Here is a 71,844-nt window from a genome sequence, read left to right as displayed (position 1 = left end):
TTGGTAAACAGCTTGTAAATGACTTTGGCTAAGTAGTTTAAGATTTTAAGAAATATCCTACCTTGATCAGTTCTTTGAACTTAGGGTCTTCTTTTGAGTTAGGATCAATCATAGTGCGTTCCTCATTCTCCTCTGTCCAAGTAAAATGGGAAACTAATTAGAACAAATGTACACAGCTGAAATACTGCAACAATTACTGCGCATGAAGTGGCCTGTCAGCTGATTAAGAAATGACTGTGTCCAGTCATCATGCTGGCAGGGGAATATCCAGTGATCAGTGTTAAGCATTTTTAGACACACAGAAAGATAATAACTTCCTAAAATACGACTGTTTCCACTGACCTTCTCCAGCTCAGAATACATCAAAAAAATCACCATCCTCTACATTTTGTGGGGCGTGCTAATATTAACATGCCAAAAAGGGCAGTCAGTTACTTTCCTCTCTCTCCTCAATTTGTATATAATTTGTTTTTTAAAAAAACCTCACTAAATTACACTGCCTTGAAGAGCAAAGCAAGATTATGACACTACAGCTGCTGAGACTTGGGCTGACAGTTTGTGTCTCCAAGTTCTGCTTCCCTGAAACCTAGCACATAGCAAGGGTCACATGCACATGGCCCTGGGTGTAAGAACTGTTTAACTTCTAGAAAATGAAAATGACCTGAACTTACATCAGTTCAACTTCTTTTTGGAGGAGGAACATAAAATACATTTTTCATGTGAATAGTCTCTTCCATTACTGTGAGATGGAAAGATGTGAGAAATGCTCCCCAGTGGCCAGCAAGACAACCACAAGAGGCAAGAGTGTAAAGATTAACATTTAGGATGGATGACTCAATACTGAACAACTGGTAGCAAAGTCAGCTTAAGCTCACTAAGGCTAACGAGCAACCAATCTGTGGCAGAATTATCTTCACAAAAGCATGTGTGGACAGATACATCACATGCATGTATAAATGCTCCTGTAGATATGGATATTAATATTTAAGAAACACCTGGAGCAAGTCTTGTATTTTAAATTTTGCTGCTTGCTTGCAAGTAGTAGACCTCTCCCTGCTCATTTAGTAGTCAATTGACAGCTGTGATCGAGGTTAGATCTGTTCAAGGGGACAGCAAACACTGCCCACTAAATTATCTACAGAACTCCTAAGTTTATCTTGAGAAGCAATACAGAATTCTATTTTCTGTTTGGTTTCCCAATTCCTTCCTGTGTGACAACAAAGCAGAATGAGTGTTTGCTGTGCCCACAGGTCAGGTCATTGCTATTTTGGATAAAAGAACTCTTTAAAATCTAACAATAATTCATCATAATCTACAGTGCCTTGCTCTTACAGCAGCATTTCAATCCCTTCCCTAGCCAATGGGTAGTCTTATGGCAACTTTGGTCTTACAGTGTTAACTTCATTACTCTCAGATGACAAATATAATACTCACATTTCATAGCTACAAGATAAACTATACCTCCTAACTGTGTTACCTTGGGTTTTTCCCAGCCATTTGGGTTCAGTATTTTGCAATGTCCCTATTCTTTACAAAAAAAAATAAGGCCCTTCTATCCACACACCGCAAATTTCCCAAAACCTACAGAGAAACATGATTTTTTTTCTGCTGCTTCACCCCCTTCCCCCCCCCCACCATTCCTTTACTTCCCCATTACTCCCTGGGATGAGTCAAGAAGTCTAGCTGTAAGGAAGTGACACCCACTACACACCCAGAAAGCTGCTAACTGAAATCCTGAACAAGATTTGACCCATAATAGTATACAATTCACCATGAAGTTTTCCTTAAGGATCACCAGTTGTCATGGCTTTGCATGAGAGGCCTTCTGAACTGGTTTTATTGTTTGCCTCCATGATAGCTTGCTTCAACTAATTCTGTACATTAAGAGATACATTGTCAGGAAAGGAAAAAAAAAAGTTATTTCTTCCAGTAAGTTTTATACAATTCCTATTTCTATTAAATTATGCTGCTACTCTTTAAGAGACCTGGTGGGGAGGGGAACTGGAATTTGAATACTTACATTCTTTCTACAAAGCATTCCTTGCTTTACATATAGAATCATAGAATTCTAGATGTATATTTTCATCCTAATCATATTTAATTACTGATTTCAGCATCGTAAATGCTGATCTGTTCCTTATCAGATCCCATTTTGCTGCACTATCACTTACAAAGTGGCAGAAGTAACTAAAATAAGAGCATGGCATCCAGCACTTAAGGACAGTGAAGAGCATACTTTGAGTCAAGGCACTTTAATGGTTCCATAGGAACCCCAACACACTCTTCTGCTACAGACTTTCTGTGAGTTGATCCTTCAGTTCCCCAACTATATGTGGAAAGATACTTTTTCTTTACCAAAGGAAGACGTCTGTGAGGAAGCATAAAGAGAGGGATGCCCTTGGACCATGGGTTAATGAAACTGAAGCAACTCTTAAGCAGACAATCCCAGCACTATTTTCCATCTAATTCTTCACAAAATTGCAACTTTCGGTTTGTTTTCCAGATGATCAGAGAAGAATGGAAATCGTCTGCAAATTCATTGAGCAAGTCAATTTTCTTGTAAACTACCTACTTCAAGAATACCTGCACAGCTGGCACTGCTTTTTAAATTCCATTTTACCCTTTCTAGTTTCAAGTCTACAACTGACATACAACAGTTCTCAATTCTCTCAGTTTCAGCTGAGCAATGTGTAATCAACAGCAAAGCAATCAATACGAGGTCACAGTGGCCACCTTCATTAATAATTGCATAGTCAAGGTCTGTAGCATACTGTACCTAAGAGAGTATCTTCTGGATGGATGTCCACAGCGCTTGGGTTCATTGGTGCATTGATAGCATTTTTACCTTCTTCTTGCAGGTCACTCACTGAGGAGAAGGAAAAAATAGAAAGACAGTCTGAAATAAATGCAAAGTTTCAGATGTGAGGAGGTAGAAGAGACATAATAAGAGCAAATATCTTGTAGATCCATTTCAAAATGAACCCAAAGTTTACAAAATGAAGAACTGCAGCTGCAGTGGAAAATAAAATCTAAGAAACACCCACCTACAGCTTCTTATTAAACTGAGTCAAGTCACCAGTCTACCAGCTGAAAATACTTTGCAAGAAACTCAATTCTGTCATAAAAGTAATGTCAGACTGCTTGTTTCTCCAAAAGGAAGAGGTATGAGCTTTGTCTGCAGAATGGACAGATCTAGAGCAGACAGTTAACTGTAAAATCTAACCCATTTTCTGCTAGCACTACCACCACTCATCACCACTTTTTCCAACTGCAGAACACCAAGAGTTACTATTTGCTACCGTCTTCATTAAAAGCCTCAGAGAATCCTACCAAATATATTTAATTCTTGCATTGCCAGATGTAGCATGGTCTGGTGAACACAGATTTGGAATCTTTCACACTCCCAAGCATACAGCTCTCAGTTTGACAAGTCAGTACGGTACCCTGCATCATCAAGAAGGATATCAAAATACCTCCTTACATATTGTCACGTGGGAGGAACTGAACTTGTGTATAAATACCAATTGCTTAGTATCATAGGTCTTAACAGTAAGAAAAGTACAAGTAGAGCTATAGTACTTTTATGCTCTCAGAAGTCTACCTCCCTCTAAACTCAGAAAACAACAACTTACAGTGAACCTTTACACATACATGCATCTGAAGCAGGAGATACAAAGAGACTGCAGTAACTCATTCATTAAGTAACAGTTCTGTGTAAGCATTGGCTAAAAGCATTTGTGCATGGCCTGCTCTCTACACTGCACACCTTTTGCAAGGGGAGCAGAGGAAAGTTCACAACTGCAAACCAAACACAGCATTTGCAGGCTGAGATTTAATCACATGATTAAACGTCATTGTTAAATAAACATTTAATTGCCCCTTTTGTGCATTCATTCTTAGTTTGGGAAAGCTCTCCAAAGGTCGGGGAGCTAAGCAGCCTCAGTCACCAGGCCAAAGAGCTTTCAAAGCATGCCTTACCCTGCCTGTTTGCACACTCTCAACTACGCCTTCCTCCCTCAAGCAGCTCCTACAGGACTCACCAACAGGAATACAGCCACAAGAAAGCATAAGAAAAACTATGTGGAAACTGGATATCAGAGGTGAAAAATTGTAAATCCTTCTTATGGCTATAAATGCCCAAATTCCACTTAAAATCATGCTTCTTTCTAGACGTACCTTTCTTTTCATTCTGAGAGCATTTCTGCCATCTGTGAATGTCAAGCGTTTAGTAAGATCAGAGCATCAGTGTACCTAGTGTCCTACAGATGCAGAAGAGATTTACTAAGCTCCTCAAGGCCGTGAATGGTATGCTACAGAAACAAATTACTGCATGCATCTAAGACATAAGACTTTTAAATGCAGCTGAACTGTTTTTATTCCCAAAAGTTCCATTACGATATACTTGCTCATTTTGCTTTAAATATCAAGAAGAACCCTTCCTAACATAAATATCTTGTTCCTAACTATTTACTAAACAACAACAAAACAACATCAATATGGATGTGTGTATTAAGCCTCCTCCCTCAACACCCCATCACAACGTGGAGAGCCACATAAAACCCTCATACTTGCCTTCAGACCCAGCGAGGCTCTGCTACAACAGGACCAGAGCATCCTGCTCTGCTGCATCAGCAGCGAGCCTCCCAAAGCCTGCTGCCCAGAGAGCCCATATTACAGAGAGCCTGCATGCCACCTCCTTAGCTTAGGAAAAGATTCTTGCTGGAAATGCAATCTCGCATACCTCCTTTTTTGCGCCGCTTACACAGGAGCCCTGCCATGTTGGCCCTTCCAGCACCCAGACGTCTGTCGCACGCATCTGCAGACAAATGGCACGGATGGGCTGAGTGCTGAAGGGGCAGTGGCAACTGGACGAGGGGCTGACACCTCACGGCTGCCAACGCCTCGTTAATTTGGGCCCAGTGACATAGGAGCAGGCACTCCGATAGCTCCCAGCTGTCAGGTGGAGGCAGGCGCCAGGAGAAGGGAACCCAGAGACTAGCTCCCAGCAAGGAATCTTCCCTCTCCCTGTCACTTCTGCAGATGGCTGAGTGCCTGGTGTGGCTGGCTGCTGGCTGCCTAGGGCAAGGACACTAACAGCCCTCCACAGATAGCATTTTTTGCATTTTCTCTGCAAAGAGTTTCCTGTGGCTAGATTGGCAAACACTAGGCTCTGCAACTTACCAGCAACAGTATTTTTACTGTAAGGTTTATACTTAGTCCCACATGAGGTACTGCTGCTGTTCCTTGCCTGCTATCCACCTTCCCATTCACAGATCCTCTTCCTTTCCTCTGCCCTTTCCTGCAAGAAATGTTTTCTCCTGTTGCACTGGAGCAATTCTTTGTCTGTTCTCCCAAATGAGACCCACAGCAAACATCCTTCCCTAAAGCCCAATAATTCCATTTTACAGGGCAATCAGGAAACCTGCAGTAAGGGACAACAGCAGAGGCAGGGGATGGAGCACAGTCAGGGATTGTGACCGCTTAGCCCAGACTGGTCCCAGCAGACTCAGCTTCTGCTCCGGGCCAGGCTGTTTGCTCCACCAGCACAGCATGCCACAGCAGACATCACTCAGCCATGCCAGCAGATCTCCTGTGAGCTGCCCTAGCACTCAAGGAATGGTCCCCTGCCCACAGACAGTGTGCCCCCACCTTGACTCCCAGCACAGGCTCTGCTAAATGCTTACAGCCTTAAGGTAACACTGGCTGAGAGTCTAATGACTGAGCTGTGAACCTCCACAGGGGAACCCAGGTGTAAATATAGGTCCAGAAAGACGGTGCCTTGGAAAGAGCTCTGGCAGAACTAGCTTGGATTCCTCCCACATGTCTGGCTTGGGATCCCCACTCTGAGCTCAATTATCAGGCTAGTCCTCCCAACTCCTTTGGGCCCTTGACAGCCAGCACTACTAGTAAAGTCCAAATGCAGTGACGGATGGGCAAGTGGCCAAGGCATTCAGCCAAAGCCCCAAGTATCTCCCTCATCCAGAAATTCACATTCGGAAGAAAAAGGTCACTTCTCTACCAGTCTCCTGGAAAGCAGCAAGGGGCTCCTGGCAGCTCTCTGAAGTTTAAACAGTCCCTGGCAGTACCAGCAGTCAACACAATTTTGTCACGGCTGGAGCTGTGCTGGCCTTTCCAAAAAAATTAATATAACGAGCAGATTGCATACACACATGCAAAGGAGCACTACATCTGTAAGCCAGGCAGGCTGTGTTGGTGCACGGGATTAAATGCAAACTGCACAGAACACCAGCAATCAGCTGCAGGAGGCTGGAAGCAGCACCATGGCTGTCAAGCATCTCTCACAGTAGGAAAATGACCTTTAAAGTCAGCAGGAGCACTGAAAGAAGTCTCTGCTTTTTCCTTTTTAAGAAGGAGCAAACCGATGGCAACAATCTCATCCTTTCTACCTTCAACTTAATAATTCTAGTCTAATTAAAATATATATTTATATATATATATATTTATAAGGGCACAGCGCAGTTTACCTCTTAAGTCTTTACTAGTCTCTGCTTTGCTATTCAAAAGCTGACCACAAGCTTCAGCCTCTTACAAAAGCAAATGCTACTTAATTTTAGCCCTGGTTATTTCTGACTGCAGGGCTCAGCCTCCCCCACAGAAAGCAGCAGCTGCCACAGAACCATCACAGGGCTCCGGGTACAGCGCTTCCCTTCTAACTCAACCAGCGCTGAGCTGGCTCCTCAGCACTGCTGGACCACAGCTTTTACATTTTATACTTTCAGCTCATGATTAAACCCTAACTTTGAAAGCTATGAGGCTGGTTTGTTATTCTTGGCTCTACTATTCATGACTTGTTCAAGTAACTGTCATCCTCTTTGGTACAAGCAGCATGCAGAAGGGAAACGTGCACGGACTGTACAACAAGCAGTGCACAGAAAGCATTTCTCGTACTCCCAAAGTCTTACTGCTCTTCACAGAGACACAACCAGGACCAGGGGCACTTTTTCAACCAGCCACTCGCCTGCCTGCAACTTGTATCCTTAGAGTTCGGGTAATGACATGCAAACAGGAGAGTAAATACAAAACTCCACTGCTACCCCACGCAAACCAGTGGCACAACACTCCTTTGCTCACACCTCCAGAGGGATGTACACACCAGACAATTCCTCCTGATGGAGCAGCCAACATACAAAAAAAAAAAAAAAAAAAAAAAAAAAAGAGAGAGAGAGAGAATTTTGCAAAAACTGACATTTTCCAAGAAGGCTGTTGTACTGGCACATGTCAAACTATCCCCAAGCACAGTGCGTGGAGATACACTGAGACTCTTTGTCTCTTTTCTAGGGACAAACCACACACACAGCTCACCAGCCTCTGCTGCATTTCAAATCGCTTAACATTTACAAAAGGCTCTGAAATCTTTTGATAAAGACTGAAGGAGAAAGACAAAGCCTCCATTAATTATAACAGAGAATTAATAATCCCTAGGCAGATCAAAGGGAAAGACTTCTTCAAATCCACATAAAGGCACTGCACCAAGGGACTGAATTCAAAACAGAATAGTAATAAGGGAAATTACTTGTATGCTCTAGCAAGCAAAAAAGGCACTCAGAACAGTCTTTGGCACTTGAAGACTTAAGGCTAAAGACAGCTTTTGGAAAAGAGCTATAATAATCCTTTAGTCTCAGTCTCAACAAGCAAGCCGCACTTGCTGATATGGACACGTTAAACTTAGAAGGATGAACGTGGCCTATTCTGTGACTGCTTGAACAAAGATCTCTCTCACACTTTTGTCAGTGTTAAAACTGTATCTGTTGAGATGGCAGCACAGGCAATATTTTCAGCCAGTCAAGAAACATTTATGAAAGACCGGAGCTATGTTTTGCATGGGATAGTCAAATACTGTTTTCAGTTTTTCTCCCTTGAAAATTCTTACCTATTGAGCTGTTTTTAATTGTGGTGATGAAAATAAATTGCATTTTTGGTGGGTGACACCTGTGTTGAGATAACTAATACCAACATTGCTATGGCTGTCCTGGGCAAGCTCTTCATATGCAACACCCTGGAAAGAGGAAGACAGTGTTATGGGTGGAAAGACATAACCTTCGAGTGAAGAGCTCCAAGCAGACCACAGCAACCACAAGCAGCTTCCAACATCACCAGTAGTGGCAACTAAACACCAAACCAAACAAAATGAGAATCTGTTATTACTAAGTGGAAAGATTTTTAGCTGTAATGGCAGGGCTGACTTTAATGCAGCAGGAAAGCTGAATCCTACATAAAGACAGCTGCTGCCTGCTGAACTAGTTCTCCGCTTCAACCCAATGTTCTGCACAGCCCTGTGGATGCTAACATGGGTGTTGCTATGACACAAGGAAGCTCCTGTCCTCATCCAGCCACCATCTGCACTGTTAAACCTCCCCTTAGCCCATCAGCTGTGGGCAACACAGCAGCCAACTGACTAGTGCTGTACTGATGAAATAACCAAAAACGACCCCCACACAGGTATCAATTTGGCTCTGGTAAAAACTGACAAAGCTGGAGATGACCCGCAGCTGGATGGGCACAAATCGACGGTGATAAAAGCCAAGGTGAGCCCACAGTATCAATGCAGAGCCATTGTGTACAGCTTTGGGTCTTTCCAGCAGTCCTGTCAAACCTCCTCCAGTCTTCCAGCTGCACAGGACAAGGCAAGAACTCATCCTGTCTGATTTAGCATCTTTCTGCTTCACTCATGCAATAGGCCTAACACCAACTCAGTAAACACTTAATCAGGAACCCAAAGAAATAGGTTCTGTGAGGCAGAAAAGCAAGACACATACTTAAACAGAGTATATAGAGAGCTTTGGAGCTGAAACAAAAAGTCCACCTTGGGACTCATCATTTTGTGGTAAGTCCCTGTTTCCTGTTTCCTTAATTATTGCGCTGAGCCATGCTTATGTAGCTGTCTGCACTGGGCAGGCATCCAGGCTGCCAGCAGAGGGGTACTCCAGACTTCACTTCCATCCCCTGCTGCCACACGCCCCTTCCTCTTTCTGCACAGAACCCATGCTATGACGCAGCATGGGCACAGTGTGGCTGAAAACTAACCAGATGAGACAGGGAAAAAATAGTTAATTTTCACCATGCAGATATACAATGGCTGAAAAGAAAAACGTGGCAGAAATAAGACTGAGGAAAAGAATTATGTTTAAAACTATTTATAAAGCTACAAGTCAGGTTTTCAAGTAAGGAAAAAGCCACTAAGTAGCATACCGTGCAGCCAGGCCAAACTAGTCAGCTATGCTTCAGTCCCTCAGCACTGATGTTACAGTAGCAATCCCACAGCACTGATAATGTCGCAAGTTCTAACACCAAAGATAAGGGGCACAATCAAGTAGGGAACCACACATTCACAGCCTAGTAACTTGGTCTGAGATCCCTACCTAAGCAGACTGATTTCAAGGAGCGCCAAGCATCACAAAGACTTCTTTAACCAAAACGCACTCCAAAAAACAGAATCAACTCAATAAGGTATGCGAGTCTGATGGTTCCTGCCAAAGCCAGTTACCAAGAGAGTCAGTATCAGAGCTGAAAGCAGTACTCAGGCACAGAGGTGCCCAGTCTGTTCATTCAATTATTGTTTTCTCCAGCATGACAAAATCAGAGAGAAAACAGCACTGAAGTTTAACACGTCCTCCAAGCTTTTTCTCTGATCCCATATACAAATTTAACAATGCAAAATTCATCAAGTAGAATGCTCAGTATCAAAAAAGTCAGTACTGTTGCTCATGGTAATTAATGAATTTTACAACTGATTTCATTTCCATCCTTCCACTGCCTTCTTTCTGCTTCTTCCTCTTGATTTGAGACTTCCTTTATAGACACCTGAATGAAACTCATTTAGCCAACTAACAGCATGAGCAGTTTTACCTGCATCTTACCACCTTCCCCATGTCCTTTGCCCCCCTTCTCCAAAGGCACAAAGAGATTGACAACCACCAAAAGCAGTCTGCTGTGCAAACACAAAAACATTTCATCTTCCTTCTTCTTCTGAATATGTCAAATGCAGAACAGAGGAACAGACTCACTTCTGAAGGCAGCGATGGCCGGTGAACACAAGATGTAACAGAAAGGCACTGTCTTCTCTAGCTGATGGTACAGAACTCAACAAGCAAGCTCCACAGAAACGGAAAGGAGGCTACAGCTATGACTTGCAATTCAAAAAAAGCATCTTTTTTTTTTGCTAGTGCAACTTGATTCTACAGGAAGAGTAAGCTGAGATAAATGATCCTGCAAACCACAAAAACTGCATGTGCCTAATTGCTGGAGTTGCCCAAATGTCACCCAGAAAGACAAGGAAAACTGAAAAAAAAACTTAGGTGTTTGCAACACACGTATTTAGGATTTTCTGGTGAATATTAGTGTTCAGTTCAACAGAACACACAAGACCAGGAGAGGGATATGCAGTGCTTTGGACTTCAAACTTTATTCTAAATAGCCAACCCAAAGTTTTCTGAGTACCTTTTGCTCCTACCTGCATCCAGGGCAGTAAAGATGTGTACTGAAAACAAACTGAAAAATCTCACTAAACAGGCAGACTGCAAAATACAAATAAGTTTCCTCAATGGTTTCCAGATCAGTAATATGTGGAAAATTATTTCATTTGTTGCTTACAGGAAGACTGCCAAGGCAACCACTCCAGTGATAAGAGCTACAATCTCACAGTAACAGAAAGTCCGCATTTCAGAGCCCACAGTCAGATAAAAGTCAGTCTACAAGGAAAACGTACAGTGAAAGTAAAAGCTCCCATAAGACAATTCAGACAGTTAATACTGCCTGGTTTAAGCACGAAATAGACACTATCATTTCCTAACCAAGTCGCCGAAGATCACACTGAAAAAAAGAAGCCAGGCCTCACATTGCCATTCCAGTTCAGTCTCCCAACACCGTCCTCAAGCGGTAGCAAAATGTGATCATGAAACAACAGCCAATCCAAGATAATGTCACATTTCATCAAGTATCAAAAAGATGTCCAGTTGTATTATCTGTTTATTTAGCCAGCACACCAACATTTCATACAGTGTGCAGTGCAGCTTTCTGTGGTCTCTTTTAAAGGCTTTGCATAGATAAGAATCAGGTCTTCCAAGCTAGAAAAGGTGGTGTTCCAGTGAAGCTAGACATCTTAAAGACCTCTGAGTTTAGCTCTGGCCAGTCCCAAAAGAGTTTTACAACTACACAGCCTCTTTGACACCCACTCACATAAAGAAGCAGCCAGAGCAGCAGAGTAGTAGAATCCATGCCTTCCTTCTCACTAGAAAGGCAGAGAAAAAGACAGAAAAAAAAAATTGTACTCTCACTAGTACCTTGTGCAGAAAGAGTCAAAGGCCCCTGATGAGAAAACATAGTTCCCTTGTACACCCACATGCTCAGAAATCACTGTGCCACAGACATGGCACTGTTGTGCCTTACGAGAGACATACTTACTCCAGCCCTTGAAGAATGTAATTTCCTAGGAAGCCACAGAAGATCACAGAAAAGCTCAGGATGGAAAGGACCTCAGGAGGTCTCTATGTGAGCCTCCTCATCAAAGCACAGTCAGCTCTGAGATCAAACCTGGCTGTCCAGAGCTTTACTCTGCCACGCCTTAAAACCTGTGGGAATGGAGACTGCACAAAGTCTCTGGGCATCCTGTCCCACTGCTTCATAGTCCTCATCATTAAAAAGTTTCTCCCTTTATCCAGCCTGAATCTCACCAGGTTCACTTTATTCCTCTTGTCTCTTTCCTCCACTTTGCAAAACTGTGAAGAATCTGGCTCTATCTTCTCAGTAGTCTCCTCGCAGGTTCTAGCAGGCTGCTTACAGAAAATCTCCCTGAACCTACCTCCTCCCCACACTCAGCAAGCCCAGCTCACTCAGCCTCTCCTCAGAGCAGGAATGTTCCAGTCCCAAGACGTCCTAATGGCCCACTGCTGAACATGCTCTAAGGTTTAGTCATGTCTTTCCCGTACTGAGGAGCACAAAGCTGAACATAGTACTTCAGCTAGGATCTAGGAAGTGCTGAGCAGGGGGACACACTCTTCTCAACCCACTAGCTGTCCTCCTGCTAATACAGCCCAGGAGACAGTCAGCCATCTTTGTTGCAGTGGCACATGGTCAGCTTGAGGCTCCCCAGGGCCTGCCCAGCAGAACCTCTCCCCAGGCAGACACCCTGTGTAGGCTCACAGCAGGATCTTTAACCCCATTTTCTTGCATGGACATCAGCTACTCTGCTTTTACTCTTCCAATATGATACATATAAAATCTTTCACATTCCAAATCCCACTCCACAGAATCATCTGTATAGCTGTGCTGCAACACAGCAAATTGTTTGGCCTCTCCAAAACAGCAGTGCATCGCCTGTGCATTCAGCATGTAAGTGGAATTCACACGCTCAAGGTGGTTTCACAGTAATTGTGTTTTCATTCTTTGACAATCCTCTTACCAGCCACTGGATCAACATCACTTTTGTTTTTCAAATCAAGGAGCCCAGTGAGGATGCCTTCTACCAGGATGCTGGCATGTAACAACAAGAATGGGAAGAGAAGTCTCTAAGAAATGCAATTACAGAAAAGAAATACACACTCGCTTCTCCTTGGTTAAAGAACAGACCCCGAATTGTATCGCCAGATGTTGGTGCCTGTGACCTGTCTGGTAACATGTAAATGACAGGAACTAAGGAACCAGAAATACACAATTGAAAAGATAGTATGTAAAACAAACGTCTTAAATGCCAAAATCATGGTTTGGTCAAACACAATTCCTTTGCTTTCTTACTGCTAATACTAATGTCAGCAGAAAACAGTCACCACAGTTAAGTTTTTTAAACTAGACGATGCTAAAATAAATGATACGTAGAATCCAAAATGACTATTTAAGCCAAAGCCCCTCACTGAGTTAATACAACTACACCTGCAGTACTGCAGTAAAAGCAGATATTTTCAAGACAGTGGTCTAATCTTGACACATTGTAAATGGCCAAGAGGGAAACTGTTAGTGTGAATCTGTGTGAGTAGGAAGAGGAAAATCTCACAAGCACCCAGTTATCCCAGACACTTCATGGAAACAAGTATATACCTTTCTACTCCAACCATCAAGCTCACATTCTTGATAGTGGGCACCAAAGGCCAGTGCCTCTTGTCTTTCCAGTACCATCACTCTACCACCCTTGACAAGGGACCCTCAAAGGACTCAGCTCCACAGATTCAGAAAAACGTTGCTTGGAAGGACTTGCAAAGGTCCAGCTCAAACATGCACTATCGCTGTGTCAATGAGATTACGTGACTGTTGCCACTTTCACATACCAAAAAAAAAGCCCTATCAGTTCATGCAGCAGACACTGCCAGACATGCAATTGAGGCAGCCTGGTTTGCTCACAGATAGTCACCTGGCACAGCAGGACCAGTCTGAGCACAACATCTTGCATCCAATTAAAATCCATTTTCCCCAAATACAAGGCTTCATTATAGTCAAGATTTCTGACAGACAGAATTCACTACAGATTCGAGATATACCTACATATACAACTATGCCTATGCCTATGTGTAAACATTCTTGCATCCTGCCTAATTTTCCAGTGGAATCGATCCACTACAAGAGTATTGGGAGCAATGCATGGGGAAGAATGCCAACAGTAGCCATGAGGGGCAATTTTACAGGAGGAATATTAAGCAGGAAAAGCAACCCTGGATGCCCTGGTACTTTCTTTTATTCTACCAATTCTGAAGGAAACACTGTTAATTTTGAAAAGCTTCACTGTCCTTAAATCTGCATCCTGGACTAGGCAAGCCTGAGACCAAACACCACCATTCTATTTTAAAAGTGACAGGAGTCTGCATCTGTTCAATAACATATATGCATACATCTGCCAAACAGACCTAGTGGAAAGACAGCTTCTGAGGTTTACACATTTTTCTATTTTAAGACAGTGAAGAAGACTCTGTGCTCCATAGAGACATCAGAATCACTCTCCTCTTCATCCAGCTCTCACAGTTTCCTTTTCTACTCCAAAGAGACCACGTATGCAACCATCTCAGCTAATAAAAAAATCAGTAATAAGGCCACATGGCAGCTAGAATGGATAAAACACTATTTCTTTTCTTCAGTGTATTTAATTACAGTTCAACTACTGAAAGAAATAAGAACTAAAGAAAGAACTGAAATTCCAGGAGTCAGAACAGCTCACCTATTTTATAAACAAAACACAAGCTATATCTGATCACCAGGCAGGTTTCAGGGATTGTCAGGAAGCTTTTTTTTTTTTTTCCTCAAGTTAGAGAAACACTCACTGAGAGGTAAACCTGAATTCCCAAAGATCCTTTCAACAGCCCCTGACAAAGCCAAAACCAGACTGACATGCCATGGCCTCCCTTCTGAGCCTAAAGGCTCTGGAGAAAAGTCTGCAGCTGGCGTATGGTAACAAATTGCATGTCCAGCACTTATAATTAGAAGCTTTGCTGTGCAGATGTATGTTCTCCCATGAGGAAGTGACAGTGATTTAAGGGCCCAGAGCTCCAAGCCAGCAAATACTGCCAGGTGCGCATGTTCTCTCCACATCTGGTTTTCAAAGCACGACTTAGTCGGATTCAAACTACAACATACTAAAACCACGTATATTAGCCATAATATTTCTCCACTTTAATTATATATGCATACAAGAGAAGTTAAAAATTTTGTCTCACAGCTTTCTACTTTGCCAACAAGAGTCCAAATTAGGAAGCCTACATCTGAGCAGGCTGAATGCAGTTCACCCCAGAGAGATCCCCCGATCATTTATCTACAAGTTGTGCAATACAGAGGTTCCTGTTTCCCCTCCACATACAGCCCACTCCCAAAGACAAACAGGGTTCACTGTCACCCACATCAGACTGGCTGGTTTAGCTCCCTTGTCCACAGCTCAGGGAGCAGTCGTGGGGCTGGTGTGTACTGTCACTGGGCAGCCTGTCATGCAGCAGTGGCATCAAGAGCCAACCCAGTTCTCACCATGCCCTTCGCCTTCCCTCTTCCTCACTACAACACATGCCATGCTTCCCTCCATCTCCCATGCCTCAGCCTAGGGAGAGCCGATGCCACATCTGATGACAACCAGAGGCACGTACACCACAGTCACAGAGGTGGCATGTAAAGCAAGGGCCACTGCACGTATGTGCCGTCTACTGAAGGAAAAACCTGCTGCAGATATGCATACTTTGCAAATTATAGCCAACAGCTCTGACAACTGCATCGCCTGATTTTGCAGTGCCCTAGGGGAAAAGCTAAGCCTCATCAGTAACAATGCACACATACAGCACATTTCACAGTGCAGAGAGAGAATGTACAAGAGAGGGGATACGCAAACACAAAAGACATCACACCAAAGAGTGCAACCGGAGCATGGTGCAGAGTAAGGCATATTATTTCAGTGAACACCATGACAGATGATCAGAACCTGTACCATCAATCAAGTCCAGACTAGCATGGGTTGATAATAGGTCAGATCTTTCTCTGGAGCCATGCGGTTGACTTTTAAACCACCGCTTTCTTCAACCAAACATCTATTTGTTCAAGGAACTTGGACGTTTGTGATAATGAGCAGAGGTCAGCACAAGAAAAAGCCTTTGGGAGACACCACCTCCCCTTCCTACCTTCTTTGCTTTCTGGCCTCCAGAAGCAATTGTGAAGAGTTTGAGGGATGGCCTTTAGCTTGCTGGTGCGGTGAAGACCAAGGCTCGCTGGCATAAGAGCTCAGAAAGGTTAAAAATGCTGGAAATTGAACAAGAGTCCAGGATTATATGGAAAGGTTGGAGTCAACAGAATTACCAGCAGCAGCAAGAGCAACAACAAAAGCAGACTATCCTATATGAAAAAGACTCCACCTCCTTATATGTTCATGTCATATATCTATCTATCAGTACTATTCTGTCCCCACTGACATACCATTCCCCAGGAACCCCAATAGAGACCACCCCTCAGAGGTTTATGCTGGCAGGTCAAGACTCCTATTGGTGCCCCAGAGATTTGAACACACAATTCCCTTTGAAAACCAAAAGCAAATCCCTCATGTGTAGCTTTTAAGTACCAGCCACAGTGCTGTTACAGCCTGCAAACTTGAGGCTTCTCAGTTGTGTTCATGACAACTGTACACAGAAGATATACGCACAAAATTTTCATCTCAGTGGAAGAGCAAAGCTCTAACTGCTGAAACACCAGTCCCTCTAACCAGCAGACTCTGCCTCTCGCTGGCCTCACTGCAGACCACATAACCCCAGATCCCTTAGCAACAAGTTGTTCTGACATGCTTCTGCAATGGAAAGAGCTTGCCAGCTAATCTCCCAAATCTTCCAACATCAAGGTATGACCTAAAGCTTAAAGCACTGTACTGAAAAACTTGAGCAGCTTCATGTGTTTTTTGGATCAGCTGGCCTGTAGCAGTTCTTAAAATACATATGCACTGCTATGCATAACTATACTTAGTCTTCTAAACTCCCGTATTGCCGACATGCAAATGAGTAGGGTACATTTGTACTTATAAAGAGATCTAAAGTATCACAAAGAATCTTAAAGAAAAAACAGGCACTTAAAACAGCATGATAACAGGCACTGCAGAGCACAGCCTAATCTCCCTGCACAGACCCACCAGCAGGATCAGGGATCCCCCATTCACATCGTTCATCAAACAGCATCTGCACAGACTTTGCATGAGGTCATACACAACCCTGCAGCTCCCCCGCTCCGTATCAGCTCTGCGTGCAGCCCTCCATACATCAGTCTCACAGGGCTCATCCACATGCTCCTCGTAACAGAAACTGCCAGATGCTTGCGTGCGGGAGTCTCTCCCAAGATATCAACATTAACCAATCCTTTAGAAGTAATGAAAAGAAACAGATATCACTGGATGATTGCCTTGAAGTGAGGCAGCTTAGCTTTTAAAGAGAAAAGAAGTCACTCTCCAATTCTTTGCATTAGTACTTCTAAGAAACTCTGAAATCAGGCTTTGTAAAACTAAGAGTGTATATAAGCACCTTGCGAAGGTTTTATTATAAAATATACCACTGTTCTTACAATTAATTTTATTTTAATGGTTTTAACTTTAAAAATAAAGCAATTTTAGGATGTCTGGTTTTGTTATATAACAGCAAGTCCCTTTTTTTCAATCCAGACTGAAGAGCTGCAGAGCTATTTTGCATACTCTAGCTGCATCCTGTCTGGAAGAAAAACTTTCAACTGTAATTAGAAACTACTGTGCCAGTGAGTTGCCTAAAGTTGTGTTGGACAAACCATCTTCACCTTGACATGGTTACAAGAGTAAAACATGCTTTTTATGACACTATTAAAAAGATTATTCTTGTTCACATTACATTTTGCAGAGACACTGACACAAACTATCTACAGCAAAACGTTTGCTAGAACAGAATACAAAATCAGAACTGAATCAGGCACTGCTCTAGCAAGACAAGGCTGAAGACAGACCTGGTCGGAGGTACTAAAATGAGCCCTACAGGAAAACTTAGCAATTAGGCTGCAGGTTCTGACTGGAAATGTAGGACTCACTCCCTAAGTTTAAATTTATAGCAGAAAGGATAAGTTCAACCTCAATTTGCTTATGTCTGCACACATGGATGTGTACACATTATCTAGAAAGGTATGTGGCGTCAATATCATTATATGCCAATTCTTCTCTTTAAAAGCAAGTAATTCTGATTAACCAGCCTCCATCTCATCTTCTGATTGAGTACTGCAACAGCAACAGCCCATGAGAATGCGCAAATGCGCTTTCCTGCCAGTATCCTCTCAGACTGCGGCAAACATTCTTGAGTGAACCAGGAACACAGAACTCAACCCTACACACTCTGTACTTGTCTCTCCATCCATCTATAAACTCACTGCCACACACTACAAGCACAGAGAGTAACTTAAGATGGAGTGAGTTGTAATACTGGTCTATTAAAAGGAAAAGCCTTAAAATACAACCACTATCAAGTCAGCAGATAGTCAGAAGCAACCAGCTGAAGCTTATATCACATTATATCTCAGAGATTTGTGAGAGGGAGATTTGCTACCTCTGAGGTGAGAAACGCAGGAGCAGCTGGTATCTATAGGCTACTCAGCACTTCACTGCTTGTCAGAAACACAGACACCCCTCAGGAGCATAGCACAGGCACTCAGGAGCAGTGCACTCTGTCCTGAGCGTTCTGGGCACCAGCTGAATGCCAAAGGCCAGTTCAGCGACAGAGCGGTTCGAGCAATTAGTCCTCCAGCAGCAGTTCATGAAGCAGGACACATGGACACAGCCAGCACAAAAAGCCATCAGCATGGCAAAGAATGCTTGTGACCAGGACAAATCCTCAATGTAAATAATACTGCCAGCATGAGTGCCACCTGCAAGGTGAATGAAGATTAAGTTAAGACTGCCTTACCGCTTTCTATCTTTCTAGGATCTACGTTAAAGGCACCTCTCAGAATCATTTCAAAGCTAAATACTTCTGTTAGAAGTCTCAAGCAGCCACTAAAGCAAAGCTGTAACACACTGAGACAGAGGAGTTCAATTTTTTTGCAGTGCATTCACACCAATGCACCTCTGGAGACTGCAACAGACAGCACTGAAAAGAGAGCTTCTAGCAGTGTTCAGTGTATCCTGTTCAAATGAAAGAAGATGAGATCTGTTTTCCAAGCTAACTCCAATTCTCCCATCCTGTTGTGTTCAAGGGGACACCTCAGAGTTGAGATGTGCTCATCATACAAAAAGGCAATGAGGTAGATCTAAGGAACTTGTTTCTGAACCTCTTCCCTCTCCGGAGAGCAATTACCTGCACAAGCAGCCCCATCAATTTTAAAGGAACGATAAAGAAACGACTTCTTCCAATCTAATTCTGCTTTTGAGCTTATTTCCTCCTGTTCTTCCCTTGAGAAAGCTGGAATGGATTGGGCAGCACAAGCAGTTCCACCTGAACAATCTGAAGATGAGCTTCAACTTGTGCAGAGCTGCAGGAAACAGGCAGGCAATGCAGCATCTCTGCCCAAGCACCCCGACAGTAGAGAGGCAGGAAAATATTCCCAGACCCAGTGTATCACTGTTACACACAGGCACAGACCCTAAAACCAATCCTTCAGTCTGCTCTGATATGCATAAAGCTTTATATTCTGCAGCTGCGTCCTGCAGCAGTGAGTTCTCTCCTCTATTGATAACAGGCAGCACCATACATTGCTCTTTTCTGGAGTATCTTCCTAACCCCTACATCCACTCTCAATTGTGTCACCGGGAAACAACACTGAGCAATGAAGTTGTACTTCACTGTCTGATTCCTCCATAAAGCCTATATATAGATACACACACGGATAATAATAGAAGGTTTATTTTCCTAAACACCTGCTGCCCAAGTCTTTCCTACAGTGTTATGAGGAAAACAAAAGCATTGCAAGTAACCCAGCATTGAAACTTGCAGAAAAACAGCTCCCTTATTTCTGTTCAAGGACATCACTCTTTCAACAACAGGAAAAAGGAGATATGCGTATTTTTCAGTTCCTTTTATAGATGAAGATAAAATACAACATTATTCAAAACAGTATCTTTTAGAGGGTCCAAAAAGTAGCTCACAGACAGCACCCTGCTATGGGCTCTACCAGCACCCCAATAGCTTCCTAAGCTATTTAAAGCTGATGTGGCACAGATCTGTGTTGAAAGCCCAAGATACACCGAGACAGAAATACTTCACAGTAACATCAGGCAAACTCAGATTTTATGCACATTTCCATATAACCTAACGTGGGGAAAAACCGTAATCCACATGGTGACATGAGCACTGGAATTAACGCATTCTGGTTTTCTCAGGATGTGTGTCATGACCCACTGTAACACAGAGAAATACACAACCCCACACAGCGCTCTCTCCATAAACAGTTCCTTTTTTCTTATAGTTTCCCTCCCACATGGGCTTTCTCCTACCCTACAAGGGACGAGATCACTCACAGCTTTTCCTGCACTGGCACTCCACTGAGGTTTTTCTGTTCTAACAGGTCGCTCATTTTGACTAAGTTTGTGGTCATTTAATAATCCTGATGGCTGGCAGTTTTCTCTCACGGGCATTTTTAGCTAAATTATGGGTTAAAAACATTCCTGGGAAGGAAGAGGAAGGAAGGAGTCAAACAGACAGTGAGATCACACACCATGGCCATAGGAAATTGGACTAAAAACAGTTTCCCAATGAACAAAAGTGGTTGTTGTTTCTTTTAAGTCAGAGTTGATTAATAAGTCAGTTCAGTCATAAAAATTCAGAAACAAAGTATAAGATGCAGTGGTGTAAAGCAAAGGTTTAAGGTACAAATTCCAAGTCTTCCTCAAGCAGTTAAACAAACGTTGAAGAATTGGGCCTGAAATTGTAACCCCACCTCATCTCCAGGCACCTGCTAACAAAGCACTACACTGTGCCACACTGCTAAAGCAGGAGTAGCAGCAAAGTTGTTTACAAGCGACAATCAATACCTCGAATACCATCATAGTTACTACCAGCACCATACCCAGGAATTTTATTTACCGTCCCACAAAAAAGAAAAGTTACAAGCTTACAGTGGCAGTCTTGATAAGCCTAGTGAACACACCTCTCTGAATATAAGCTCCCTAAAAATAGATTACAGCACATTATAAAGGACTTTGCCAAAAAAATATTTACACTCCGCTGCTTATGGGTCGATAGCCACACATTACAGTTGTTTATGGCATGGATGCCAATCATGATGAAAAAAAGAAGCCCATATTAAGTAACAAAACCTTTTTCAGCATCATTCTATGGATCTCTGAGCTACATAGCTCATGAGCAAGTCATGCACAAAGAATAAAAGGATTAATATAACTGGACTACAACTGCTGCACAGACCAGTTTAAAGGTCTGCATATACATACAGTCAAGATGGCGACAGCAGGCTTGTCTTCATGGTGTGATACAAAAGACAGGCCAATGAAAACAAGATTTATTAAGAGTTCCGGTTTGCTTACTTCTCATGCTATTAGAGGCAAGACCGGTTTGGTTGTGGCAGGTCAACAGCCAACCTTTCAAGTTGCTGCTGTGGAGAGCAGTTGGTGGGAAGGACAGTAGTTAGTCTCAGAAGATCACTGACCTCTGCTGGTCCACTGGGAGCTGAGCAGCAGCTGCCTGAAGTGAGGCAGGGAAGTCCCCAGGGGTGGAGCGGCTCCTCAGCCCAGGAGAAAGTTGCCCATACAGTTCTTATGTGGTCCGTCAACTCAATTCAATGCCATTTCGGTGAGCTTCCAACTTACTTCTGCTTCACAGTCACATACCAAGACTAAGCTTCCAACCCTGCAATTTGCTCCTGTGTCCATGTCCCAGTGCAAGCTTTGGAAGAGCCTCTCTCCCCAGCGCTGACCCCACCCCAGCACCTCTTCATGGCTGAGCACTTGGTCCCCTTGGTCAGGGCTGTGTTCTCCATGGACTGCATTTCAGAGCCACCCCACCATGGTGCACAATAACATGCAGAGCATGCCTTCCACAGGCCTTAAAAATTCCAACACAGGAGAACCTAGAAGAGCAGTAAGCTATTTCCCCTTAAAACAGCAGCACCACAGTGCTGTGCATAAACACGTCATGAACTGCGCAGAGGGGGTGGTATCCAGGCATCGGCACTGTCTTTTCTCTGTTCCCCTTGTCAAACTGGAAGGAATACTCTGACTAAAAGCTGAGTCATGCATTTCCATTTCCTTCCTGTCACACTGGCAAAAGCATGACCACGTTTTCTATCACTGCATCTACAGGTCCCCAAAGAGCACCAAAGACAGCTGCTACAACTTGCTATCCCACAGCTAAGGGGAGCTGTGGCCACATGGGTTACCAAAGCAGTAGGCAAACTCAGCAAACTGAGACAGTGTCCTGAGCCCATTCCCTAATAAACATCATCTTGCCATGCTGAAGCTTCTTGTTGAAGAAGCGGAGCTGTCAACCTGCTCAGGCTTAAAAGTCACTTTCGAGTAAAGCACGTTTTCCAAGCATGTGCTGCCATCCCCTCCTGGGGATGGGCTTTCTCCAACACCTTCCTTCAGCAGTAAGTGACATCACCGGAAAGGCACAGCTGCTTCGGCTGCTCCTCAGCACAACCACGACGGAGAAACTTGATTAAAAATAGATAATGGAGGAAATACCAGAAAGCCACACCAAAACAGCCAAGAGAAGGAAAGGGATGCAATTTCCTTGAGCTGTGTTTTTGAGGGCAAATATCTTCACTGTTACCAAGCTGCCTTCTTAATATAAGGGGCAGTGAATAGACAAAGCATAAAGCACACTCGCTCAGAAGACCGACACTGGAATTACCTCCCTACCCCGTGCCCATCAGGCACCAGAACAGAGCCAAGGCCAAGGTTAACCCACCCAAAAGCCCAACTGCACTGCAGCATAAGGAACCAATGTTCAGATTTCACATGTGCAGATGGCCACAGTTTGGAACAAGGGGATGAGTTTCTCCACAGAAGTGGGTGTTGGGTCAGTCAGGGAATCAGAGGGCGACAAGTGTGCTGTCCTGGAGGAGCCGACGCTTAAGGGAAAGTTATAGTTAATGCACACAGGGCCAGACCAGACCACCTTTATCACGTCCACTGGCAAGAAGACAACTTCTTTTTTGCCGATAGGGAGCCGCGCTGCTTCACAGCAAGCAGTCCTATCTCTACACAGCCTGCGGTGCAAACAGGCAGCTGGGAAAACACGCGGCAGCAGCACCCGGCGAGGAGGCCGTGCCAGGGGCGGCCCCACGAGGCTGTGCGAGCCCCAGGGTGGGCGCAGCCCCACTGACAGGACCTCCTCCGGGCGCCGACCGACTGGGGACGCCAGCACCCTCGTGCCCTCTATTACCCACGCTAAATGCTGGCACACGGGGGCTGCGTCTCTTTGCTGAACCTATCTATGGAAAAGCACGGGGCAAAAGAACTGTAAAAGCTATGGACAGACCGGGAACAAAACACAGGTGGATTTAATCATTCCCTCACAGCTTTACTATTCTCACTGAGAAATAAAGACGCCCACAACCACCTTTATTCCCAGAAGTTTATTTTACAGAAGCAGGGTCCGGGGTTCCCCTCTCAGGACCGGCCCCGCTCAGCGGCCGCCGAAGCGACCCAACCACCTCCACGCCCACCCGGGCGGCCGGGGCCCTCCCGCGCCCGGAGAACAAAGCGGGTCCAGCCCCGCCGCTCCCGCCTTCCCCCGCCGCGGGTTGCCCGGGAGGGAAGGGGGCTTTGATGCGCTTTCCTCTCCCGCACGGGCGAACTCACCCTCCTTGGCTTTCTTCTTCCTCGCCAGCGTCCCGCCGAGCTTGCCCAGGAACGACTCGTCCTTCTTCATCCTGTGCGGCCGCAGCGTCGGGGAGCGGATGGGAGCGGATGACATGGGGCTCCGCTCGGGGCAGCCCGCCCGATCCCTGCCCTGCCCGGGGGGGCTAAAGCGGCCCGCGGAGCCGAACAAAGCCCAGCAGCGGGGAGAGCGCCCGGCGAGCCGCGAGCGAGGGCGAAAAGCCGGAGGGGAGCGGGATCGGGAGGCGGGGGGCGTGCGAGCGGCGGGCGGGCGGAGGGCAGGGGGCGGGCTGGGAGCCGCCGGCCGCAGCGCCCTGCCACGGCGGGAGGCGGGCCCGCATGGCAAGCCGGCACGGCGCGCCGGCACGGCACGCCGAGAGCCGGGCTGCTTCCTCACGGCGCCGGCGGGCAGAGCGTCTCACGGAACGCAAGTAAAACAACGTAAAAACGTGAAGTTTCATCCAGCTGTGGTGCTGTGGGCAAGGCGTGCGGTCCCGGCGGAGCGTGTGCGCACAGAAACGGGAGATCCTGGAGTTTTCGTTCTGACTGTACAGCACGGGGCAGCCTGACACAGAGATACACAGAGCTGAACGCAGATCCAGGAGAGTTCCTAGCGTCAGGGCTCTGACCCTGCATGGTCTTGTGCACATACTTACACATACAAGCTCCTGAAGCACTCCCTAAAGTTGTGCACGTGCCCCCGGCCACGTCCCTGCAAGCGGCCAGTGCCAAGCAGCGCAGGGACACCGTTAATTACCTACCGTTGTATCTGCATACGAATGTTTTGATTTTTCTTGTTGAAAGTATTATTTAACACAATGACTAATGGCATTCAAGAAAACAATGCTTTCTCACCTCGTGTCTCTAATTGGTTTTCTATCTGCACTGCAACCACAGGGTCCCCTCAGGGGCTCCGCACCTCCTGCTTCAATCTGCAAGTCAACAGGAGAATGACAAAGACTATATGCAAAGCCCTGATCCGAGGGGGTACTTACGAGTTTGGAGCAGCACCTGCAATGCTGTTAATGTTTGTCTTTAATGGACTAGGTTCGAGCTTATCAGGTGCCTCTGCTCCAGCACGACAACCGAGCCCCCTGCCCACTGCTGCCCAGAGAAGACCAAGAACGGGAGCACTGGCCGTGTGCTGCCCTGCATCGTGGGCTATTGGACAGGGACTTCTCAGATGAATGAGGTTCTCTGAGCAGTGCTGCCACATCTGGAATTTCCTCCCACCCCACACTACCACTACATTATATGTTTCCACACTGCTTAAGTAAAATGCTTCACAAACTAATGTCTATTTCAGATCTTCACAGCAGCAGCTGTCCCCGCGGGCCACATTTGTTGCATCAGGCTCCTCCAGATGGACTGCTGAGCAGTGATCCTGCCCTGCTAGGCTTCCCACCAGGAGCCCCAGGGACACAGGCTTAAAAATGGACTGGTGTCAGACCAGCAGCTCGGGAAAACCTGGGCAAAGCCTCACTGAAGGAATCTGACTCCTCTAAAAATAAGCTAGGCAAGAACAGAATTGTGACCACCCTATGGTCCATAGGCTCGTAGGAAGTCCACGGTGGCCCAGAGGAGGGCCACAAAGATCTGAGGTCTGGAGCACCTCTCCTGTGAAGAAAGGTTGAAGGGATTGGTCTTGTTTAGCTTGGAGAAGGCTTCAGGGAGATTTCATTATTTACTGAGAGGGCAAAGAGGCACTGGCACAGGCTGCCCAGAGAAGCAGTGGATGCCCCATTCCTGGAGGTTTTCAAGGCCAGGCTGGATGGAGCCCTGGGCAGTCTGAGCTCGTGGGTGGCAGCCCTGCCCATGGCAGAGGGTTGGAACTCAAAAGGCTTTAGGGCCCTTCCAACCCAAGCCATTCTGAGGTTCTATGATTCTGTGATAATATGCTTGAAACCATAGGGGTGCACAGCAAGCCCCAGTGTATATTAGGGCAATCTGTGACCCTAAACCTGAATGCAATATATAGGTTCACTGATTGATCAGTCTCCATCATGGAAACAATGCTAGCACTGCACTGTTTTTGTGACAGCTGCTCATTACAGAGGGCACACAGACAAGGCACCCCAGCCTGTCCTGTCCTGCCCTGCCCACCACCCTGCACTTTTACAGTGGTGTTGAGCCTTATGCAGTTCTGTAGGATGAGTTGCACCCCCTGGAATAACAAGAACCACCTTGCCAAATTTAAGAGCTGCACAAGCTGAGCAGCATAACCAAAAGGTGATGCTAGTGATGTGATAAACTGCTGTTCAGACAAAGTGCAAGTTCAAGGCATGTTTAATTCATTTATTGCTTTAAGTACTGATCAGTCCTGAAACTTTACACAAAACCTCTTTTCTCATTCCTTTCCAGAATTTCTTTCTCATGATTTCAGAAATTAATTTCAATAAGTGGAAATCCTGCTTAAGACATCAGTTATAAGTTCAGCTTCTCTTCCTGTTTCCTCAGCATGTCCCAGGCCTGCCAGCAGACTTCAGTTCTGATCTTTTGTATTGCAAGGTCCTGTGATCTGTGTCGAGTGGGACACACAAGAGAGGGTGCTATCAGGATCCATCTGCACACACTGTTTTATGTGGAGCTGATGCAAACATCAGTGTCTTCATGGTCTCATCCTCATCACTGGCCCCATGTCTAATGAGATACTCCTCTCACATGCCCACCTCTCCTCCCCAGCCTGCTCAGGTTGTCTTTACAGATTGTCTGTACCTCTGTACCAGGTGCTCACATCTTGCTTTGGTACAGAAACTTACAGGTAACACTGCCTTTAACAACCTGTAAGCTTTATGCTGTGCTACCCTGATTTTGTTATGTATGGTAAACCTGAACTAAAAATGAGGCAGTTTGTTCTGGATTAGACAGCCCCTGCCTTCCTCAAACACCTTCGTCCTTGCAAATACCTCACAGCAAGTAAAACTGCCTTGTGTTTGCATGTGAAGGACCTTTTGATGAATACTTTTTATCGATACTGCTTCTTTGGAAGAACAAATATGCTGTTTCCTCAAACAGGTATGTTGCTCATGGTAGGGGAGTTTTATCCCATACATTTGCTAGTGGATAAAGTGGGTTCCCCTACCAAAAACTTCAGATATTCGCCTGTGTTCAAATACATGCACTTCAACTAGAACACATTTTTCCAGTGAACATCTCAACCCTTGGAGTTGTTAATGAGATGCAAGGTTGCCACCCAGATTCACATGCAGTATGAATAAAGACATCCTTCACACAGTGAGTGTCCATACCCCAAACCCACAGCGCCAGGTAGGCCAGCAAAGCATGCCTGCATCATGTACAGTGGCTGTGCCAGTACTGTGGGTGTTGGAGTTTTGCATAATTTGTTAAATAAGTTCATTCTAATACAGCTCCTACAGCTTTGGGGAGGAATGCCCTCAAAATCTTCACTGAGTGGCACCCACAATCTATAGGACTTCTTGCGTAGGGAACAAACACTCGTGTAAAATTAATTCCATGCAGCAAAGAGCTCAAGGCCAAGCATGCATTGTCTCCACAGAGAGCAGAAGTCCCTGCTATTATTTCCACCCTTTAAGTTAATATTAAGATCAATATTTTGGGCAAAGAGAAAAAAAAAAACACACTAAAACAAATCAGTGGTGGGGGGTGGGGGAGCGGGAATGAGCAGTAGCCTTAGAATGATATTTGCTGCTTAAATTGCCCATTTCATTTACTATACCTTTTTTTCAAAAAAAAAAAAAAATCTTGCAAAATTAAACAATTAGCAAGAAAGTCACCTGCATTCTACTGGCAGACAGATGTAATTTTCAGTGCATCCAAAATAACATGGATCTGCACAACAAATACATGTCACACCAAGGCGCACCGATGTTGATCTGCAGCAGGACTGCATGATGGATGGTTCATTTCATAACATTAACACTGAAGTCTTAGCTTACACTTAGCTTTAAGGCATTATGGTTATCCAAGCTCTGGAGAAAAAAATTCAATCACTTCTCATAGTAGAACTTCTCACTTCATTTTTTAATGAAACTGTAATCAGAAAAGCTGAGTACAAACTCCAACCAAGAAAGCAGAAGCTGGTTCACAAGCTATGCACAGTCCAACAGCATATGAAACTGAACTTACTGAAGTACAGCACTTGAAACGTGGAGATCTACATGCAAATATCTATCAATAATTGAAAGAAAACCATGCACATACATCACCTCCTGCTTTGATATCCTCTTTGTTTATAAAAGAAATGTTTCAATTTGCTGCATAAGTAGAAAAAGTGTGTCAGCCTATTGCAAAAGTAAAGGAAGCTGGATTGTTTGAGACAAAAAAAAAGAGCATCTATGGCAAAAGAACACAAAATCACACTTCAAAAAACAAAGCAAAATGTGGAGATAAAACAAACAGTGGTCTTCTAAATAGGAAACGAAGAACTTATGTCAGGACTTCATCAAGTGTTTGTTAGTCTTCAACAATCTAGATGGTCAATAGCCATGCAGTGACACAGCTGCTGAGCAGCCCTCCATCTTGTGGGAATCGAATATTGTTTCTGCATTAGAACAAGATAAGAATTTTCTTGATTTCATAGCCTCTGCTGCCATTTGGGTCCTTTATTAAAACTAGCTAGCAACAATTTATGTATAGCAGCACGAAAATATATGTTATACTTTGTCATACACATTGCAAGAATATCCTGGATGAGATTGATTGAACTAGAGAACAAGTCATGACATGCCCAAGAAATGTCATGCCTAAAGAGGCATCGGGAAGGCCTGGCATCCCCCCCCTCGGTGCTCTTTGTTTAACAAAAGAAGCATCCTTCAGACAGAATGGAAGAAGCTTTGGAGAAAATCACCGTATCAACGAGATAAGAAGAGTACTGAGACATCTTGGAAACAGCAGGATGGCGACTGACTGGCACAAGATAACATATGTATTAACAAGTGTCAGAATGTAATGAACAAATGTAAAGCGTTGGTAAGATTGTGAACCTGGAGTACCCAGCCAATGGGGAAGCAGGGGAGGGGGTGGCCAAGGGGGGAAACAAGGTACAGAAGCTGTCATACTTTGTCCATAGCTGCGCTCCTGCTTGCAGGATGCCTGCCATTGCAATTGCGAATAAAATCTGCTTCTATCAGAGATACTGTCCTGATAAATTATTTGGATATTTCCAACAATCTGCAGAGCGCCTGCTATCTGCAGAACAGCTTTGGGGATGCAGCTCCATCATGCACTGCAGCCCCTAGGAGGAACTATAAGCACTGAAGTAATAACACAGATGAAGAAACTCTGCCTCAGATGATACCTGCCACCTCAGTGCTGTTCACACAACATTAAGGGTCTGCAGCCATGAGGTCCAGCCTCAGATACAGCACTTGCAGACTTTTATCACCATCTCTCTGTCACAAACTGTGAGCATGGCTGTAAAAGCGGTAACATGTCAACTTCTCTGTAAGTACTGTTGTTTCAAGATTGCCCATTTAAGCAAACACCATGCTTCTGAATCACAGTTATTACTGCAGGTCTTTCTCACACCATTTATCCTTTTCCATTCATTTACTCTATGGCCAGAAATGAAATAACTGGTTTTGCTTAGCGTTACAGCCAGTTCGGCAAGGATTCTGCTTTCTATCTATCTTATCCATCCTAACTGTAAACATCGACAACAAATTTCAAATAGGACTAAGGATTAAATTATTCATATCAATATTCTACATAAGTAACAGCATGATTCAGCTGTTCCTTCCAGAGGAATATGGGAACGCATTCCTCTCTATTTTGCGCATTTGTTAAATGCTGTAAGAAAATGTAATCTTTCCACATAGTGCAATACAGGCAGGGAAACAGTAACTCAGGTAAAGGGTTGTGATTTTCCCTTCGTTTATTATTACTGGTAATCCTATACTGTGTGGTAAAGCACAGGCTGTCAGCAGATGTGCTTGGAAGGCCTGTTCAGCCTTTAACAAAGTTTCCCCATCCATTCCTTCTTTTATTGCAGAGATCATAGTTTTCTCAACTTAACTGTGGACCAGCTTACTAGTGTGCAGACTGAGATTGAGACTATTTCTACTCAGGAAGGCTGCCTTGCCCTCCAAATGGCCAAATGATGCTAGCTTAGGAATCTAAAGGACTAAACTTGAGCACACTTTAATAACAATGTCCACAAGCTCAAGTTCCAAAAGCAATAGAATGCATCTAATTTTACCAATATGAGCAAAATAAACTTTGAACTCCTGGGAGAAAATCCTAACAGAATTTTGGTATCTAAACATTCCCATTCTTCCCACTAAAAATATTTCTCTATGTCAAAATGTGAATGGTGTTGGAGAAAAAAACTAACATTTGTTGACATTCTTAACATAGTGTCATCTTTTATCTTAAAATAACAAAAAATCATCAGAAATGCTTTGTTAAATGTATTTGCTATAAAGGCTGTCAGATACACACACTGAAAAGATGTTCTTTATATTAAATGTTGTTATTTGAAATAGACCTGACTTCCATCATTCACACAAATTTTTGTTTTGAACATCTGTGATCCTGTTGATATAAATTAATAAAATTTTATAAAAAGGGGAAGGATGTCAACTGGAGCTCTGCAAATGCATATCCTAAACTTTATATTTTCGAAAGTGAGCTATCAACAGGACCAGACTTAGTCACTGTATTAGTGCAACAGCAATATATACCAATGGTAATAGTAGTGTATACAATTGTAGAACTTTTTAAAAGCGTGCAGTGTCAGTGCTAAATTAGAATCAATAGAATGGTTGGGTTGGAAGAGACCTTCAAGATCATCTAGTTCCAACCCCCTGCTATAGGCAAGGACACCTCCCTCTAGACCAGGCTGCTCAAAGCCCCATCCAGCCTGGCCTTGAATGCTTCCAGAGAGCAGGCATCCACAACCTCGCTAAGCAACATGTTCCAGTGTCTCACCACCCTCACAGTAAAGAATTTCTTCCTAATCTCTAGTCTAAATCTACCCTCTTCCAGTTTAAAGCCATTTCCCCTCATCCTGTCTCTAAATGCCATTATAAAAAGTCCCTCCCCAGCTTTCCTGTAGGCCCCCTTTCAGGTACTGGAAGGCCGCTATAAGGTCTCCTCAGAGTCTTCTCTTCTCCAGGCGGAAGAGCCCCAGTTCTCTCAGCCTGTCCTCACAGGGGAGGTGCTCCATCCCTCTGATCATCTTTGTGGCCCTCCTCTGGACCTACTCCAACAACTCCATGTCCTCCTTGTTTTGGGGGCTCCAGAACTGGACGCAGTACTCCAGGTGGGGTCTCATGAGAGCAGAGTAGAGGGGCAGAATCGACCTGCTGGTCACACTTCTCTTGATGCAGCCCAGGATACATATGGCCTTCTGGACTGCAAGCACACATTGCTGGCTCATGTTGAGTCTTTCATCAGCTGACACTCCCAAATCCTTCTACTCAGGGCTCTCAAGCCATTCTCCACCCAACCTGTATCTGTGCTTGGGATTGCCCCAACCCAGGCGCAGAACCATGCACTTGGCCTTGTTGAATCTCATCCTGTACACAAGGGCCCACCAGTGATCACATTTCCTGAAACATCTCCCACTCAAACCCCATTTGTGTTTCTTGTTGTTGAGGTATGTTATTCTGATGATTTCTTCAAAATCTTAGCTTTCAAACCAGCCTATTCAAGAGCTGTGGACACGTGGCACAGAGGAACGTGGGTAAGCAGGCGTGGCGGGGATGGGCTGATGGTTGGACTTTGTGACCCCAGTGGTCTTTTCCTACCTTAATGATTCCAGGTTTCTAATAATGTGACAGTAACCTTATAGCATCACCTACTGGACAGTACAAAAAGATTGATTGCACAGAAAATCATTCCACTGTCCAATGCAAATTATAAATCTTGCTGTAATCGTTTTCTTTCTAATTTCTCATTACAAAGTTGCTTATTAGTATTGCACTGAAATATTTCCATGTGGAACTGGAAGTATGACAATGCCCAATTAGCAGTGCCATGGCAGGAGTCTCATTGTTGCACTGCAGTGTGTTTGGGCCAGCACACAGACCCAGGCACCATTCCAAGAGAAGCTTCAGCTGTAGGACAGGGCAGTGACCATCCTGAAATAGCCAAACAACCTGCCAGCCTTTTTTTTTTTCCTTCATTTACACAAAAGTCCTCCAAGCACTCTCCTCTGGTAAATGAGAAAGAGTCATTTTCAAGTGGAATTCCAGGAATGTACTTTCTGTGTAAGATAATTGTGGCTCAGGTTATGTTTTCCCACACTGGGAGACTCTTTGTAACCAATTTGTCACTGTACTCCTGTAACTCCATTCCCATGGATGCACATTACCACAATCTGTATTCTCCAGGTCAATTAATGCTTCCAGCATGCAATTACAATGAACTTGTAATAACACTTACGATTAAGTTAATGTGAGATTTCCCTTCAATGACCCTTCTGTTGTGACTGTTCCTTCTTCCCACTGGAAGCAAGCCTTCAGCTCTGACAACTCTGAGTTCCCGTAGGATCTTTGAACTACATTTGTTTCAGAACAGGGCTCAAGCATGACCCATGTGCCATCAGCCAGAACCCCCAGATCCCTTTCCTGGGGCTGCTCTCCAGCCTTCCGACCCCCCTCTGGACATACAGCCAGGGCTGCCACATGGGCACAAACCAGCACATGCTTTTGGTGAACCTCATATGGCTGCTAATTGCCCAGCCCTCCCACTGGCCAAGATTAAATCATAGATCATAGAATCCCAGAATGGTTTGAGTTGGAAGGAAATATAAGACCATAGGCTTCCAACCCCCCTGCTGGAGGCTGAGACACCTCCCGCTAAACCAGCTTGCTCAAAGACCTCTGCAAGATCTCTGCCTCTGAGGGGCTCAACAGGTCCTCCAGGTTAGTGCTGTCCTCAAACTCAGTGTGCACTCCAGCCCTGCATTCAGACACCGCCTCTAGATCAAACCTTGCCATTACAGAGCAAGTGGTTAATCCTGTACAGAGGGGTGTGATTTTAAATACTTAGAGAACATTCCTGATTCTGTTGGCTCGCTTTCTCTATCTCTAAAATACCAAAATAAAAGCAAAGAAACCATGGAGGGGTTGCACACCTCCAGTGTACGCCATCAGCAAAGTGTATTTAGTGTCTTTGTTTAAGTTGGGCCTACCGAACAGCTTATGTGCCACTGCTGACATTACAGAGCATTGCCTGGGCACACAGCTACTCCCTTGCACAAGCTCTGCTACGGAAATCATAGAGCATTGGCAAGAGGTAGCTGCAAACTGGGAAGAGGCTGCTATTGTCTTCTGTTACCAGTGCTTGAGAAACTGACTTTCAGCCCATCTGGAGAACCAGAGGGACACCAAGGACAGCAGGGAGCTACTCAGGGAAGCACACAGGGAAGGGGAAGCAAGGCCTCGGTAATCCCTTCCAACACAGTTTTGTTGAACACAGGCCTTGTTGAACTTGATGATGTTGGCATGGGCCCACCTCTCAAGCCTGTCTAGGTCCCTCTGGATGGCATCCCTTCCCTCTAGCCTGTATACTGCACCACTCAGCTTGGTGTCATCTGCAAACTTGCTTAGGATGTGCTCAATCCCACTGTCCATGTCGCCTGCAAAGATGTTAAATCACAACACCGATCCCTGAGGAGTGTCACTTGTCATCAGTCTCCGCTTGGACATTGAATCACTGACCAGAACTCTCTGAGTGCAACCATCCAGCCAGTTCCAGTGAGCGGTCCATCCATCAAATCCATTTTTCTCCAATTTGGCAATCAGGATGTCATGCAGGACAGCGTCAAACGCTTTGCACAAGTCCAGGCAGATGACATCGGTTGCTCTTCCTTTATCCACTGACACTGTAACTCCATCATAAAAGGTCACCATGTTTGTCAGGCTTGACTTACCTTTGGTGAAGCCATGTTGGTTACCATCAATCACCTTGTCTTTATTTTCCATGTACCTTATTAGCACCTTCAGGAAGATCTGCTCCATGATCTTGCCAAGCACAGAGGTGAGACTGACTGGCCTGCAGTTCCCTGGATCTTCTTTTTTTCCCTTCTTGAAAATGGACCTTATGTTTCCCCTTTTCCAATCCATAGGAACTTCACCAGACTGCTGTGACCTTTCCAATATGATGGATAGTGGCTTGGCAACTCCATCCGCCAGTTCCCTCAGAACCCATGGATAGATCTCGTGGTGTCCCATGGACCTGTGCACCTTCAGGTTCTCTAGACGATCTCGAATCTGATCTTCACTTGCAGCAGGCAGATCTACCTTCTCCAAGTTGTTATCATTGCTTTCTGCAACTTGGGCAAGTGTGGCTAGAGCCCTTGCTGGTGAAGACTGAGGCAAAGAAGTCACTGAGCACCTCAGCTTTCTCCATATCCCTCATGACCAGGTCTCCAGTTTCCTTCTGGAGAGGGCTCACATCCTCCCTGACCTTCTTTTTATCACTGATATACCTGTAGAAGGTCTTCTTGTTCCCCTTTATGTCCCTGGCAAGATTTAATTCTGTCTGGGTTTTAGCTTTCCTAACCTGATTCCTGGCTGCTCCGACAACTTCTTTGTAGTCTTCCCAGGTAACCTGTTTCTGCTTCCACTCCCTATAGACTTTCTTTTTTGAGCTTAAGTAAGTCCAGGAAATCCTTGTTGATCCACAGAGGCCTCACAGCATTCTTGCCTGCCTTCCTCTTTCTTGGGATGCACTGGTTCCTGTAGGTCCCCTTCAGGTACCGGAAAGCTGCTATCAGGTCTCCTCAGAGCCTTCTCTTCTCCAGGCTGAAGAGCCCCAGTTCTCTCAGCCTGTCCTCATAGGCAAGGTGCTCCAGCCCTCTGATCATCTTTGCGGCCCACCTCTGAACCTGCTCTAACAACTCCACGTCCTTCCTGTGTTGGCGGTTCCAGAGCTGGACGCAGTACTCCAGGTAGGGTATCACAAGAGAAGAGTAGAGGGGCAGAATCCCCTCCCTTGACCTGCTGGTCACACTTCTCTTGATTCAACCCAGGATATGGCTGGCCTTCAGGACTGCAAGTGCACACTGCTGGCTCATGTTGAGTCTTTCATCAGCTGACACTCCCAAATCCTTCTCAGGGCTGCTCTCATGCCATTCTCTGCCCAACTTAGAATCATAGAATCACCAAGGTTGGAAAAAACCTACAAGATCATCCAGTCCAACTGTTCACCTATCACCAACAGTTCTCACTAAACCATGTCCCTCAACACAATGTCTAAACATTCCTTAAACACCTCCAAGGTCAGTGACTCCACCACCTCCCTGGGCAGCCCATTCCAGCACCTGACCACTCTCTTTTCCACAAGTAAATATCCAGCCTGAATCTCCCCTGGTGCAGCTTGAGACCATTCCCTCTAGTCCTATCACTAGTTACACGAGAGAAGAGGCCAAACCTTTAGAGCATAATTTTTTAATGTAGTTTCTTGTGGAGTTGGAGGTAAATCACTCAGATGTGTATCAGTATTTCAAGAAAAAAATTAGACTATATCAAGCTATTCCGACGTCTTGATTTCCATTAGAGAGCTCATCTTCATATTACTGAAGTGAATTGTTTCCACATTACAGGAATCTGATTCCTGCTCCAAACTGAACACCATCACATATCCTGAAAAGAAATAAATAATAAACAACATAAATGTGAAATAAGATACTGATAAAATTAAAATTAATTTTCCCTGTGCCTCAGTTTCCAAGGTTTTCAATCTCTGGAAGGTTACAGTTCAAACTTTAGCTGACAAAGGCTCCTTTAAATAAATGCTTTGCCAATGTGTCATCTAAAAGGAGCACTTACATTTTCAAAATAAAGTCCATAATTTTCAAATTGCTGTTATTTGTTCACAATTCACATCAATGACAAGAAGAAACATAATCTGGGTCCTATTGGAAACAGAGTATCTCACACAGTATTTTACTACTACATAGGCACAAAGAGCTCCCTTAAGCTTTTTTATTACGTACTATAATATTTTCTTGCTGTAGGATAATTGGTTGCTAACAAATTAATTTGTTCTCCTTTTCTCTTCTTCTGTAATTACACTTGTGTTCATTTTTCAAGCAACAACATTAAACTTGTGATTTATCCAATCATTTGTTTTTGGAAGGCTTAGGAAAATCCCTTGAGCTGTTTGAGTGATCATTTCCCCTAAAGAAATGAAATCTGCTACACAGCTATGCACACATTTCAACAGCAGATCTCAAGTTCAATGAACTATGAAACCTGAGATATAAACAGTCTTAAACCAAGAAGAACTACGAAACAAACCTGGACATAGCCAGCTGAAAGAAAAGAGCATAAAGTGCTAAAAAAATCTCAAAACTGGCATTGAATAAACAAAAGACAACAATTTTCTCTTCCAAAACCAGATAGAAGTACAGTCACTTTTAAAACTAGTTACTTCTAAAGAAATCAGTGTAAAAAACAAACCTGTCACCCGACTGTACTCCCATGGGAAAACAGTAATTAAGTTCTAATCTAGCAATGTTTCCAAGTCGGAGCACTATTCCAGCACCGTAAGACCATCGGATATATTCTGCCAGCTTCTGCAGGTGAGCTTTGGGACCATCACCTGAACACAAAAGACCAGGACAACAAAGAATCAGAGTAGATTGCCAACATGTTCAAAGGCTAGCTGGATTTTCACAGCTAGAAGCCAGATTACCTAGGAGCACCTCCTGTAGATTAGAAATGTATTACCCACAAATCTCATAAATGCCAAGGACATTGGACTCAAACTACCCACTTCTAAGACTCTAGTTGAATTTCATTTCCCACCATAGGGTACCTACTTGCATGAAATGAGTAGTAAAGCCTTAACTAAAAACCTGTAGCAGACCTCTACTGGTTTTATAGCCTATTTATCTGATTTTCACTCCCATATGGATGTAATCTCTCTTCATCAAGCAAGATAGTCTATATCAAATATCACTATACCCCTGTACTGGCTTTGACTGGAATAGAGTTAATTTCCTTCGTAGCAATCCGTATAGGTGCTGTTTTAGATTCGTGACCAAAACAGTGCTAATAACACACTGATATTTCAGCTATTGCTGAACACTGCTTGCACATCACCAAGGCTTTCTCTATAACCCACTCCCCACCAGGGAGTAGGCTGGTGATGGACAAGAGGCTGGAAGGGAACATACACAAGAGAGCTGCACTACGCTGATGAAAGGGATACCCCATACCATGTAATATCATGCTCAGCAACAAATCTGGTTGGGAGTTTGACAGGGGTTGCTTGTTCCTCAGGGCCTGGCTGGCATCGGTCAGCTGGTAGCGAATAACTGCTTTTCGTATCACTTGCTTTTATTTTTCTTTTTTTCCCCTCTTTTACTTATTACAGAATCACAGAATTGTTGAGGTTGGAAGGGACCTCTGAGATCATCTCCCAAAACTGAACAGATACTGAAAAAGCGTTTATTAACGATCTGCTATACATCCTGAAAAAAGTTGGGGATGGAAGAAAAAAAAATTCTCATCAGCCACCACACCCTCATCTATTCCACCCACACCTATACCATCTATGCCATCACTTTTGATTTAGTCAACTCAAAAACCCATTAGAATATCACTATAACATCCCCTTCCAATGTCCCTTCAGAAAGGTCTAAAACAGCAGCTGTTAATCAATTACTACACTGGTTTGTGAACACCACCAAGCCAAAGATAGTACTGTTACCAAGCTAGCTCTCTTTCCTACTAGTTGTGCTACAATTTAAGTAAAAAGTTAAAAAAAATACTGGCAATACGTCAAATACACAAGTTCATAGCAACAGCTTTTTAATAGCCATTGAAATATATGTAGTAAACAAAACTCTTTTGAGCCAATAGACCTATAGCAGTTCTTCTCTCCTTTTTGCTTTTATACATAGAGTATACACATAGAGAGAGAGAGAAGCAAATTTTGTTATATACAATTCTTCTGAGTCTTACCATAGTTAAGATTACAGAGGTTTCCGGCATTGAGGAAGAAATGTGTTCGGAAAAGGTCTCCAAACCCTCCTCTGCCTGGTCGGAAAGGTAGAGGAGTGTAGAGATGCAAACCTCCAGCCCAGTAGGCTTCTCCTCCCAAGTAATCACCTAGTTATAGAAAATGTTGAAATCAAAGCATTTACTGTGGAATATCTTATCAGAACCAGGTCTTAAAGAGACAAGAATACATCCTTAAGTTGTTCTACACTGCACTGCTACCCCTTTCACAGCTCTTGCCAATTGCTTCTAGATCTCTCCAACCCCACAACTATCAAGTAGAAATTAGGACTTACAGAAACTCTTTACACTTTCCAAGTGAATCAGCCTTTTTCTTCACACCCTCACCTGTGGCTTGCATCTACCTGTGGTTCATCAGAGGTTACCTTCTGAAGCTCTTTCACATAGTTGCCTCAGTTGTAAAAATGGGAAATTGATACAGCTAAGCAAATAGTCTATAATAATAGCAAATCAGCAGAGTAAGAATTAGAACTGAGGAAACTCTTGGCTCTCAAAATACCTCTGTTGATCACATTACCTTTCCCCTAAGCTACCTGAACATATGCTGAATCAAAAAGAGATTTAATGCAGCTATTACTATCTTTCAGGAATTTTTTAAGCTCAAAGGCTTGCTAATTAAAGAGATGTAGTGGAAGTTTGAAACTTGGTCACCCCTGCTAAAGACCACAGGCAAACCTGGAGATAAAAATACGGTTTTAAAAGTTCTGAGTCTTGAAAGTAAAAGAAATACGTGCTGGGGGAAAAAAAAAAAAGAGTTCTGGCACATCCTTGATTTATTTTAGGTAAAGCCACGCTCTGGTGAGCGCACTTTAAGAAGCATTAGAAAATTGCATGTATTCTATATATATTAAAGGTCTGAGGTTAATAGAAAAAGAACAAATCTAAAAGTAACCTACAAAAGTCTGAAGACAGGCTTGGTTTATGGAAGTAGCTATGACTTAGCTAAGAACTGCTGGGTTTTGTTCCATTGTGAACTAATACATAATGACAGATTAGAGACATAACACTTCTCAGAATCAAAGAGCAGAAAGGGAGCAACTATGTTAGTTACAGAAAGCTTAAGGACAGAATTTGAGGATTTGTTACAAACTAATATATTCAGTATTGTCAGAAGAGCAGGATTCAAAAGTTTCAGACCGTCACTCTGGGGTCCAATGCTGTACATACTGAATCCTCGCACGCTTGTTGGTCCACCAAGGTAAAACCTAGTACATACAAACAAATCTAGTTCAGTGCTCCACTTGAAAGGATGTATTTGAAACTATTTATTCATACATTTAACTTTGTTTTCCAAAATTACAGGTGACTTCATAACAAGTCTAGTAAAGTCTGCTATAAGAATTTTGATAGAAATACTCTAGTTAAGATCTATTACATGTAAAGCGAACACAACTGACTTATTATAAGTATTATAAGTACTTATTGTACATAAATTAAGCTAAATGCCTTCTGTTGATGATCTTTAAACGTAGGCGTTGGAGGGCAAAACTGCCTTAAAAGACAAGTTATTACATGGCTTTACTTCTAAAAATACCTGCAGTGTTACTTATGCCCAATAGGAAATTTTGAAGATGGTAAATAACACTTAGCAATGGCAAATACTGGTAGGCAGAGCTACTACTTACTAAATTATCCCTCCCCAATATGAAAATAAAAAACAGAAAGCATGCCTTGATTATCAACATGCAACTAAAGCTAATTAGAAGTTTACTTTTATTAGCCCTCAAATCAGAACAACTTCTGCTTCTCTATTCTGCTGCACCATTTTTTTCATACATTACCTGGGTTGATTGAAAGAAATTAAGAGACATTAAAAATAAACCTTACCTATCAGCTATACTGGATGGTTTGTCTCCAATGGGTACTAGCATTCCACCCCAAAGTGATGCTGAAAAAACCTTTGGAGAAAATAAGAAGTTTTTTTTTTTCCTTTTTACTAGTATGTAGTATTTTATTTCCCTAATAAAATCATTAGTAAAATGTCATTGCTCAGTAAAGGCACAGGTCCCCTTAGTCTGACAGAAAGTTACAGATGATCACAGTGCATGCATGGGTATCACATGTTCAATAACTGTATTTTTAGGAAACTCTTGATCGATGCTGCCCTCTTTCTACGCTATGCAGTGCCGTGTCTTGAAGTTTAAAGCAGGACTTTTAAACCAAGCGCTACTTCTACAATAGCTAAAGAGAGCACTCATCCAGCTCCTACTTTCTTACATATTTTCATGCCCTGAAATAAGACAAACCCTGCTGACATAAATTATTCCTGGCAATTTTAAACCAGTAGGAGGCTAAGTCCAGAAAATAGAAATAATTTTTACAGTTATCACCTCACTGGAAATTAGCCTTACAATTAAACAAAACCATCTCCCACAAATCACTATATTGGCATCAAATACATATATATAATTCCTGCTTATCTGTACAGTAACTCCTGGGAGTCAGATCCCTGTAAGAAATACATTTAATCATCTGCCCGCTGTCTGCGTACAAAGCAGAAGTACCAAACGGTGAGATCTATTGTCAACACCTAGGCTACAGGTGCTGGACAATTTCCCTGAGTACAGCCTGTTACTGCTACCTTCCATCCTCAGAGCCCTGACACATCTCTCTGTCACGATCAGAGATGAATCCATCATCAAGTGCATACACATCTCATTAAGTAGTACACAGCATATGCAAAGGCCAGATGCACGCCAGTCCACACTCATAAGCAATCCATCTCATAAAATTATCTGTACCTTAGGATGAGATTTGCTTCACTTTTACTCACAGTGTAGCCATATTAGTTAGTCATGACTGGGAAAGAAGAAAGTCCTTTTTGCAGAGCCAAGAAGTTACTAAATTCTTTCATATGCTGTTCTGCTCAATGGAAGGTCAGCAAATACATGTAAGATGACTAAAAGTACACTCATCAGGCAACGCCTGCTCTTCCACCACATGATGTAATAAGAAAGGGGTATAAACAAATTGCTTTAAAATGATTTTCTAAGTTGGCCTCACTGATCTAACCCAAAACTTCACTGAGCTGAGTCTCCTCAGAATAAAAGCATGAAACAGCAGACAGATAGACCCGTACAGAACCACTTTATTAATATCTGCCGCACGAAAGTAGCTTTGAGGTTTTCCAATTATTACACTGGCATAATGTTAACATTTTTCCAGTCTCTCCATCATACCAATCCTTTTTAAAAAGCTTTCAAGTGACAGAGATTGTCTCAACTTATTTAAAATTATTTATTTAAATTTAGTATGTTGGAGTGGAAATTATTGCCACCTTGATTTTTACATCTTCGTAATGGAAGTTGCTCTCAGTGTTATAGTGAGACCACTTTTCTGTTCCTTCCCAGCAGTTTTACATATAAGAAAGAATTATCAAATAATACACGTTACAATTCCAGAATTGGTAGTCATACATTCATAATTTAAAATGGTGAATGCTAACTAAACCTGACTAAAGAGGAGCCAGACTATTCATAGTCAGGTAAAAAACACACAACAAAGGCTGCAGTTTTTCAAAAGTCACTCTTCGAAAAATTACGAAGAAAAGACATGCCCAACATTCCTTCTGAAAGGAAAACAGTTCCTACAGGGAACTGTCGGACAATTCCTTCTTTCCAAACTGTCCAATTCTCAAGTGACTGTACATGGCAGAAACATCAGTTTAGAAATAAGAGCATTTCACTTCCAAAAAAACCACATCCAGATATCTACCATCCATCTTTCATTTCTATCATCTTTTTCCAGTCCACGGTGAAAAGTCATCATAAGATATAGATTCAATAACTTCATTCATTATTTCAGTTACTAAAACATCTTTTAAAAAAATTACCGAGTCCCAGAGAAGCTGCTTATTCAACTGAAATTCAAAATCTTCTTTTAGAAAGCTCACATCTCCACCTGTATATCCAGCCAATTCCTGCAAAGACAAAAAAAATGTAAAGTTGTTCTGGGTATTACATGTTTCTTCCCACCCAAAATTCATCTTGTGTGCATCAGAACAAGGAGTGTTTTCTGTGTAAGCAACACATTGGATATTGAGACAAATGAATTCTGGACCAATGAAAAAACACGCACGACTCTCAGAACTTAACTCTCTCCTAAATATTAAATCAAGTTATTGCTTTCTAAGCCCTCTTGTAAACAAAAGCACAATAGAACAAAGTTTGAAAGTTGAGCAACCAAAATCAGATCTCTGATATTTATTTAACACGTGAGAAGATTTCAGAGGTACTAAAGTGGGGCTGAAGAACCGAAGACAAATAGTAGTGTTACACGAATGGTAATTGACTATAACAAATGACTAATTGGTGTTACAGGCAGCATCTAAGAAATTGTATGTTAAGTAAACCCTGAATTATAACCGCCATTCTCACTCAGAGGAGTTCTCTGCTGCATGCAGGAACAGCAGCACTTCTAGTTCCAATGGCATTTCAAAGCAATCCGCTTCTGAAGCACTGCAAAAGTTAATGCTTCTGAAGTACTAAACCATCCAGCACAAGAGACAGGTTTTCTAAAAGCTCTAAATGCAACAAGAGTAAAAACCATGTGTACTCCACTCAGATATATTTTTATCCCATCTTTCAAACTCTGTAAGTAGCAATACAACCAGAGTCTGGTAGCTTTACGGCATAGCAATAGAGAACAAGAGGCCACTACTGCCTACTGAGTGTAGAACAGATACTGTCTTGTGATGATGCATCTCACCTAATAAATAATTTAGTGCTAATGGCAAGAAACCAACTGCACTGTTTGAGCATGATACAGAAATGAAAATGTGCCTCTGTTAGAAAAAAATCATGACTTTTAAAAGGCACACACTAAAGATAAAAAGTAGTTACTGGTCATCACTCTCTCCTAGTCAGTTTATGACTACACATACAGATAATATCTAGTAACAGTAGAAGTGATTTAATACTACCTGATTAATTTTCAGCAAAGCACCTCGTTTTGGCAAGATTGAAGAGTTCCGGGAATCAATTACCATGGCATGCTGGAAAGAATCAAACAATTATTTTTCAGTTCTCTTATCCCCTGAATATCACAAAGCGGCACTATTACTTTCCATCAAAACCTGTGCACACAGAGGGAGACAACCACAGTTCAGGCTTGCACAGCTCCACGGATTTGGGAAAAATGTTTCAACAGTCTAACTTAGTTTTAACTTCAGAGGAGGCCACATCATAATAACTTTTGGCTATGATACACAGATAGCAGCAACAGTGCCCCAGTGTATATCACCAATCTTGTGACATTAGCCTGCAAATAGTTTATATCCCACAATTTGACCTACAAATTAAAAGCCAACAAAAAAAATGCTATAGGAAACAGTACTTAGAAATGGCACAGCAACTGTAGGATGAGGAGGGTTACTGATCCTATTTCCTACAACGTGAAGAAGTGAGCGCAGCAAGGAGGAGGTAGGATGGCAGTGCTCAGAAAGATAATGAAATGTGGCCTTGCAAGATCCCCAGCAACAACTTGTTGGATGTGCCTGTGCTCTGTTCATTAATCTGCAACAATTAAGACTTTATTTGCAGAGGTTAACAGTGGTAGCACATAATAATTAACCAATGCTGCAACAATAGATGCTAGATGACAAGGAGGGTCTTTTATACAGTTTTGAAGAAAGAAGAGGCAAGCACATGCAACAGTCAAAATGCAACAGCCAACTTTGAAAAAATATTTTTCCTTTGGACCTCCTGGATGACTGTGTGAATGAACAAGCACAGCAGAAGACACATCTGAAGAAAAGCACACTACCTACTAAGAAAGCCAGTCAAAAAGCTCCTTTGGAATCATTTGTAAGAATGAGATAACTCAAAATAACATATGGCCCATTTATGACAGGAAAAAGCCTTACAGATAGAGAAGATTTAAGAGAGTGTCCACTTTCTTCTCGAACAGAAAAGGATGCTGTTCTAGCAAGGCAGCCAAGTTCTCTCCACACACCCTCCCACTTCAGTGTGTGATTGGTTTTCCAGATTGGAAACTACAAAAGAAGAAAAAGAAGAAAAAAAAAGAATTGAGTGAGACAGTTTTGTTACAAAATTAAAACAAACATTTCCCTGAAAAATCTCTCTCTCAAGCTTATTTATACACGAGCCTATGCTTTTTCTTTCCAAACTTCTTCAATCAGAGCAAAGTAATTTTTCATTTTGGAGTAATTCTGCTCAGCCAAGAGAGTTTCTCCAAGTAGGTGCACAGTACCCCATTTACCCCAGATGAAAAATATTTTGAATTAAGTTAACACAGTGAGCAAAACAACCACCTGCCTTCTAAAACAGTGCTTTAAACATTAAAAACTTGGAGAAAAATGCAGTGGCATTTTTATAAGGCGAAAATAAAGATTATGTTCCAACAAACAGATTTACAGTGTATTACCTCCATCATTTTAAAATTGTTGGTCTCTTTCAAATAATGACAAATTTGCCCTGTGCATAAGTAAAAGTGTTTCAGTTGTTAAGAAAATATTTGTGAAAGCCAGCTGTGACCTGAATTAAATGTAAATGAAGCATGTGCTCCACAAACGCTTGTGCTACACTTACATTAAATTCTGTTGATATTCCTCTATCAGTTTCACGAAGAGAACTCCAAGGGAACTGTCCAGTTACTTTATACAGGTTAACTGAAAAACTGAACCACAATGTTACTGGCAGGTTTGAAAATGAAACTATTTAAGTAGGTGGAGTTTTATATTATGACAAAAAATTAAGAAACCAGCTCTGATACTTTAAGACTAACAGATCCTCAGTAAAGGAACAGATTGAATTACTACTCAGTGAAAGATCTTACTAATTGTTCTATACTTCTTCATAAAAAAAGAGATACTCAGAAACTTATTCCCTACTTTCTTTCGAAGTTTCCAGGCTGTGGCTTGAAGAATGACAGGCCATATGAAGTTTCCTTTGTTCCGTACGAGAACTGGAAGGTTACCTTTTCTGCACGTCCAAAGAGATTGGGGAACTTTAGCCCAAGTACCTACATAAATTAGGAAAAAACCACCGTATCACCATTTCACAGTTTGCTAAATTGCATCTTAACCATATGCTGGAGATAGGTACCTCTAACCTGAGAATGAGAAAAATAGGCATTAAATATACAAATATATTTTGTTCTGAAGAGCAAGATATTTTTGCAATCAGTCCTGACGGCAGTACAACACACCATTACAACTTCCCAGAAAGTACAGTTAAGCACGTTTGCTTGTTCAGACAAAAATTCCCTCTATGCCATTGACAGCCCCAGACCCTTTTGCAGAAAGCATGGAGTAGGTTCCCTTCATTACAGACACTATAAGGACTATTCTACTGTTGTCCTACTTTACAATAACTTTTAAAAGCTGCCAAAACCTGATTGGCTTTGTCTAACAACTACTGGAAAAAAAATCAGCCACCTGAACTTTGTGACGGCGGCTACTATGCAATTACTCAACCAACAAACAGCAACTCAAAGGGCTGTTAGCATGAAATACTACATCAGCAGGTTTCAGATGAACTTAAGGGATTAGAATAAACATCAAATCAATTCAACTCTTGAAACAATAGCTGCTGCCAAGGCCAGTGTATGCTTGTACCATGCCCTTATTACCCAAATATTTTACTTCTCAGTAACAAAATAACATCAAGTAGAAAGGGAAGCTGAGTACAAAAAGAGAAGGCAGCTCTCAGACTGTTCTCAAATGCACTACAACCAAGTACTGGATTTACGTGGCAAAGTTTTCACAGCTGGGGGCTGCAGGATTAGTCTCAGTGAGAAGAGCCCAGGAGATGCTCGAGATCGGATAGGAGCCGGTTCCGGTAGGATTTCCTACTGGTTTCACTGGGACCGCAACATCCTGGACACTGCTCCCAGCAGCGCAGCTGGACAAGCATTTCTCAACTCACTTGGTTCCTATTCTCCCTGCACCTACATAACACAATTACCTGACTCATGCAGTAACTTATCCAGGTTAAAAATACTTCTAAGAAGAAAAGGATGAGTCCCTTGATCTGGCTTATCTACCAGACCAGGAAGAGCCATGCTGTGCACATGCAAAGGTAGAATGGGAGCAGGAATAAGCATATGAAAGCAGGATGTACTTAAACTAGCACTACTGTTAACATCAAGGTAACAGAACAACAGCACAGCTGTTACTTCTTCTTTCAGTTGGTAAATATTCCTCACACAAGATTTTAAAAAGATGCATTCTGAAGTGAATGAAGTGGAAATAAGTTCCACAGTTTATGTGGTTGTAAAAAAATCCAGTATCCTGCAGCCCAGAATAACTGGTACTGGGCTGAAAATAGTGAAAAACAAGAACAATTTCTAAGTCATATAGTCAAATATAAAGCATTCTGACTGAGAAGAAAAAAGAAAAAAAGGACATATAAATATATCTCATACAAGCTAAATGCCAAACTACTAGTCTCCCTAGTAGATAAAGTATCTTAAATATTATAAAAAATAACTGATATGATTTTAAGAATTAAAAAAAAAAATCCAACATACTGAGGTGGAATAACTGAGTTGTATTTGTACAACGCTCTTCCCTAGCACAAAACAGGCTCTTGCTGAATGAAAACCTGACTAATTCAAAGGCTCTTTAGAGACAAAAGTCCAACAAAGCTTTAGTAAAGCTGGATCAAGAAAATAATTTGGCTTGGATCAAGTCCTCACTTATTTAATCACTAAATTCCTTGCGAGGTTTGAAACATGGAAGTAAGAGGGATATCAAAAGGAATTAATAATTATTTGAAATGATCCATACCATACTGCCTTCATTGTTGCCAACCATAGTGTTATAGCTTCCAGTTAGCCTTCTCAATTCTGTCACCTCAAAGGTTACATCTAAACCATTTGGAAGGGCATCATCTCCTAAATAAAGAAAAAAATAGTATCTCTAGAGAGGTATTTTAAAAACAAACAAACGCAGACAGAAGACAACTTCAGTTTTTTGAAATCTAGTTGAACTGAATGATGATAAAGAAACTATATTACAAAGAAAAACAGTTTGGTAAAAAGATGGGGAAGGGTCTAGAGGGCAAGACATATGAGGAGTGACTGATGTCCCTTGGTGCGCTCAGCCCAGAGCAGAGGAGCTGAGGGGAGGTCTCATGGCAGCTGCAGCTCCTCACAGGAAGCACTGAGCTCTGCTCTCTGGGGACAGCGATGGGGCCGAGGGAACAGCATGGAGCTGTGTCAGGGGAGGGGCAGCTGGGGGTTAGGGAAAGGTTCTGCACCAGCGGGTGGTCAAGCCTTGGAACAGGCTGCCCAGGGCAGTGGTCATGGCCCCAGGGTGAGAGGAGTTCAAGCGTTTGGACATTTCCAGACAGGGTTTGGTTTCTGAGTGAGAAGCCAGGAGTTGGATTCAATGACTCTTCTGGGTACCTTCCAGCTCGGGATATTCTATGAATATGTTGTTTGCATGCGCATACAAGGATTTCATACAGTGATTCAGACATGGCAAGAGGAATGCTGCCACTAGAGCAGAGCTCCCAGCACTTCACAGCTAAATGCCAAACAACAGAAATTCCCTGGTTCCCTTCAGGCTCTGGACATGGCAGCTGTTCCAAAATACAGATGTCAAGGGTACCTAATTCTGCTTGAAGCAGCTGGGACAGCAGCCCATTGCTAACAGCCTGTGGGACTACACCGCACTTCCTTCTCAGTAACATAACTTTCACCGCTGGAAAGAATACTGACAAGTTTGCGAAGCAACCACAAGACTGGAGATGCAAACTGAGCCTTACTGAGCAACTTGCACACACACAGCTGCCCTGTGTATCTTATAAGGTCATTTTTAATTACAATTATTACTATTTAATTAAAATTATTACTATTTCAACTAAGCACAACAAATTGATTAATATGCCACCTGTGACATGAAAGATCAGAAGGCATTTTCAAGCTTTTCCTCAAGTGTTTGTTCTTCCTCTGTAAATTTGGATTAAGGCACATGTACCATAGCTATTTCTGTGTTGGTAGTTAACTCACTTTTGCAAGTATCAACGTAATAGTTACACATATACACATATATGCAGCCACACTGAATCATAGAATGGTTCGGGTTGGAAGGGACCTTCAAGATCATCTAGTTCCAACCCCCTGCTATAGACAAGGACACCTCCCTCTAGACCAGGTTGCTCAAAGCCCCATCCAGCCTGGCCTTGAATGCTTCCAGAGAGCAGGCATCCACAACCTCGCTAAGCAACATGTTCCAGTGTTCTCACCACCCTCACAGTAAAGAATTTCTTCCTAATCTCTAGTCTAAGTCTACCCTCTTCCAGTTTAAAGCCATTTCCCCTCATCCTGTCTCTACATGCCATTATAAAAAGTCCCTCCCCAGCTTTCCTGTAGGTCCCTTTCAGGTACTGGAAGGCTGCTATCAGGTCTCCTCAGAGCTTTCTCTTCTCCAGGCGGAAGAGCCCCAGTTCTCTCAGCCTGTCCTCATAGGCAAGGTGCTCCAGCCCTCTGATCAACTTCGTGGCCCGCCTCTGGACCCGCGCCAACAGCTCCATGTCCTTCTTGTGTTGGAGGCACCAGAACTGGACGCAGTACTCCAGGTGGGGTATCACAAGAGAAGAGCAGAGGGGCAGAATCACCTCCCTCGACCTGCTGGTCACACTTCTCTTGATTCAACCCAGGATACGGCTGGCCTTCTGGGCTGCAAGTGCACACTGCTGGCTCATGTTGAGTCTTTCATCAGCTGACACTCCCAAATCCTTCTCCTCAGGGCTGCTCTCATGCCATTCTCCGCCCAACCTGTATCTGTGCTTGGATGTAAATACATCTTTTTCATATGGATAGTGGATGTAGACACACACATTCTTATACATAGGACACCCATGTTTGCACATAAAATATATAAAGCTATATGAGAGAGCTTTGTAAATTATATAAACAAAAACAATCTGACCTGTAACACAGGGAAATGTACATTATAGAGAGTACGAGAAAACAAGTGAGTATTACTGAGGCAATACATACCTTGACAGGTATCGATCAGAACCTCTACCTGTCTAAAGATTCCTAGACGAAGCAGCTTTTCACGAGCTTCATGCGATTTTCTCATTACCTATAGGATGAGATAAGTAGCTCAGTTTTTCAGCCTACTGAGAACAACTAGGATAAAAGAGTTAGGATGCTGCTAAGTCATGCAATATTTGCAAATTATGTATATGAAGACATATAAATGTGCTTCCAAAACTGATCACAACCACTTTAACACTCAAATCCGTAAAGAAATTAAACCCAGAGCATCTGGCTAGACTTCCTACCCAGCCCACAACCTAACTGTTCAGATTCTTAAACCTATTATTCAAATTGGTTTCAGTACTTAGAACTTATACACCCATTTACTGGGCCCATGCTTTTGACAAAAAGCAAACACACACACACACCATAATCCACTTAAATCTAGACTAGTTTACAGGTAAAGTCTTAATTCCTTTGCACTTCTTACAGTTCTGAAAGCAGGCATGCCAAATAAAAAGTAAGCATGCACCCCTCGCATGTTAATTTCACACACACGCTCTTTTTCTAACCCATATGGAGATTAAATTCAGTGAATTTCATGATGAATTCAGAAGTGTAACCAAGCACTACAACAGGACGTATACAAAGAAATTGCATACAAAAGAATTTGGACTGCATGGGCAATTGCCTTGTACAGCCAGTGGAAGGCGATTCCTGCCAGCCACATTCCAGAAGGAATCACGGACTGGAAGTGCACACAGCCTAACTCACATGTTAACCCATTGTGGAGATGGGCACTGGTCATTCGTGCTGAGCTCCAAGTACTTTTCTTAAGGAAATTAACTGAAAGTGTCACCTATGGAATTAGCAATTCTCAAACAGGATTGGCGAACCTGAAAATATCTCAGAGTGCTTTTTCTCATCTCTCAACACATTTGAGCTCAATACATCAGAAAATACAGTATCTGCCAGTATTGTATCTTTCAGTTTGGCTTCCATTTGACAAGTTTAAAATCATTACAAAAGTTGGCAAAGTTGCCTCATGTCTGAGAAGAGCAGCCCAATGCAGGAAAAGAGAGAAAACCATGACTTGAATTTTTAAACAGTAGGTTTGTTATTCATCACAGTACTTACATCAATGAGATTTTTAGCCTTGAAAACATCTGAGATTTCATACATGATAATGTCATCTTTGGTCCTTCCAAGTCCATCAAAATGCACGTGCTGAACGACCACCTAAATGCAACCGATGTTTAAACACAAACATTGAATTTGCATCTAACAACAAGTATCAAAACCATCTAAACATAAAATAAACACACACACACACACAAAAAAAAAAACAACATAAAATCACCTATACTGTTATCCAAATGAAAAAACCCCAAAGTTCCTAGTTCAATTACTGTTAATCTACATTATGAGAAATCAGTGCTGTCTACAATTCTGGAAAACTGTTCCTTTAACAAGAAAAGAGAAAGAGACTCTACTACCAAACCTAATACTGTTTCAAGCTGAAGAGATAGTAGTGGACTACTGTTGCTGGGATTTCTTAGGTGTTATATGAATAAATAAGTCACCGCACAAAATCACATCAAGATATTCAGACATTTAAGACAGAACACGTAGGCAGCTGTAGCTAGCCATGTGTTTTATCTGCTACACATACGGAAAGAGTTAAAACAACAAAAGCAACAAAACAGCACTACGCCACAAATTATAAATATTCAAGCTCTGTTAAAACTGTATAGAACAGACTATAGAATAAAGGAAAGGTAAATTATATAGAAACAAAGATAATGCTCAATACCTCTTTCATCTAGCAAGGTTAAACATATTATGGGCCAAAGCGGAGATGCTCTTACGTGTGAAATAATGAAAAAAAAATTAACATATTTTGCTGAAGTTAGCATTCACCGTAGTAATACAATTCATATGGTGGCAGTTTACTCAAATGTGGCCAAAACTGCATCCTAGCAGATTAAGGGCAGTTGCATGCCTCACTACTAAACGGCACTGTGGATGAGGTTACCTCTTATGAGGTACAGAGGAGAGCAGCACCTATTAAGAAAAAACCCAGGATGTTGCCCGGGTACTCACATCTTTGTTTTCAAGAATTTCCTGCTTGGCTTCAGGCTCGACTTCAACCAGTTCAGCTTCTTCTCCCAAGGCCCCAAAGTCTGGCCCACTCGCTGGAAGGGGCTCCAAACTCTGGAAGTACACAAGGAAATGACATTTAACAAAATATGTGATCTGCAAGGAGAAAAGGAGAAAGCTTCCTGACCCTGTGCTCATCAGTTCACAGGGGAAAAAAGCTGAACAGAACCATTAAATGGAGGGAATTACCCACACACTTGTTACCTATGTGCCTGCTGACAATTTTAGTGAAAGCTAAATAGCTTCCATGTTAAACGATCTCTCAAAAATAATACCCTTAGCTCTTCCAAGAATAACCTTATTTTTAAAGCATACCTCCTGTGTTAAACATGAACTCTACGTTTCATTTTTTTTTAATCAGGGAGCCAATACTTTAACAGTTAGAGTTTTTGGGAGCGAGAGGAGTGTGAATGATAAACAATGAAGAAAAAAAGGTGTTTTCAGTGCACGACTTTCCTTTACATATATATCTAAGCTTTTATATTTTAATGTCATTTAACAGTATCCCTCCATGCGACACTCAGGTCCCAGCCATCAGAACTTTCAAGGTGAACGTTTTAAGTAGAACGGTTTCCAAAGAATATGGCTTTATTTACTATACCTGAAGGAGTCCTAAAGTAAGACTCTTATCGCAAGATGACAGTTTCAAGCATGAGTGAAGGCAGGGTTACCTGCAGAAGCAGAGGTCAGGGTTGGGTAACTCAGTAAATCCACTTTTAGTCTTAAGTCACTAATACAGTCCACGCTGAATTATTTAAGGAGCACTGGAGTAATAAACTGCTGTTACACATCAGAATTAAATTACACAGAGTCCTCTCTAGCTCCCAAGAGTTTTCAGGCAAAGACGAAATGCTCTGCAACCACACAACGTTGTGCAGCAGTATGTATTGCAGATGAATAAAATCAAATGGAGAGGCACTGGCATAGGCTGCCCAGAGAAGCTGTGGATGTCCCATTCCTGGAGGAAATCAAAGCCAGGTTGGATGGGGCCCTGGGCAGCCTGAGCTGGTGGGTGGCAGCCCTGCCCGCAGCACGAGGTTGGGGCGGGTGGGCTTTAGGTCCCTTCCAACCCAAAACATTATTTGATTCCATGAATACAAAACTAAGAATATGTGAAAAATGTTGAAGTAGAAATTAAGTTAGTCATGGTAATTAGATGCTCTGGAACCATGAAAGGCCCCTGCAGCAATGTGTTCCTCAGTTAATTAAGTGCTGTGTAAAAGCCTGCTCGTATTCAACAGGCGCATAGAGAAGAGGGATGGGTGTGGAGTCTGGAAACCCCCCCGCCCCAGATCAGCTCTGTGCCCCAGAAAGGCCAGCTGCTCAATAATCACACTCGGTTAGTGATCTTCCCCACAAGGTGGTCAGACTCTTGAATGGGCTGAACTTGATGGTCACAGGTTGGAACCCGGAACAGGCTCCCCAGGGCAGTGAGCACGGCCCCAGGCTGCTGGAGTTCAAAGGAGTGTTTGGACAGTGCTCAGAGACATAGGGGTTGGACTGGGATAACCCTGTGTGGAGACAGGAGTCAGACTTGATATCCCTGTGGGTCCCTTCCAACTCGGGGCATTCCATGTTAGGAATTCCACGTTGTATTGGCCTCAAGGTTGGCTCCCCATGGCTGCTTTAAGGGGAAAGCAGCTAAAGCAAAAGACACGGGTCAATTTACCAAGTAGTATGCAGGTTTGCACTGATTCCTTTGCAGTACAGCTCGCACCACCGCCGGCCTCTCCCACCTTGTCCTTCAATACTCCCATAGCCAGACTCCCTCGCGGTCCGCCTGCCTCCCATCCAGCGGCACGGCCAAGCAGGTACCGACGGCCGCCCGCTCACACCGTGCCGCTCCCGCACCGCCACCATGGAGGTCAGAGCCGGCCAGTAAGGAGGGCAGTTCCTAGAGCCGATCCCCGCCGCCAGCCTGGACCCGCGGCCCCAAGCCCCATCCGTGAGTGCCGCTGCCTGGGCGCACCCGCTCCCCGACCCGCTCGAAGGTCGCCGGAAGAGCGCGACCCAAAGGCCTTTCTCCTGCGAGCCCTTCCTCCCCTCCCCTTCCCCGTATCCCTGGTGCGGCGCTCACCCACCCGGGCGTGCACAGTGCCCATGGCAGCGCGGGCTGGCGGGCGCTCGCTGGCAGCAGGCGTGAGGCCGCAGCGCTCAAGGCCGCAGCACGGAAGCGGCCATGACAGGGGGCTCCCCTCCAGCGCCCATTGGGCGACGGAGGAAGAAGGGGCGGGGCAAGTAGGCGGTACCCGGATACGGGAGAGGCCGGCCGGAAGTGGGGGGTGACGTTCCTGGGGTAGCGCGCGGCCATGAGGCGTAGGAGGGTGAAGTAACGCAGACACACAGAAAACCCGGACATTTCAGCTTTTAATTGTGGTTTCAATAACATTTCCAGATTGTGTTGCAAATTTGAGGATACACACACACAAGACAGGAACAGTTGAAATAGAATAGCACCAGGGATTTGTAACAAGAATGTGACAGTGGGGCTGTTGTGCCCCCAACATTGTCATCATTTTCATGCTGTACCATTTAGTACTTCAAGCTTAGGGGAATCACAGCTGCGTAACTGCTTAAAGGCTGGTCCAATGCAGAAAGACTTGGTTTTGCTCCTGGAAGACCTCTATGTACCCACGCTTACACTCCTGAAGGAAACGCTTCCTTCTCTCCCCCTCCTGTACTGTGTTGCTCACCCCTGCTCCTCCCTTATCTCAGTGCTCCTGCTGAGTACCCCTCCGTCTCTTTCCTGGGCCACAACAGAGTTGCCCAGAATTCATATCTGCTTACAGGAAGCCCACAAACATCACACACCTGCTGCAAACACATGGCAACCTGACCTTTAAAGAGAGCTGCTTCCTTCCACTTAAAAAAACCACACAAAACATGTCCAAGAGATGATACTAAATCAGCAAAATGGTAGTTAATCTCAACAGGTACTACATTTTCTGAAGTATTCATACACTGATGCATTGTCTTCATTACATTTACACAGAACCTTTGTTGAGGTAAGTGTTTACAACCCTTATCACTCAATACAGATGTGATCCAGACCACTTTCAACCCATTATTTGAGACCTTTGTACAGCCCCTGGCTACTGCTGCTTCCACCAAGTCTTACAAATTTGCTTTGTCTGACAAATGTTCTTGGAAAGCTCTCCTGGGGCTGCCAGGCCTTCCAGAGCCTGAAAGGACCCTTTTTAATCCCCCCAACCCACCTCTAGCAAGAGGAAAGCGAAGGAAGAGCAGAAAAATCTCCTGAGATGGAGGGGAAATAAATGGATCAAGAATGATTGGGCAGCAATTAGAGAGAAGACCAGAACAGCCACCACTCAATATACACGGAAGTACGTTAACATCTGCCATAAAGTTTAACACCTTCTGAAATTACTAATCGCAGCCACTATTTTAACTACTTCTCTATACTTAGTCAAGTATTAAGCTCTTACTGAGTACACAGAAGTCCTATGAAGCCACTGAAAGTGTACCTGATTACATCTCAGGTGAAAGCGTCCCAGTTCTCGTGACTTTTTCCACTGAAGTATTTAAGAAAGGAAAGAGCCATAGAGGAACCTGAGCAGCCATATAAACTGTGCAGTACAGACAATATCCTAGACTAACACTGTTCCTACATTATCTCATGCAGACAATTTTCCGTAAATAGAACAGTACATTTAACGTAAGGCATACAGACATGGGAGGCCACTAAAAAGCACAAATGCATATTTCCCTTTATGAAGTACAAATCCAATTTCATTAAGTGCTATAAAAGTAATCTGAAAACATGTTATTGGGAATTATGTTTTTTTAAAAAGCTTTTGTTATCAATGCTTGTTTAACAAGATGTTTACAGAATTTACATTTTTCTCCTAAGGTAGATTTAAAAAAAAAAATAATCTCATTTCCAGAGAGACACTGTTTACTACAAACTTTACTATAGGTTACTGAGCTGGTGCTTTGAGAGACATGTAGTCTATTACTTAGCATAGCAGCCACTGTTTTAATGATCCATAAAACAGCAGAACTCCAAAGGCAGATTTCACAGGAAGCTGTAAACATTTTTCCAAGACTTATTGGCAATAAACAAAGTGACCTTTAGTCCTTTGGGATTTAAATTTCTCTGCCAATTTGGAATTTTGGAAGCTGTGGAATCTACTTCCAAATTAATATTCTGGAGCAGTTTGGAAACTTGTCTCTGAGGAGGAGTCGAAATCTATTTCCAAACCAAACTCATCAGAATTTGGGAGAAAATTAGGATAGGAGTTTAAGTCTGACTGCTCCTCTGTCTTAGGAGAAGTATGTTTCATAACCGAGTCCATGTAGCATGAAGATTCCCAGAGCCAGGTTTCAATGTCTGCAGAAGAGTGAGGCATTTTAAGATGACAGTATGAAGAATGGAATTCCACAGTAGATGGGGCAGTCTGACATTTTCTTAGTGGTGTGTAATTGTCTTTCCTGTTTAAGAAAAAAAATGCAAAAAAGATAAAAAAAAGACTAGCCATGTTTCAATGATCTCTCTATTCAGATTTCTTACAGGGAACCTTCATGACAAAGAACACTACAGGAAAAAAGTTAATTCTAAGCGTACTTAATGAGTTAGGATACAAAACAATAGGAAAAGGATCTTAAAACAACCTTACCTGGAAGAAAAGCATCCTACCATTATGTGATGTCCTCAGAAGTGTATATAAAATTGTTAAATTACAAGTCATCATGCTGTTCTAATATGTTTAGAAGGGGAGATCCAATTGGTGCATTACCTCTTGAATAATTCTGATCTCCCCTAGCTACCCACTTAGAGAATATAGTCACTCGTGAATCACAGTAATTACCTGACATTAACAAACATGGTCTCAACATTCACCAGGAAAGACAGTCGTTCAATTTCACAAACACCATCTTGGCATTACATATCACAATTGGCCAAGTATCACCAACTTGAGCAACTGGAACAGAGGTTTCCTAATCTTTAAAACACCACCTAGATCACCGGGTTAGTCCTTCTTTTGTGAAACTGAGATTATCACCAAGAATACTAATTTTTTTTTCCTAGAAGTTCTCTCTCTTCTCTTGCAATGCTTTAGGGAAACAAAAAATAAAAAACAAACCACCATCATTCACTCCCCTCCAAACAGACTCCCTACACACATGCTTCAACATCAGTTTCTATACTTGAATATCAGATGCACTAAAAGATACCATCCAGCAGGTGAAGCTCCTAGAAGAATGTCCAAACTGTAAACAGCTCAAGTTTTCATGAGATTTAAGTCTGGTTGCAAAAGAGAAGCTAAATCTGACAACATAGGAGGAAGAGTGGAAAACACAATGGGATTATTTCTTTTCGGAAAAGCAGCAGTAAGTTCTTGATGGATACTGAAACACAGTACAATCCCAAAGAGTGTTGCCTATAGAATACAGTGTGAGATTCTACATATATAGCCTTGGGACCTAGCTATCTGAAGAGGAAATTCATTTAAAGAAAGGCTTCAGAAAACTTCAAAGTTTGACAGTGTAAATGACTCTGTGGGCGTTGATCATCACTGTGTTTTAACCCCAGTAGGCAGACAAGTACTACACAGCCGCTCACTGTGGGTAGTTGAAAGAAACTGGAGAGGTAAATGCATGAGAGCTTATGTATTGAGATAAGCACAGTTTACCAGGTCAAGCAAAAGCTACAAGCAAACCAAAATGAAGGATTCATTCACTACTTTCCATCAGCAGGCAGATGTTTAGCCATTTGTAGGAAAGCAGAGTCCATCACGCAATAGTTCAGTGGGAAGACAGACACCATCATTCTGAGTCCCATCTCACCCCTAATCCCCGCTTTCTTCTTTCTCCAGCTTTTATGGCTAAGCATAAGCACATGGTAGGGGATATGCCTCTGGCCAGATTGTGTCAGCTGCCTTGGTTCTGTTCCTGCTCAGCTTCTTGTGCCTCCCCAGCTCCTCACTGGCAAGCAGCACAAGGACACTGGACTGGAGAGCTAACAGTAGGGTAATAGCAGATATATATAAAGAATGACATTTCTACTCAGAAAGATGACCTCAAAAGCCAACAAATGTTATGCAAGTAGAAGGCTTTACATCATTTCAGAAAGAGAGAAAAGAGGCTACTTGCCTAAGAAGAGTTAAATGCTTATGAAATCTGGATAAAAATGAATATTGTAAAGAATACTTTTACTACTTGATATCAGGACACCATTTGATTCTTCTAACAAAGGAAGAAAACTCAGGTTTCAACCTCCATTAAGTCATTCCATTAAGCCAGAACCTTTACCAGTGAGTTTGACGACTTTTAGAAGATGGAGCACATGAATCAGATCTTTCATGATGCCAGTACAGAGCCTCTCAAAGCTTCTTTCTTACAAGGAAATAGGAACAAGCAATTCTTCACAGTGAGTGCAAAACTGCACTTCTGGTGGCTCAGTGTATAAAACCTCCACAGTAATAAAGAATATTTTTGGTTTTCCCTCCTTAAATTTATTATTAGAAGACAATGAGAATTGAAGAAAGCTTGGCTCAAAATGAAAAGTTTTTTTTTTGTGTTTTGAATTTAAAACTATGCTGCATATGGAACAAGGCAATACTTTAACTGAAATAAGTGCTGCTGTTAGGTGTCTCCAGCGCTAGAGTTATCTCTTGGAAGCTTTTACGAAGCATTTCAGAGTTCTGTTTAGTGCTGACAGCTTTTCAGGCCAATTTATCTCCCTCTCCTCCAAACAAGCAACTCCAGAAGCTGAGACAAGTATCACAAAAATTACTGTAGAAAAACATATCCTGCTCTGCTAAGTCTGGATTTCTGCCTTTTCAAACCAAATCTTAGGAGAGTTCATTTTTATAACCATTTGGACCTCAGAGAGGGTCTATGAACACCAGCTCCACTCTGACATGGCTGCACAAATCACTGTTTCAGCAACAAGTCTATTTTAAATGGAGAATGTGGGCTGTTGTATTATTTTGTAGAAGTTCTTCAAGATCCTTCGGCAAACACTAAACTCCTCAACAAAAGGTGAAACGAATGGCAGTGTTAGATTCCTACTAGGGCAAGTTGTGACCGATTCCTGCATATACATTGTGCTAAGAAGACTAACAGAAGCATTAAGTCTAGAAGGCTAAACCCCATGCCAATTTGATAGGAGAAACATAAACCTAGTTACAACTAGGTTACAGAAGAGGTCCCTTCCATGCAAATAGAGGGCCTGTATTTCTCTATATGGAAATAGGGAATTCTCATATTTGTCTTATTTTAGTTTTTCCCAGCTACCTTACCTTCATATTCATCTATGTGTTTTTTTAATTTTGTTTTATGCTCTTACAAGGGTCCCTGGCTAGACTCCTAGAAATCCAGTCTTTCTCCCAGTGTCTTCCAGTTCCTAACTGCCATGCTGATTTAGAACTTCTGAGCAACCATTTCCTCTTTTCTCATTGACTGCTTCAGCTATTACGAAGCAGAGCAGAAGCAACGTCTCTGTTCTCAGTCATCTGACTGCTCTCTAACACCCACTAAAGTATAACTCTGCCAATAAGACAACACCCCTTCATCTATAATATGCAGCAGTCATTGATGAACTACAAAGAACTCCATACAGCATACTTAAAAAATAAGAGAGTCAGAAGCAATTAGAACAGTTTTGTGCTACTCTTAAGAAAACTATTAAATCCTATTTTAATAGGAAAACTTATTAGTACTTGAAGTTCTGTTAAGAGAGAACTTTTAAAAACGTGTAATTTTCATGCAGCAGCACACCAATTTACCTGGATGTACAGAACAGCCTCTTTTTAGCCTGGGAATAAACTGTACCGGCAATCTGAAGAAGTTGTTCTTGCATCCATCTAACATCAGCAGGCATGTCAGGAAACCAGTTTACTAACCTACAATCAAAATACACAAGTTAGTTTGTAAACAGAGCTCATCCATGTTATGTCCCTACATAACGCATCTAACAAAACAGCTTGGGGAGAACAACAGCTGTGTTAACTCCCCCACCAATATCTCCAGATCTTCCTAGCCTCTCTAAATTTCCATTTAATTCACTCATCTCTTCTCTACAACCTAAAGAAAAAAAGAGGCTAGCACATATCACTACATCTCTGATTTATGCTGAGTGTCTGACCAGTATAGTCATTCTACTAAGTTCCAAGGTAGACTGCAAAAAATTCCTGTCTTTCAGACCTGTTTCTGTGTAGCAGGAACTTTCCGGTGAGTTTAGTGTCACATGGGAGAAGAAACAAGAACAAGAGAAAAGCACAATGGAAGAATGAAAGGAAGGCAGATGTAGAACAATGTCACAGATGGTTTTTTGTGTTCCCCCCCCCCCCCCCACCCAAAATGCTCCTAACAAGTCAGTTATACTGGACAGTTAACATTGGAATTATAGAGTACCAGAGCACCTACAAAACTGAATAAGCATTCAATTATACTCAAGTGTAATTACAAAGCAGTTCATTAAAACTTTCTTACCGTAAAGCAGCAGAATAAGCAGACTCCACAGGTAGCGTATATGGTAGCATCAGATAGGATAGCACCCGCATTGGGAAGAGTTTAGAGAACTGAGCATAGAATCCATTTGGTTCTTTACAAGCTTCCTGAAGCGCTTAAGAGTAATTGTGTTTGAGAAAGATGTTAGACTATTTGGGAACTGTTCAAATAATTCACTCAAGGTTTGGTAATCTTCAGTCAATATGATCAAGTCTTACTGAATAAGGCTCAGATAGAAACTGGAAAAAGTAATCTCAAGGCACTTATCATAAGCATTCTCAATGCTATTTTAAAATACAGGAAGCACTGGCTATTATCACAGAGACAAAAAGACATTACTCAGAACTGCTAAGCAGTAAATTTAAGTATTATTAACTTATTATGAGAAGATGCAAGGTTCACCTCTCCAAAAATACTTACGTATTTTAGACAGCATTCTTGCCTTGTCTGAGACTGCGTAACTTTAAGGAGTTTAAATTCTAGAGTTCCACATATTCCAGTTTTTATACACAGTTTTCAAAAGTTTCACACTTCATATTTTATTCTCCTAAGTCACTAGGGCTACAGATTTCAGATCTTGAAAATACTCATCAGCATCCACAGAAGATTTTGATAAGAATTATAGACTAAGAAATACCAGAAGTGCTCCTGGCCTATTAACATCTTATTAAGACAACAGGAAAACCAGGCAATTAGAAATCTACTAAGGTATGATATAAAAATAAGACGGGGTAACCAGTGTTTGGATTTGAAGTTCAACTTTATTGTTAAATATACATTTACAAAGATACTGTAGACTTACAAACTAAATCCAAACCACAGGAGAATTTAATTCATGACTCCACGAAATAACTCCTTCACCCTGTTTGTCTTATTTTTGTAGCTAAATCAAAACGTACATGTTCCCATTGTCTAAGTACTTAAAGAACGTTTCATAGGGAGTAATACGATTAAATAAAAAACATATTTTGCAAATTATAAGATTAGAGTAAGGTTGGGGGGTAAGATGGGAAATCACTATTTGCCATTTAAAGTTACAGAACACAGTCTGAAGAATGTACCTTTACGAAGCCTAGGAGGTAGACTCTCAAATATGCTCTTCTCCAGAGGCCAGGGATTTTGCTTCAGTGCCTCACCGAGTACTTCCACTTGTGAGGTTTCCACTCTGTTGTTTTCAGACATATTTTTTTTCTTCATATAGTCAATGTGTTGTGCACCTTCATGAGGATTTGCTTTTGTGAAGGACAAGCTGACATAAATTGAGTCATTCAGAATACCTGAAAGAGTCAAGAGCTTCCACTTAGGCTCAGTCCACAGGTCTTCAGAGTACCTGTAACTCTTTTATCATTGCAAGAGGTGTTATCCCGAGGAAACATATTCTACCCAATGTCAAATACACTTGTTCTTATAAGCACACAAACATTTATTCATCGTTATGACTGCTCTTGTACAGATTTAGATCTTACTTTAAAAGAAATTCTAAAGCAAATGAAAAACAATCAATTGAAACTGAATCTGAAACACATGGTCTTTTGCCAAGGTTGTTTTCCAGCAGCAAAACAAATGATTTAAAGGAGATGAGGAAAACTGACGTCATTTTCATCTGAAAGAAAACGTCTACAATGCATCAGACTAGAATGGGAAATTTGACACAGAAGGTACCACAAGAATACTTAGAGGCGCTGTCACAAGGTAAGAAAGGAAAGAAAGTAGGGTAAGTATTGTTTTAAGATACATTCAAAGTATAAATCTAAATCAGCATTTGCTGCTGCTAAGTGTCAAAAGAATATACGAAGACGTCAGCAGAGAAGTTATCTATATCAAAGTGTTCTAGATGGGAAAAAAAGGAGCTCCTACAGTTGAAACAGCTTAATGAGAAAGTAGATACATAATTAAAGAGTTTGGAAAGCATATGGTAAGAACAGAAGTATCACATCAGTAGTATGAAAATGAGGACAAATAGTGCAGTACATAGGGGATGTGAGGGGAAAACAAAGACCTGCACACAATCTCAGATTTGGCATCAGATGGAAGTGTGCACGCAGGAAACTTGTAGGTGCAGTACATGAACACAGCCCATCTTAGCACAGGCAGCCCCGAACTATAGGCATGTTTGGCAAAAGTTGTGCTTTTAATTAACTTGCAAAGGATCTAAGGTGGGATTCTCTTAAAAAATATTTAAAAACATTACTAGAAATGAAACTCTTAAGCAGAACTGGGATGTTCTTGAACATGAAGAAATTGTTTCAAGGAAGCATGAATAGTGTTTGCTTAGAGTATGAGCAATGAACACATCAAGCTGCAACTACATTACAGCATGTTAGCTGGTACTAACTCTAATAGTACAAACATCATAATTCAATTTCCATTCCTATAATCTGTTACAGTTACCTTCATGCTAAATAGTAAATTATTTTTTCTAACTTGTCTGTCTCAGAATTGAGCAAGGAATGAGATTTATAGATATTTTACTTTGATTCAAGAGAAAAAGAGAACATCTTTCAGTTATGATCTGGATCCCAGTAACTGTTACATTTTAAGGACCTCTTGTAAAGTCTTTCATAATATAAACAAAGTATTTATCTGTTACTTATTTAATACTACTGTTAGACAGTTCCTAGTTTGGACTGTAATGTTTTACCTACAGATTTACTTGGACAATACAAGAGGGGAAGTGATAAGAAGATGCAGGTTGCACAAGAGTGCAGTCTACTCCTATCCTCTGGTATTAACACAAAAGAAATGAATATAGTTTTCCAACAATTATGAGTAGAATTCCTTGGTAATTTCACTTAACAATTCCCTAATATTCACTTCACACAAGATAGACAAAAATCGTGAAGTGCAGTTTTTGTGTGACAGCACAACTACCTCAGGTAAATAGTTAAAGCTATTCTGAATTTCAGTTGATACAAATCATATGAGAATATAACTTACAAAACCCCCTGCTCCTTCTCCACCCTTTTAAAAAGAAAGCCAAACAGAAAAACACACAAGTTAACAACACTTCACCAATAATTACCCACAAGAGTAACATACCATTCTCTCTCAAGAATTTAAAAGCATCTGAATATCCTTGCTCACAGATCTCTCCTAGTACCTGCAAGCAGAGGGTAAATGAATCAGACAAATAACCAAATAGAAAACTTAAATTTCAGATCAGGAGTCCATAGAGTAAGAAGCCACTTACAACTATCCTCCATCCTTGTTAGTGGAAAATTTCCTTACAGTTGCTATAATTCAGTAGGTTCAGGTTAATATACCTACTGTGTGCTACATATGGTTATACATACATCTGCTTAGCTTTAATCTATCACAGATGCACTGAATTATTTAGTAATAAGGACAGCATTCTAATGGTTTAGAAGAATTTCCTCTCTCATTTCATGTCTTTGACTAGCATAATGCCAGAAGGAAATAACAATGCAAAAGGGTGGCTTGGTGGAATATGTCAGTTCCCTCCCCATGCTTCCCAATTCCCAAAACTGTAAGAGGTCAGCTGTGCAATTCTCATGTTCCAGCTCAAACTTAGCCTTCCACATGAAAACATCTTTCAGCAGATGCAACACCAGCTCATCTACTAATGTGCACAGTAGTCCTGGACAAAAGAAAAAAATTAACATATACATAAGTAGAATTTAATGGTTTTTTTTCCCCAAGTAGTAAAAAAATTAAAGCATCTACAGCGATCAAAATATTACTTCTCCTCTGTAGTGTATCCCAAGTTAACTAGCAGTCTGTCTTCAATTTTTTCAGCTTTAGTAACTGCAGTTCAAGTCATTTCCCTAATCAGATCTGCAATTACAAGTGCTTAGCAAAGTTTAAAGACTAATATCTGAGGTAAGCAGGTTGCAAGTTTACAAAAAAAACCTGAGGCTTTAGAACTTCTGCAAAGTTCTGAAGAGCCTGGTCAGCAGGTAAACATGAAGAGACTCTAAACTGACAGTTATTAATTTACCAGTGTGGATTTTGTGACAGAATCCTGTGCTAATTCCTAAAGAAACAGAGAAAGTCAGTACCAATTTTAGTCAGAGAGACTAAAAAAAGGAGAACTAACACAGTCTATGAATAGAACAAATAAGAATTGTCATGAGAAAACTTTATATGACCAGATGAAGTGCTATGATTACTGTAGCTTTCTGCAAAAAGTATATCTTTTATATGGAAAAATGTTTTATTAAATACATGAAGGCAGTGAGTTACCTTAGGTTCTGGTGGAAAGAGTGCTTGTGTTAAACGATAAAGGTTCCCCAAACTGAGCTGAATGCTGGTATTAGTCACATTCATTTCATGAAAGTTGGCAGAATTCCCCTTTGGACAGATATCACACTCCCCAGCAAAAGGTGAAACTGTGATGGTATTCTTGGATTCATACTGAGGCAAGTTGTCACTGATTCCTCCATCCACATAGCGCTACAAAGATTAAAAGTAGTAGAAAGAACACATACATTTTCAAACTAGCAGATTTCCTGTTAAATAGCATTTAAGACTAGCAGAACAGCCTCTGCTATGCTCCCAGACTAAACATTTTGGATAGTACGCTTTGTCCTATAGTTCTACAGAAAATCTGAAAGTATTCTATTTGGGATTTCTTTGGATGTTTAAGAAAGAGCAAGTCCATTTTAAGGATGATAATCCCACACAACATGCTCTAAAATAATTGGCACAACTGTCTCCCCTTCCTTAAAGGACAGCACTAGCCTATGAGCTACCAGGGTGCTTCTGTGGAAAGAACAGTAGAGAACAGCACTCCACTTCAAGTTTTAGGTTCCATGATATTAAACCATTCAGTTTAAAAAGAGATGCTTATAAGTGCTCTTGGAATTAGAATTTACAATCAAAGGATGATAAATATTTGGACATTAAGAAATTGCAAATATAAGTGGAAAAAAAAGCTTTGCACGCAAGTTTAGAAGGTGTCCCAAGTTATATTTTTTGGTGTGCTCAGCCACTCCTGTCCATAGTTTTAATGCGTCATCATCACAAAGGTTTTAGGATCCAAGAACTGGAGGTAACAGATGCAGCAGCTGCAGAGGCAAAAACTTAGCCAGCCGCTCACACTAGCCTTCTCTCCAGCAGAGCCAGTTTTAGACAGTTTGTTCTAACAGCATCAGGAGATCACCTCCTTACCAACTTTGCTGTTTTAGTGGCCCATTTTCCTCCTTCCTAACCAGGCATCAGACATAACCTGTAGGTCTTTCTATAAAATAGAAAGGCAAGGTGGCTTTGAGCAGGTGCAACCTGGATTACCAGTTTAATCTGGATTGATACTTGCTCCCCAAGCACTGTGAGAAACAAATTAGGAATGAGGAAAAGGACAGCTCAGAGCAATTTATTCAACATACTCTTCTAGAGAAGCCTGTTCCTACCTGTTAGCTTTTTTGGACACTTCTGATCCAGCAGTAAGCAGCTGCTGACAAGCTTCCTACAGGTGTATAATGCAATCGCCAAATCCTTTGTGGAAGCATCAAAAGAGGTTTGGGCAAGAAGGAAAGGCACAGCCACAGAACGCAACCTTGTCATTAAGTTATGCAGACATGGAAGCACATGCCTGAATTATGCTGGCTGGTTTTCATTGGTGTGGCTTTTTTTTGGGGGGGGAAGGGGGACTGTTGTTGTCATTGGGTTGTTTTTTTTTTTGCTTTTTGTTTGCAGTTTCTGCCTCATTCCCTTAACATGTTCCGAACCCATGGATATGAATGAAAGGTATTGTTTGTTTTTTGTTTTACACAAAAACAACAAGCATCAACCCAACCCACTTCACAACTTGGCAATTAGGTAAAAAAGGTGACCTCCATTTAGATCCCTGTTTTCCCACCTAATGAGTGAAAGACTGGTAGATCTCAGTCACTCTCTTTGGTAAGTTTACACTAGCTTGGTGAGGCACATAGCTTGTGCCTCGTCACAACATAACTGTCTCTTACTAAAGACAGGAGGGAGAGAAGAGGGTAGAAGGAAGAAGAAAGCTTCATGTTGGGGAAGGACCTAAAATCCAACAGAAACTAGCCTTTGGCAGTTCTACTGCTTACAGAACAGCTAGCCTACAACTGAAGTTGTTTCATATGATAAAGTCCTTCAGCAAACCTGCTTCTTTTGCTAACACTGACCATGCTGTCAAATGGAATGCAACACAGCCTGAAAGGTAATGCTCTGAAAATACTCTGAACTTCAGCTGTTGCAGCAGGTGCGCACAAGTAAAGAGCTGTTGCACATTACTAGTATCACACACTTACTGGACATTATCCACAAGTCTTTGTTTTGAAGTATATGTGCAGGAAGCACCAAGCCACTACATGTCAAGAAGCTACCAAGTTTAAATACTAGACGTTCTACAGTATTTAAGCCCTACAGGAGTCATACCAACCATATGCGAGTGTGGTATTCTTACCAAGTTACAACATGTTCCCTAAGCATTAAAATGATAACAAAATCATTGCAAAGAACAAGAGGATAAGGTTCCTTCTTTCTCTTCCTGCAAAATAGGGCCAAATAAAGCATCACTTGTACGTTTTTGTACTCTGAATGAGGTCTTCTAAAATAACGTTGTTGTCTGGTGACAAGGACTGAATAGCCAGATTATCCTGGATCCACCTAAACCTTGGATTCAGTCCAACGTCCTGTTTTCATAACACCTTTAATCTGGAGGAGTTTAAGAAGACATACAAGGTTTAGAAATACAGATAAAGAAAAATCCCCATACAGTTCTAATCACTTTTGCTTTAATTTAAGCATTTCATGGCTATCCTTGACCTTTTAGTACTTACAGATAGCCTTGAGAACAGTCTGTGACTGACCACTTTTAAGGATTTTCTTTTTTTCCCCCCCAACATTCTTCCCCTCTCCTTGTTTAAGAAAAACTAAACTTGAAAAGAAGGAAAATGCAACTCAGTGCAACACCACAATGAAAAGTCATTAACATGTCACAAAGTGCATGCCTACTTCAAGACCTGTTAACCCAAACACCTACAGCAAACTATACTAACTTATCGGCAGTTGTTACCTCTTGAATGGGGAACTTTAGAAAACTCAGTATAGCCATGATGTATCAAGAGATTTTGTAACCATGGAATTACGTGCACTAATGGGAACAGACAAACAACTTGTAGCAAACATATAGCTACAGTACTAAGAGCTCTGGCAAGAGGATTTTTTTGCACTATGATAACAAAAAAGCATATACACTGTCTTTTGTTATTTTCAGAATAGGTGGAATTATTTTTAGATCTTAACAGAGACTTACCACACCTCTAAACGATGGTGGAATTAGGCCACAATAAATTGGGACAAATGAACTACAGATCAATGCCTGTAGGAAAATGAAATTATATAAATTAAACCGTAACCATTTTGTTATTGAAGTTATCATTCATATTAATCTCTTCAGATGCTAGCAAAACCAACTGAACAAGCAACCAAAAAAACTCAAGGAAGTACTCTTACATAATTACTAAAATAAAGTTATTATCAAGTATTATTTTATACAGAGGACATTCCATTTTGTTTTTAATGCAATCACATTTTATCTTCAAAAAAGATTTACAGAAGGACCATCTGTAGAAATACTAATTAGAAAGAAAAAGTTTATGATCATTCCCTCAAGCTACGCATTTTCTGAGTAACCCATGTAACTACTTAAGGACACTTGCATGATTCCAGAGGAATGATATTGTGCTAGCTTTTACACTGCTATTAAGAAATAAAAAAAGCTATTTTAAAATGCTTCCTTACCACTGCTTTTATAAAAATAACTTTGCAAGATATTATTCATGACAGATACAGTTTCTTTAGGTGCACAGAACTTTAAAGGCATATCTGTTTTCAAGCTCTCTCACAGACCTACTCACTCCATTCATGGTTACATTAACTGGAAAAACTAGTAAATGAATGTCATAATGAAGTTTGAATTAATTTTTAAAGTACAGTCAAAGTAACAGTGACTTCAGCTGTTTAAGATGGAAATCCAACAGAAGACACTAAATGGACTCAAGAATACAAAAACCTCAGGAAGCTGCCAAAAAGAAACATACCTGGACAACTTCTTCCTTAGAATTAAAATTGGATATCAATGTGTTTTTACCATCTGAGACTCTAGTTAGTGAAACACACAGTCTGCCTGATGACAGCAGGTGAGTATTTTCTGGAAGATTTCTCATCAATCCATCTCTTATGATCTTTATCACATTAAAGGAAGGGTGAAGAGGACCAAGATTCCGCTTTCTAGCTTCTTTGGCTAATGCCAGAACATCCGCACAAGCTTCAGCTGCAAATAAGACACATTTCATTTAAAGGATGGAAATTAAAAAAAAAAAAACAAAACAAAAAACCACCAAAACCCAAAACCCATTCTTCCTTTACTGAAGCATGTCTAGAGCTAAAACTTGTTCTGGTGAGGACCCAGCCACTAAGTTACTTATATTTGTTATTTCCATACAGACTGTAGATATAAAACTCCAATGCAAGATACTTCAGTTAGAAATCATTCCTTCTAGAAACGTGTTCTTTAAGAAGAAACAAAAATGAGTAACCTTCCATAAGCACACATGCATAGATGTACTCCATATGCAACATGCACAAAAACCACATAACGCACCGATTTAAATTCCGCAGTATCTCCGCCGAAGAAGCCTTGGTTCATCACAGCTAGTAATATTTGTTGGACATTAACAAAACATACTGTTACAGGGCACTGTAACTTTTAACTTTCTTTATATATAAACACAATAAGGGAAACATTTAGTGGGAACTTATGGTAGGGAACCTCCACAGGTAAGTTTTTAAAGCAGTGGGTAAGGAACACGGTGGAGATTTGCAACACAGGTCTCCACCTAAATAGGTGTTTGGTTGTGTTTTTTTTTTTTTAAAAGCCAAAATGTAACAGATATATTATCAAATTTTCTCCAATTAAATCAGCTTTTAGGAACTAGAGCAAACCACTACAGAGGACCATTGTTCCTACAGAACACCTGAATCACTCTAAGAACCACACAAATAGTCATGTTTAACAAGACTAACAATGATGAGCTGTTGTTTAAATATTGAGCATTACGCTTCTCCAGTGCATACTTTGGGGATATTGCCTGATAAGCCAGTCAGCTTGGAAGCGGAAGGGGAGTAGGGAGAAGGAAGGTCAAAGTAACAGGTCGTTAACCTGAGTGATACACTACAACGTCACCCAAAAATATGTTCAGAACCTGCAAATTTTAACTTACAGTTTCTTTCTAGAACAGATAGGAGTCAACTTAGCAAGCTAACCATCAACACTACACTAGAAAGAACTTTACTTAAGCTTTTCAGTTCAAATTTATGGAAATATTATCTTTCTACAAATTTGTTTTCTCCCCTCAATTAGCAATACCTCAACCTTTCTTAGCATACTAAGTCCACGCTTAAAAGAAAACACGATTATGACATCTGAATGGGTGACCACATCACAACTAAAACATCAAGTGTCCAAGACACCTATGGAGAAGATCTAAGCTGTGTGCACCTCAACGGTCTCTGTTTGGATTAGCCTAAAATGCACATCATGCTCTGAAGTACAGCCACCTCCAAGCTCCTCCCCTATCTTACCCTGAATTCAGTGAAGAAAGTTTCTCCCTCAATCTAGCAAAGAACACGTATTTTTTCCCTCTGTTCAATAGCTGTTTACATTAACTCGAAGTTCTACGGACTCTAGACAACAGACAACAAAAAGCAAGAAGAAAGCCCTTTATGTAAAACATCCAGCTACAAGCCTCCAGAAGACGAACCATACAAGTCAAATTAAGTCAAAAATCCTGTACACAAGCACAGCTGTAATTTTATGTGCAGGGACAAGGACATGAATTAAGGGCTGAGTCCATTCAAGTTTTGAACATCTCCAAGGACAGAGAGCCCACAGCTTCTCTGGGCACCTATCCCTACATTCCCCCCATCCCATGGCAATTTTCTTATCTTCGTATCATAGAATCAACAAGGTTGTAAAAGACCTTTAAGATAATCCAGTTCAACTGTCCACCTATCACCAATACTTCCCAGTATCTGCTCAGAATTTCCCTTGTTCCAGCTGTGTCTTGCCTCTCACCCTTCCACCAGGCACCACTCAGAAGAGCTGACTCTGCCTTTCCTCCTACAGTGAAAGGCAACTGTGAAAACATGTGGGACATACAGCCACAACTGCAGAAAGAAATACCATGTATTACATAGTATCAGTGTAAAGGAGCTGCACAGTACAAACTAATAAAGTGTATGAAATTATTATAATGTTTCCTTAGACCTCAATGGTGATCCTCTGCTTTCACACAACCACACCAAATTAGCAGCTAAAGAGATGCAGAATTGACATGGGTATACCTTCTTATTCTAATATTTCGAAGAACTTAGAATGTGGCTGCTTTTGATATGTCTTTTAATAATCCCAAGCATCTTTAAAAAAAAAAAAGATACTCTCACCCATAAAACTTAGTACCGAGGGTAGTGCTCATAAAGACATGAGTTATTCTATTATTTACAGATAATTCCACTTAGCACATAAGAAAGAGATGATGTTGGAATAATTTGAAGCCTGCAAGTCTTAGTTCTTAAAATACTAAAAGTCTTAAAAGCTGTTAAAATGAAATATTTTCAGGCAAGCAATTTGAGTTGTTTTTGTGCTTGTAAGCTCTTCTAAAATTCAATGCAGCTTCCACGACTTTTTAAGTAATCTACAACTAATTAGAACTTAACACTAGACACATACTAAAACTAAATCACTATTGTGGACAATCACGATCTGTTTTAAAGGCCAGTATCAAGTTCATAACAATTCACGTGTGCTACATTAGCACCTTAAGGTTAAATTGAAACACTTAAGTAGTGCAAGTTTATTGCTAAAGCTTTGAAGAAATTAATCAGAAGTGATAAGAGACCAGTGGTTGAGCAGCAGGCAGAAGCATTTCACTGCATCAGCCCTTTGCAGGCAGAGAACTTTTGCTATTTTAGTGAAGAGCTCCCTCAAAAGTTTTAAGAGAAAATCCAAGCCCTTGAATTTACAGTCTTATGGTTCTAAGCCTGCTAGGCGTACCATGAACACAAATGGTTAGTTTTGAGTGACAAGCCTTTATGCAGCGGATCTCTTTGTTTTAAAAGAAAAATCATTTTCAGATTTGCACAGATTTCATACACTTCTTAAAACAATAGTCGCTATCGGAAACAACTTAATATTTTATTGCATCAAGCTGCTTTAACATTCAACACGTCTAATCTACTAGGCTAATATATTTAGGCCCTCAATAGGTGAAAGTGTGGTATCCTTTTCCTTCTGCCAGGCAGGCAGTATTTCACAAGAGAGATTGTATTTACTTGCAAACTAGTACCTGTCATCTAGAAATATCTGGTACAAATACAAAATAGCACTATCTCGATAACTTAACTTACAGTCAGACTGGTAGAACACCTTGAGTTATGCTGAGTTGGAAGGGACTCACAAGGATCGCGGTGTCCAAACCACTGCTGCACACAGAACCACCCAAAACCAAACCCCACGTCTGAGAGCGGTGACCAAACACCCCTTGAACTCCAGCAGCTCGGTGCCACGACCACTGCCCTGGGGAGCTTGTTCCGGGGCCAGAGCTCCCTCTGGAAAACAAATTAACACCAACCACCTTAACCAGCCCCTGCCTAGCTGACCCATGCAATGCTAAGCCAGAGAAGAGAAGCGCACTGAAGCCAACCTCAGCGCTGATCGTACCTCACTCAGCCGTACCCCAAGAGAAGGGAAGCTTTAGGATAAGCACGGCAAAGCTAACAGGAACTCTAACGCAAATGTAACCGGAGCAGGGACGCGCTGGTTTCCCAGGAAGACGCACAGTGCCGACTCCAGCTGCGGGCCGAGCCGTGCCGTGAGGGGCGCTCCCTGCACGGCTGCCATCGCCACGCGGCAGCACCGCTCCGCAGCCCCGCACCGCCCCGACCCCAACGCAACCGCGGGCCGCCGGACGGACAAGGTCAGCCCGGCAGGAACGAGGCGCGGCCCGGCCCGCCCGCCCCCGCCGTGCCGCCGGCCCCGCCCGCCCCCCTCAGCTCAGCTCTGACCCAGAGAGCCGCCTCCGACGAGCACGGCGCCGGCCAGCGCGCCGGCCGAGGCGCCGTAGATGTGCCGGGCGTCGCGGATGATGTGCGGGGCGTGCTCCTGCAGGCAGGTAGCCGCACCGATGTGGTAAACGCCCAGGAAGCCGCAGCCGGCAAAGGAGACGCTCCAGCCGCGCTCGCGGTCCAGCATGGCCAGCGGCGGGGCGCTGCCGCTCCGGGCCCGCGCCGCTCCCGATGTCGCCGAGCTGAGCGGCTGGCGGGCCCTCCTGCGCCTTTACATGGCGACCGCGCCCAGCGCCGCCCGCCCGCCAATCGCCCGCCGCCCCTCGCCGCGTGGCGATGGCACAAGGCGGCCCAGCCAACCCGCGGGCGGCTGCAGAGCAGACCCCGCCCCGGGGCGCGGCAGCGGCACGCTGAGGCCGGGCGGCCGCTCGAGGTCCTTTAGTCTGCAGGTGGGTCGGGGAGGTTGTGGTGGTAGTTGCGTTTTGGACCGGGTCAGCACGGTATAGCTTGGTGGGAAGCTCTCAGCTTCGTTTGGCACAACCCTCGGACCCCATGCATGGGGTAGAAAGTGCATATTTAGCAATTTTTCCATTATCCGAGGCTCAAAAGGACATACTGTGTACATGATTATTTAAAACAGCATTTCGTGATGCTGTACAAACAAGTACAAGGAGAGCTCGATTCATCCAAAGCCCAAGCAGCCAGCAGGAGCAAGGCATCTCCACATGCCTGAATACCTCCAGAAGTTCTGTAGCACAGCAACATTGATTGGCAATAGATGATTAATACAGCATCATAGAAACATCTAGGTTGGAAAGGACCTTCAAGATCAAGAAGTCCAGCCATCCACCTTACCTACCAAGTCCCATCACCAACCCATGCCCTCCTATAACCACCTGCAATGGTCTGCATAGCACTGTGTGATGCACTGCCATGTCACCCCACTAACTCACCAGGGAGCAGGCCCATTTGCCAGCACAGTACTGTGGAAGAGCTGTCTCATGGCTA

General features: G+C 42.3%; 3 protein-coding genes across 7 annotated transcripts in view; all 3 read right to left on the bottom strand.

Annotated features, from left to right (window-relative positions):
• PARVB (parvin beta) overlaps positions 1 to 23,511 on the bottom strand; it is a 58,956-nt gene extending 35,445 nt beyond the window's left edge. Inside the window, exons 1-3 of one of the 3 annotated variants that reach the window (XR_002437321.1) lie at positions 23,222 to 23,472; positions 2,777 to 2,866; positions 62 to 132 (exon numbers count right to left, since the gene is read on the bottom strand). Coding sequence is in view for 2 of the 3 variants with exons in the window: in XM_021392760.1 (XP_021248435.1) it covers positions 62 to 132; positions 2,777 to 2,866; positions 23,222 to 23,336 (276 nt within the window). In the remaining variant the exon portion in view is untranslated. Of the gene's footprint in view, positions 1 to 61; positions 133 to 2,776; positions 2,867 to 10,025; positions 10,162 to 23,221 lie in introns of those variants that run through there. The other 2 variants (XM_021392760.1, XM_021392755.1) reach the window with 2 other exon arrangements.
• SAMM50 (SAMM50 sorting and assembly machinery component) lies at positions 34,602 to 52,549 on the bottom strand. Its single transcript, XM_021392733.1, has 15 exons — positions 52,392 to 52,549; positions 50,254 to 50,364; positions 49,288 to 49,389; positions 48,166 to 48,253; positions 45,947 to 46,053; positions 44,048 to 44,178; positions 43,746 to 43,833; positions 43,061 to 43,189; positions 42,119 to 42,190; positions 41,030 to 41,116; positions 39,025 to 39,095; positions 38,335 to 38,402; positions 37,141 to 37,287; positions 35,632 to 35,773; positions 34,602 to 34,812 (listed from the first exon to the last, which is right to left on the bottom strand). Exons 1-15 carry the CDS (start codon positions 52,410 to 52,412, stop codon positions 34,767 to 34,769), a joined length of 1,410 nt encoding a protein of 469 aa, XP_021248408.1. The 5' UTR covers positions 52,413 to 52,549; the 3' UTR covers positions 34,602 to 34,766.
• On the bottom strand, positions 52,665 to 71,144 carry LOC110396835 (patatin-like phospholipase domain-containing protein 2). 3 transcript variants are annotated; one of them, XM_021392704.1, is made up of 9 exons: positions 70,837 to 71,144; positions 66,813 to 67,045; positions 66,026 to 66,091; positions 62,989 to 63,198; positions 61,825 to 61,885; positions 59,847 to 60,062; positions 58,768 to 58,900; positions 58,062 to 58,178; positions 52,665 to 54,762 (listed from the first exon to the last, which is right to left on the bottom strand). In XM_021392704.1, the coding sequence occupies exons 1-9, from the start codon at positions 71,021 to 71,023 to the stop codon at positions 54,471 to 54,473; spliced, it is 1,515 nt and encodes a 504-aa protein (XP_021248379.1). In that variant the 5' UTR covers positions 71,024 to 71,144; the 3' UTR covers positions 52,665 to 54,470. The 3 variants fall into 3 exon arrangements, with proteins under 3 accessions (XP_021248379.1, XP_021248396.1, XP_021248389.1); XM_021392721.1 differs by lacking the exon at positions 70,837 to 71,144 and adding an exon at positions 70,493 to 70,766; XM_021392714.1 differs by lacking the exon at positions 70,837 to 71,144 and adding an exon at positions 70,180 to 70,341.

The sequence above is a fragment of the Numida meleagris genome, chromosome 1 (assembly GCF_002078875.1).
Source record: "Numida meleagris isolate 19003 breed g44 Domestic line chromosome 1, NumMel1.0, whole genome shotgun sequence".
NCBI lineage: Eukaryota > Metazoa > Chordata > Aves > Galliformes > Numididae > Numida > Numida meleagris.
Note: the sequence above shows the minus strand (reverse complement) of the source record. Positions and strands in the feature narration are given on the sequence as shown.

Coding starts and splice junctions, on each gene's coding strand:
- SAMM50 (XM_021392733.1), bottom strand. CDS start 52,412: ATGGGCACTGTGCACGCCCGG. Junction 48,254..49,287: donor AGGCTAAAAATCTCATTGAT/GTAAGTACTGTG, acceptor CTCATCCTATAG/GTAATGAGAAAATCGCATGA. Junction 43,190..43,745: donor GAATATCAACAGAATTTAAT/GTAAGTGTAGCA, acceptor CTTCTTTTGTAG/TTTCCAATCTGGAAAACCAA.
- LOC110396835 (XM_021392704.1), bottom strand. CDS start 71,023: ATGCTGGACCGCGAGCGCGGCTGGAGCGTCTCCTTTGCCGGCTGCGGC. Junction 66,092..66,812: donor CTAAGGAAGAAGTTGTCCAG/GTATGTTTCTTT, acceptor ATTTTCCTACAG/GCATTGATCTGTAGTTCATT. Junction 58,901..59,846: donor ACCTCCTAGGCTTCGTAAAG/GTACATTCTTCA, acceptor ATTACTCTTAAG/CGCTTCAGGAAGCTTGTAAA.